This window comes from Ambystoma mexicanum, chromosome 9 (genome assembly GCF_040938575.1).
Source record: "Ambystoma mexicanum isolate Mex_15411 chromosome 9, UKY_AmexF1_1, whole genome shotgun sequence".
NCBI lineage: Eukaryota > Metazoa > Chordata > Amphibia > Caudata > Ambystomatidae > Ambystoma > Ambystoma mexicanum.
Window position 1 is genome coordinate 1,508,324,192 of NC_090931.1, and position 72,089 is coordinate 1,508,396,280.

General features: G+C 45.9%; 1 protein-coding gene across 1 annotated transcript; it reads right to left on the bottom strand.

Annotated features, from left to right (window-relative positions):
* Nucleotides 1–2,501: 2,501 nt before the first annotated feature.
* LOC138489365 (zinc finger protein 551-like) lies at nt 2,502–54,839 on the bottom strand. The gene is made up of 2 exons (XM_069617083.1): nt 54,626–54,839; nt 2,502–6,191 (listed from the first exon to the last, which is right to left on the bottom strand). The coding sequence occupies exons 1-2, from the start codon at nt 54,647–54,649 to the stop codon at nt 5,409–5,411; spliced, it is 807 nt and encodes a 268-aa protein (XP_069473184.1). The 5' UTR covers nt 54,650–54,839; the 3' UTR covers nt 2,502–5,408.
* Between the last annotated feature and the right edge of the window lie 17,250 nt (nt 54,840–72,089).

Consider the following 72,089-nt stretch of genomic DNA (forward strand, 5'->3'; position numbering starts at 1 on the left):
CACCTGAAGAGTACGCACGTAGGGGGAGAGTGTGTGCGATCGGTGTGTAGGACGTGGGTGCCAGTAAAGAGCACTCCGCCATATGTGGATATAGAAACTGGGGCGCGAGAGCGCAGAAGAATTCCAGAAATTGTTACTGCAGAAGTAATGAAAGTGGGGAATGTTGGGAAGGGGGCAGTCCTGCCCCCCCATAGGTGCTTTAAAGTAAGGTGAGATACATTTGAGGCACTGCGATGAGCCAAGGGGTAAGGACAGTGAGAGGGACGCCTTCCCGTCCAGCAGGACCCCATGTTAATATAACCAATTACTGTTTAACTACATGATGTGGGCCAAGGAGTGGGGGGGGGGCATCAATATTTTGCGTAGATACTAATAATCCTAGGTAGAAGAGAAGGCTTGCGCGGCAAATGCATTACAGGCACTAGGCCCAAATTCACGAGGTCACAGAAATCTCTAGTCATGCCCGAGCTCCCATGAGGACAGTTTGCACCCCCACCCACCACACTGTTTATTATTTGTTCTTGAAAGTGTTGCAAAGATGTGTTTTTCACCCAAGAGGAATGTGCTCTAAAAGGCTGCGATCAGAGACAAGTGCCTGGTGTGCATGTATCTCACATTGGCCAAAACATGACCCAGCACATTCCTGGGCGACCACGAGTTATAGCCCATATAACTGACTAAACCCTAAAATCCCCGAATTCCAAGGCACCAGGTGCCCTTTGACCACCAGCCCCAAAGTAACAAGTCCTGAAATGTTCAAGGAGGAAGGACAAGGCACATTGCTGAGCGACAATTGTGTGATTTGTATTGCGAGGTGCTGGGAGGAATAAATTAGTTCAAAACGAGGGTGGAGACCTTGGAACAGGATGGCACGGAGGGAGTGAGTGAAATGAGCGTGTGAAGGTTAGAGTGCCCCATAACCTCTTGTGTGTCCATCTTGAGGCCTGCCAAGTGCACAACATGAGTGATAAAACAAGCTTGTATAGTAGGAGTAAACTTAAATTGTTTTCTGACCTGCAACGTGAGAAGATGAGCCCCGCAGCACCCACATGATGGAAGACGGACAGACTGGGCTGGGACCAATAAACTGCCATTCTTTATGGATAAAGGTGGTACCTCTATGGGGTCCATCCAATCAGCCGCACAGGGTTTTACTGTATGTATTGCATCATTTATGACAATGTTTCGCTTGATTAGATTCTGCTTGTACTACTTTTTGGCAGAATGTTCTGAGCAGCAGAGTTCTTTGTAGTAGCTCTCATCTGCATGTGAGATTAAACTTGTTATCCTTACAAGATCGACATGGGCCTTTCTTCCCTAGCGGGTTGTATTCTCTCTGGTGTGAGCGTTCAGGCGGGTGCCTTCACCCTTTGAACCGTGCCCCACACCATGGCTGGTTCTTGGATTTGCAAATCCTTGTGTGGCAAACAATGTGCAACGCCCACTAATTTGCTTAACTTTTGATATTGCTGGAATGCTGGAAGGGACAGTTACATTTACAGATTTTGCCATTGGTAAGCAAAGAGACATATTTGTGACAGGCACAGGAACAATTGTCACTGTTTATATTATATACTGTGTAACACTAAACACTATAATCTGTCTCAATATGATTAAAGTTATATTTTCCAAAGAACACACTGTAAAGTGCCTCACTTCTATGGACTTGTAAATGTTGGCTTACAAGACACACTTAGTAAAAATGACCTTGCCACCAGGGTCACATACTTAAGTTATGTGATGAAGCTAGGATTGGAGCCAAGTCTCCTGCTTAGGAACTTGACCCCATATTTTCTCAGGTCTTCTTGGTAAATATATACAATAGGCCAACTGACATGTAATTAGTAACGTGGTAAGATGGTGCATACTGTTAACATGTGAAGTTCCTAAACAGCAAACTGATATATTTGATGGCATACAGAACCCCAGCCGTGTATGGCCATTGTGCCATGCATAGTCAAGGGTGTTTTGCTTCCCCAGCTTTGCTTAGCGCCACTGAACATGCAGTCTGGGGAACTTCAGGCTTAAAACTATGAAATGGTGCACCTGCGGGTTCCTGTGCATTGCAAGGGACTGGGGAGCAAGTTTGGGGTGAACTGGCTCCACTGTGTACGTTAGTAACCAAGAGGGGGAGGCATTTGATAAACATCTCCTGATTCCCATCTTCAGGGTTTACGGGAGATGACGGGTCATGCAGGCAGCGTGTGGCAGCCTTGGAGTTGGTGGGAGTCCAAGGCTGTACAGGTGTGAAAATAAACAAACCTCTGTGTATGTGTATGTACATCCATGCACTTGGTTGTCTGTGTAAGCACACTTGTGAATAAGGATATAGTGTATGGTTTCTCATGTGAATGGGAGCGCAAGAGTGCACCATAAATGTTGTAGCATATTAGTACATATGTGAATAGAAGAATGAATGCAATGAAAATATGTATGAATGTGCATATGGCCTCTGGCTGCTGTAAGGAAGGCATGATATCAAAGTAAGTAAACACAAGTGATCACAGTTCAAGGACCTTTATTGAACTTGATCAGGGGTGTGAAAAACATCTATCTAAATCTAAGATGGGAGCAAGCTACGACCATCAAATAATAATATCACAGTCCTAATGGAGTCTAGTCAAATAAAAATAGCCTATACTAAAAAACCTATTTCCAATCCTTACCGCTAGGATACAAAATAGAGTGGCATAATGTTCACGAAAAGAAAGAAGTGTTCACAAAATGATAAGTCAAGGATGTTTAGGGCGATAGCCTCCCTTCCCCACAGTTTTAGCACGGGAAAAGGCGGGTCACTCCAGCACAACACACTCCTGGGCTTCTCTTGCACAAGGTCACAGTTCCTTTCACCAATATCAGGGCCTTCTGTGCCCAAGTTTCTTTTGTGCAAAGTCTCTTGACTCAGAGGACCTGACGTACCATAAATAACATCGAAAGTTGCTTTCTCAATATTCACGTTGGGAGATTTTCTCTTCACCCTGGATCCCCCTCAGCCAGGCTCCGATCCTTCTTTCACTGTTAGCCTCCCTCAGTCGGGTTCAGACCAACTTCAATTTTTTGGCATCCCTCAATCGGGTTCACATTTGCCACAATAATTTTCTCTGGGGTGTTACTGTTCACCCCTGGATCCCCCTCTTTCGGGCTCAGACCCCTTTTCTACAATTAGTCCCCCTCAGCCAGGCTCAGACCAATTTCAGTTTACAGACAATTGGAGACTTTCAAATGTGCAATGTAGCCCACTGCAGGACCACTTCGATTTCATAGTTCATGAATTCTTACCAACTCATGGAGGCCGGGTGGGGTGGGGGGGTACCAAACAAAGACCTTTGAGTGAGCACCCACGTGGCGCTGGATCACTCAGTATCTGGTACCCAATTCCGTATTACAAAGTTCAAATGTATACAAGTTCTTTTCTCTTCATACAATGTTGCCGCTTACAACCTTGAGCAAAACACAGTCCGGTCTGCTATCAGTTTCTCCAACTTACCGGCTGTGCTGAACTCGTTGGCATTGCTTTGCTGTCGGAGTCAAGGACAGTACCACAGTGGCAATCACTTCTCCCCGCCTTCGCTATGAATGCGGGAGGCTCCCGTGTACCTTTGACAAACGCTGCACCGTTCGTCCGCTGCAATCCCTGATCTTATGTTTCTTTTTCTTGAGGTTTCTTGAAAGTCATGTTTCTGTGTTGAAAAGGGCAAGGGCATTTCCCTCCCTGTCACCCTCTGTGATCTCACTGCCTTTCTCCTTGGTTAAACTGCCATTCCAGAATTACTGCTTCCTGGTGCATTTTGCCTTGCTCCAAGTGTACTTTTGTGCTCTGCCTTTTATCCGTGTGGGGAAGTGTGAGGGAGGTCAGGAGTGTGTAATTATCAGTAATAGCCTGACTCTGCCCGAAGCTTCTGTTGGGACATGTCAGGTATATGGCTCTGGTGTTAGTTCATTGTTGCTCACGATGAACTGTCCGTGAGAAAGTGTTTGTTTCAGAAAAGAGGGTGGGGTTGATATTCTAGGTATCCTACCTGGTAGGCTGGGAAAAAGGTGTTATGAAGAAGGTAATACTGTGTCTCACCCTTCGGTGTCCCACTCCCCGAAGACCCTGCATCCAGGTGATCCTCCTGCACTGCTCCACCCCCAGGAAATAGATCCAATAGCAATGACCATGTCCTGGCCACCAGGATGACAGATCCCCTGGGACTAGTCAGGGAGACACCTTCAGTTTTCTCACACTGGGGAGATATAGTATTTACTGTAATTATGGGCAAACGTGAGTATTCTCCAGAGGCGCTACTGATTGATCTACATTGGTGCAGCCAAAACATGCATATTTTCTAACAGTGGTATGGCCTGTTACTGGAATTAAGGGCAATGCTTAAGTAAGTATGTTCTTACGCATGTTTTCTTATAATACCGGTGCTGCCATTACGGACAAAGCACACATGGGTATGTTCTTCAATGGAGTGTTTGGCATACATTTACACGATCAGCATGAATTTATTTCAAACCAACACAATACTGGCATACAAGTGTTGGAAAAGGCTCCTGTGCACTGTTGGTGGCCTGGCATCCATTTGGTTTTGTCGTTTTGCTACCCTACAAACTTTATTGTCAACTGTGTCAATTTGCACAGAAAGTGTGCTGTAAAATGCACCTGGTCAATCCATTATTCGAAAAACAATTTGGATGCTCCAATGCTACACTCAGTCGTTAATTCACATTAAAATATTCACTTGCCGCCTGAATTGCACAGGAGCAAATGCACGTGTGCTGCAGGCAGTGCATGTCCATGTCAGTTAATAATCAAAAATGAACAGATAAATCAATAGTCTGTGTTCATTACCAGGGCCTTATTTTTCCTCATAAAGCATGTTTTCTGGTCTTCAGCTCATTAGTTTCTGGGGTATTTCACTCATTCCCAAAGCTATTTGTGTTAGTTTGGCCAGAGTCCATCGTTTCCAGGGTGTATGTTCAGTAACTCTGGCCATTAATATATTTGATTGGAGCATAGAACTTCACACTTTCTATAGAGCAGGCCCGTCATTAACAGGCAAAACTGACCCCTTATTGAGATACATGTTGGGTGATTACCTACACATTTCCTATAGTAGTTGTAATTAAGTGAAAGGCAAAGACAAAATAGTGCAGAAAGAGGGTTCTGCATGGTCTAGCCACACCCCTACCATCCAGCACATTATTTTCAACAAGTTGCAGTTCCACTATTTCTTTTTGCACTTCGATCACTAGGTATGGTTGCCCCCCAGTATGGCTCCTCGGATATTGCTTTAGATTCGAGATCTGAGTGAAGCTTTCTCACTCCCTGCACACTGCTATGGTCACTCGCCAGTATGGATCTTCTGATGGTGGTGCAGACTTGCCCTGTGAGGGAAGCTTCTCTCACACTCTGCACACAGTTATGGTCGCTCCCTAGTATGGGTATTCTGATGCCGGTACAGGTGTGAGCTCTGGGTGAAGCCTTTCTCACACTCTGAACACTGGTATGGTCGCTCTGCAGTATGGCTCTTCTGATGCATGTACAGACTTGCGCTCTGACTGAAGCTTCTCTCACACTCTGTACACTGGTATGGCCGCTCCCCAGTATGGCTCTTCTGATGGTTGTGCAGACTTGCCCTATGAGGGAAGCTTCTCTCACACTCTGTACACTGGTATGGACGCTCCCCAGTATGGATATTCTGATGCTGCTGCAGACTTGCCTTCCGAGTGAAGCTTCGCTCACACTGCGTACACTGGTATGGACGCACCCCAGTATGGCTCTTCTGATGCTGGATCAGATTTGAGCTCTCATTGAAACTTTTACCACATTCCGTGCACTGATATGGTTGCTCCCCAGTATGGATCATCTGATGCCTGTAGAGGTGTGACTTACGAGTGAAACTTTTCTCACACTCTGTACAATGATGCAGTCTGTCCCCAGTATGAATTGCCTGATGTCTGTACAGATTTGAGCTATGAGTGAAGCTTTTAGCACACTCCATACACTGGTATGGTCGCTCCACAGTATGGATCTTCTGATGTTGGTACAAATTCGACTCCTGGGTGAAGCTTTTCTCACACTCTGCACCTGTGTGGGATGTCTGATGCCTTCTCAGTTCAGCTGCATGATGAAAGTGCTCACTGCGTTCCATGCACTCGTAGCCCTTCTCCCCAGTATGGATCTTCTGGCGACTGCTCATTCTCTGTTGAAAGAAGAAAAGGCCCCTTGTATTATTTCATGTCATTGTACAAACTAAACATCAGTAGATCTAATGCAGAACTGTTGTTTCTTGTTATATACAGTCCAATCCTCAATAACTATACCAAAAATAAATCTTTCCAACCAGGTAGAATACAACAGTGATTTACACGTACAATTTTCCATAGATGTCAAAAAACCAAAGGAAAGATTACCATCAAAATTGCTTCAATATGTCATGATGTCCTCTGTAATACATTGATAAAACGACCTGAAAAAATAGACTTCCTTACCCAATATGTAAAAATCCCCCAAAAAACTATTATTCACAACAGCCATAAAACTGAGTAGGAACGTTTTTTCTCTCCCCTCAGCAAACCTCCCTCCCCCCAATACTCCCCGCACCCACCAACACCCTCTGAGCTAGAATCTGGATGTTACCGTGTTGTAACGATCGAATACTGCATAGCAAAACATTTTATTTTATAAATGATAAATGTCTCAGATTGGGGCTTGCATTAGTTAAAGGCAGTTCTCCAGATAGGTTCATACTGGCTCATTTGACACAATGAAATCATGTACATAGGCCACATTTATTATTTTCTTGCGTATCATTTACGCAGGTAGCACACAGCAGCTGCTTGTGAATTCCCTGTTTCGTCCAGTAGGTGGCACTGTGCCACTGCAGCTGTTAACATCAAACAGTTGGAATCCTGTGTGCAGACAGGATAACACTGCAACCAAGGTGACTGATCTGGGGAGTCGGGGTTGCAGAGAAGGTATCAGTATGTGCACTGCTGCAGCAGCAGTCCCCCTACAAAACGGAAGCAGCTGCTGCAAGTGCTTTTGCAACATTCTCTGTCCACCCCCTTCAGTTGCACCTAGCTGTACACACAGGACTAATTGTGGCAGGATATTGTTAATTTCCTCCCAGGCAAGTGAGCACCATGTTTCACTTTCTTACAGTGGTCCCTGGGGTATAGGCAGAAGCGGGTGGCCAAAGGAAAGCACAACAATTTCCTGCAGCTCCTGTAATCAGGGTTGGGCAGAGAACACATACATTTCAGTTCAGCTGCAGGACCAATCAAAAGAGCTTTGCTGAAAAAGGTCCCCTTATTCTCCAAGGACCATTAGGAAAAGCAGAGAAACATTGCATGTCTTGCAGATGATGAGAGTCATGACGCCCTTCCTATTGTTCCCAAGTGAGCCCGGGGCCTGTCATTCCTGCATGAGAAGATGTTATAGTCGCCCTTTGAGGTTTCTCTTACTGCAGAATCGTGGTGTGTTCCTACATGAAGATGCTCTGAGACGCGACTGCCAGACAAACTGAAGAATTGGTCAAAAGCCCACAGTGGCCACAAATTCCAGGAACCAGAAAATACTTAACTGGACAACCACCCTAAATGCTAAACCAACCCATTCTACAGGACATGACACGTGTGTGCGTGTGCGTGCGCATGCGCGTGCGCGTGCAAGAGCGAATGTAATCATTGCAGCATTATTAGCTCACAGAATTGTTCCCAAAGGGTTGCTACGGACGGACGGATGGATGCTGTTTCACCAATACACAGCAGTAAGGTCAATGGTCTTTCACTCGCACAGTAGCTCAGGAGCATCCAGCCTGCAGCACTTCATCCATTAAACACTCCCTTGTTTGTATCATCTTGTATTTCTAGTCTTCTTTCTTGTCCTTCCTTTCCTGCTCTTTCCACTGATGACATGGCTTCTATTCTTTCCTCATCTCTTGACTCTTTATATCCTGCTTCTCTATTCTCTCCTTATCGGAAGCCCCACCAATCGTGGCTTACTGCTTATCTTCGCACAATGTGACAAGAGCTTCGGTGCCTTGAGTGGCGCGGATGTAAAACTCTCCTCTCTGATTCAGATAGTTGTCTTTCTGCTTTTATCATGCATTGTATGAAGATGTGCTTCTTTCAGCCAATTAATCATATTATTCGGATCTCTTACACACTCAATCGGATCATCCTAGGCGCCTGTTCTAATCACTCTCCGGTCGTAATTCTCCTCCCTCACCTGATTACTCACTTAACTCTACATTAACTGTGTCTAATCTTGCCACCTATTTTTCTTCAAAAGTGACCATGCTTCGCGTGGCAATTGTACCGTCTTGGTCCTCTTCTTCTCCCTCCTTTTCTACATCTTCTTGAATTTTGGTTATTTCTTCATTTTATCTGATTTCTAATTCTGATACGTCTTCTTTGCTAGCATGTGTCCATCCCACAGCTTCTCCTTTTGAGCCGATTCCTTCATTACTTATACCAAAAGTATATCCTTCTCAGATTTCTCATCCTACCTGTCTTTCCAATATTTCTCTTCTTACTTTAACTTTTCATTCCTCATATAAGCATGCTTCTATTCTTCCTATTTTGAAGACACATTCTTCAGATCCTTCTTCTCCCTTGAATTTCCAACCTATTTCTCTTCTTCTAAGTTATTTGAAAATCTTATCTATTCTAAGGTTTCCTCCTTTGTAACAGATGATTCTATTCTGACTTGCATTCAGTCAAGTGTTCATCCTCTTCATTCGGCTGAAATTGCTCGCCTTTGTGCCTGTGACTGTGTGCATTCTGTTCACTATTCTAAACACTCTTGTTTTCTTATTCTATTGGACTTATCAGCTGCGTTTGACACTGTGGATTATACTTTACTTCTAAATTCCTTCTTCTCTTGTCTTTTCTGGTTCTGTTTTATCTTGGCTTTGGTCTTATTTATCAAACTGCATACATTCGGTTTCTTGGGCTGAAACCTTTTCTATTTTATCTCTTCTTCACGGTGTGCATGAAGGCTCTGTTTGAGGTCCTTTTCTTTGCTCTCTTTATACGTCCTCTCTTTCACCTTTTGGGATATCTTATCACTTTTATACTGATGATACCCAACTCTTTCTGTCCTTCTCTTCTTTAATGTCTCCTATTCATGATAATCTTACTTCTGGTCTCTTAACCATTCATTCTTGGATGTCAGATCATTTTCTTGTTCCGAACACCACCAAAACTGAAGCTCTCTGTTTCCTGGCCAGCAATATTCCTTCTCCCTCTCCTCCTTTTGTCTCTTTTCTCCCTTCTCTTCTTCCCATTTCTTCCATATCTAGCAATCTTGATCACTATCTTGACACTGACTTACCTTTTTCTTAGCACATTTCCACTATCTCACGTTCTCGTCGTCATCATCTCTACAATATCTGTAAAGCTCTGCCTTTTCTTACATTTGAAACCACTAACCTTTTGATTTCTTCACTCATTTTTTCACATCTATTCTATTCTTCTATTTCACTGTTGGGTTTCTAGATTGGGCGCCTTAAAGTCTGGATTTAATGATTTGATTAATCTTTAATACCTACTTTCCCCTGTGATTCTATTTCCTTGGCTTCATCCTCTCTGGGGTGGCTATCTTTTCAGTCTTGTCTGAAATTCAATTTTCTCTTATTGTTTTCAAATCTCTCTATGGTCTTGCTCTCCCTTATCTTTCATCTCTTGTTTCTTTCTCGGTCTCAATTCTCATCAGTTCCCTGTACCCTGTGTGCCCAATCAATATTTCCTTCTTTTTCATTGCTTGCCCCTCTCCATTGGAATGCTCTTCCTCTCTCTTCATTCTGTTACTTTTTACTCTCTATTTCGTTCTACTCTTAAGAGCCATCTCCTTCAGTCTTGATGTAAACTATTGTACAGCCCACTATCCTTATTTTATAGTACTGTAACTTTGATCTGTACAGCGCTTTGGCGTAAAGAGGTATATAAATATGAAAAGAAAAGAAAAATACAGATTGCAGTTACAATTGTTTCAAGGTGAACAACTATTCTCGCATGCATGCTGTACTACAGTACATAGTTTCTAGGCAAGCATCTCCTCTGCAGACTGCACTATAGGGACTGGGTAAGCATGTCCTCTACAAGCTGCACTATAGGGGCAGAGTAAGCATGTCGTCTACAGACTGCATTATAGGAACTTGGTAAGCATGCCCTCTGCAGACTCCACTATAGGGGCTGGGTAAGCATCTCTTCCACGGGCTGCAATATAGAGACTGGGTAGGCATGCCCTCTGCAGACTGCACTATAGGGACTGGGTAAGCTTGTCCTCTACAGGCTGCACTATAGTGACTAGGTAAGCATTTCCTCTGTGGGTTGCACTATAGGGACTGGGTAAGCATTTTCTCTGCAGACTGCACTATAGGGACTGGGAAAGCATCTTCGCTGCATACTGCACTGCATGGACTGGGAAAGCATGTCCTCTACAGGCTGTACTATAGGGACTGGGTAAGCATGTCCACTACAGGCTTCATACAGGGACTGGGTAACCATGTCCTCTATGGGCTGCACTATAGGGACTGGGTAACCATGTCCTCTACGGGCTGCCCTATAGGGACAGGGTACACATCTCTTCTGCAGACTGCACTATAGGGACTGAGTAAGCATCTCCTATACATACTGCACTATAGGGACTGGGTAAGCATGTCCACAACAAGCTGCACTATAGGGACTGGGTAAGCATGTCCACAACAAGCTGCACTATAGGGACTGGGTAAGCATGTCCACAACAAGCTGCACTTTAGGGACTGGGTAAGCATGCCCACTACAGGCTGCACTATTTGGACTGGGTAAGCATGTCCACTACAGGCTGCACTATAGGGACTGGGTAAGCATGTCCACTACAGGCTGCACTATTTGGACTGGGTAAGCATGTCCTCTGCAGGCTGCACTATAGGGACTGGGTAAGCATGTCCACTACAGGCTGCACTATAGGGACTGGGCAAGCATGTCCTCTGCAGACTGCACTATAGGTACTGGGTAAGCATCTCCTCTGCAGACTGCACTATAGAGACTGGGTAAGCATGTCCTCTGCAGGCTGCCCTATAGGGACTGGGTAAGCATATCCACTACAGGCTGCACTATAGGGACTACGTAACCATGTCTTCTACAGGCTTCATTATAGGGACTAGGTAACCATCTCTTCTACAGGCTTCATTATTGGGACTGGGTAAGCATGTCCTCTACGGGCTGCACTATAGGGACTGGGCTATCTCCTCTTCAGACTGCACTATAGGGACAGGGTAAGCATCTCCTCTCCAGGCTGCAGTAGAAAAAAGAATGTGTATTAAGTGTTGCACCTTTTAACAAAATTCCATATTTACAGATCTCAGATTGTCGTCTAGGAGAGCGCTTCAGAAAGGGATGGCTTGGATAGAGCAGGCTTTCACCCACCTGTCCTGCAGAATCACATTCGCCATGGATGGCGGGTTGCCTGCTAGTTTAAGGTGCTCATGCTGCATTAGATCTCTCCCCTGAACAAAGGGCTGCATAGCCGGTCAGATAGCTTGGCGGGTTGAGCAATTGCTTCCGCAATCTGTGTGTGATCTGCAGTTGAATCCTGCAAGGCCACTTCAGCCTTTCATAATTCCAAGGTTGATAAATGAGGACCAACTTCGGTTGGGTGAGTTTGTATATAAATATGTTCTAAGTAAAGCGCTTTGGTGAAAGCGCTATATAAATAACACATTAGCAACAGAAAAACACACCATGTATTTTTAGCATAGGTAAAGTCTTTAAATGTTACTATTGTGCACCCTCTTCCCTTTATTGTCATCTTTGTAAGCATACAGCTAGTCACTTTCAAACAAGATTGACACATCTTATGTCAGCTACAGGTCAGATAGTTCTGGGTCATGTGATTGCTATTTACATGTTCCAGTCCCCGGCCCAACTCCGGTTTTCATGTTTAAAGGGAGTTGATAACTTTCCTAAAATGGATCATTAAACACTGGTTTTGCAAGTTATCATGAGCAGCTCTGTGGTGTAGCGACTAATTATTGTGTTGTAGGAATTTTATCACAAGTATTATACATTGTTCTAAGCCAACTAACTTTGATAAACAACTCTTGTATAGGTTTAGACATTTTCTATACCGTTTCAATTTAATGCACAAATTGGATGGATGTTACATACTTTTTAAAAGTGAGAAAAAAACCCAGAGAGGAGACTGCGCCCAAGGTTGCAAAGTGATTTATTACATATAAAGAGGTGCCCTTCCTGATGACACGTGTTTCAGCCTTTCTTGAGGCCTTTTTCAAATCAGGGCTTGTTATCTTGTGTGCCCCTTAATAGGTTAGAAAGCGTCTCCGCTCATCATCATTTCCCTTCTCATCACTCACCTTATATACACCTGGAGTGACCCGATTTTTGCAGCCAAATTGGATCAGGATATACAACAATATTTCAAGATCAATGATACAGGAGATGTGGACATGAATGTGATTTGGGGGGCAGGGAAGGCAATGCGGCGTGGCCAGTTGATGTGTGAAGGAGTGAAGGAGTGAGGAGAAAGCACGAAAGGAGGTTGGTGGTAGATGCTCTGCATAAGGATTCATGTGAATTAGAGAAAATAATGCAGGACGGCGGTTGTTATGAGAAGGAGGACCTCTAAACCCTCCAGCAGAAACGTATAGAAGTTAAGGTGATTGGGACAGGCGATACGGTGGGGAAACTGCATTTTTTGGGAGAAAAGTATTATGAGAAAGGAGACAAAGTGGATGTTCTGCCAGCATCTCAGAGAGTCTATAGATGGGTAGTGAGAATTCAGAGCATGGAACGGCAGGTGTTTGACATTCCCAGGCAGGTAGCTGGGGGCTTCACAAAGTTTTAGAAGAGATTGTACACCAGTGAAGATGGAAATGAGGAAGGTAGAGGTCTACTTAGGGGATATATAGTGATGGCTGAGTTGGCTGAGGATGAGGCTGGGGATGCAGAGGCCACATTATTCGGCAGAGAAAATGCAGGATGCAATCAACAGATTGCCCAGTGGCAAAGCACCCGGGAGGATGGTTATACCAGTGGGTTTTACAAGTGGTTTGCGGGGGACACTGCTTCCACACCTCGTCCAGTTGTTTAACAATATACTGGGGTCAGGGATTGCACCACCATCATTCAGCAAAGCAATGAGATCTCTTATACCAAGGGAAGGTAGGGATTCAGAGCTCCGTCAGTCTTATCGCCCGATTCTGCTGTTAAATGTAGATGAGAAAATGTATACAAGAGCACTTGCATCGCGCCTTTAGAAGCTGATGTTCCAATTGGTGCTCTTGGTCCAAGAAGGTTTTATAGGGAGGCGACAGGGTGTGGACACGCTGTGAAACTCACTGAATTTAATGGAACTGACAAGGGAAGGAGATGAAGATCATGTCCTGCTTAGTATGGACACCGAGAAGGCATTCAAGAGAGTTGAATGGAGGTTCATTTTTGCAGAACTGCATAAGCTGTGCTTTGGTGACAGTATCTTGAGGGGTAAACAGGCAATATACAAGGCCCTGGTTGTCCAGGTGGTGGTGAATGGGAAGCGCTATGAAAACTTCCACTTGGGTCGGCGGACTCGACAGGGCTGCCCGCTGTCACCACTGTTTGCCCTCTCTATTGAACTATTGGTGATTAAACTCCAAATGGATAAAGTAAAGAGGTGGTGGGTCTGACAGCGGGGGATAAAGAATAGAAGATTGGAATATATGCTGGCGACATTGATTTCCATCTGCGTAATCCTGAGACATCACAGGTTTAAAAGTAAATTGCAATAAATCGATTCTGTTCCTAAACCGAAGAGCCTCATAATGGTCAGTGGAAGACCTACGGGTGTTGAATATGTCTATAGGCCGCAAGGGGATGAAATATTTAGGGGTAATGGTTATCATAGAGACTTGGGTGACTTATCCAAAGCAAACTACTCCCCCATTGTTAAGTGCTTTGTTTGAAGAAATGGAGGCATGGAACCCGAAGATGCGATCCTGAATGGGCAGATTGAATGCAGTGAAGAAGAACTTGATCCCAAAGGTGTCATACGTATTTCAGATGCTCCCCATAGGGATAGTTGAAAAGGAGGATATTGAGGTTCATCTGCGAAGGGCAGAAACAAAGGGTGGGATACGCCACTATGATAATGCCAAAAGATAAAGGGGGATTTGGATTATCAGATATGTATACATATTATAGGGCGTCCCAGTTGCAAGCAATAGACCCACACTTATGTAAAGATGGGGGCAAACAATGGGAAGCACTGGAGAATTATTGGCTGCTCCCGGTCACATTTGGAGAGCGATTGTGGGTCACCAAGAAAGATATCCCAGTGAAGATCCAGAGGCACGGGATATTGGGACTCTTATGGAAACTAGGAGAAGCAAACAGAGGTGAAGGGAATCACCATTGGGCCATTCCCATTGAGTCATCTATGGAGCCCACCTATTTGCAATGATATTACAGATCCACTTGACTTCCAGTCGAGGCAGGTTTGGAGAGAGTGGGGAAAATGCTAAAAGGGTGGGATTTTGTTAAGATGGAAGTGCTGGAGGAGGGTCTACATAATGGAGGTTGTAAGTCTTCATGTACATAGCTGAAAGAGGTCTTGATGGCAGATACGTGGAAGGCTGGCTTAAAGAGGGATTTGACCGCTACTGAGAGGATTCCAAGTACCAGTACTATGATGACAGGACTGATCTTGGGTATTTACAGATCTCTTCTAATAGCAGCGGGAGGGGTAGAGGAATTTTATAGGAAAAGGTGGGAAAGGGACTTAGAGGTGGAGCTGCATGAGATGAAATGGAGGAAGTCATGTATGAACACTCATAAGACGGCCATCTCATGCCAACACGAGTTGCGTGGATGGACATTACTATATAGATGGCAATATGACCAAATTCGCTTCTCGAATGTTTTCCCAGGTGTGGACCCAGGGTGTTGGCATGGATGCAGGCAAAAGGTCACATATTGACATATGTGGTGGACATGCCCGACAATACAAGGTTACTGGAAGGAGGTGTACGGATGGGTAAAGTGCTTGACTAGAGTTGACAATGGTTTGGATCCACTGCTAGTATTGTTTGGAATAGAAGTAGTTGACCGGGCATGGAGGAGTCTGTCACATATGGTGCACTTTTCGCTTTTGGCTGCGTGGGTGGTAAAGGCCCAAGAAATATCCAAAATGGAAAACATCACAGGGGCCTTGCACGATTACAGTGATCCAGGGAAGCGGAACGGCTCCCCTTCCTTCAGAGATATACCACTCGCAATGGAACTAAGATAAGTGGGCAGAATAGTGGGGTCAGGTGATGTAAACTGTCCTTTGATATAGATATACAGTGGGTAGTGCATCCCTAAATATGTAGGCATCTCAGTCGTGCAAAAGTGAACTTTGTACAGTGTTATTAACAAGAACACCATTTAGAATATATTATTTTTCCCATAGCCCATTACCTAAGGAGGAGGAGCACTTGGGGTGGGGTAGGTGAAGGGTTGGATTGGGAAATAACGATTTGAAATGTATATTTGATATGTCTTGAGATGTTGTCATATGATTTTGCAATACAAACGAATTTGCAAAAAAATAAAAAAAGATCAAACACAGAAAACTCAAGATCGACCCAGAAAGAACAGGACAGCTTTGAGGGGGTGCGATAGATGAAGGTTCCACTCTTTTTTGAGAAAAAGGGGGAGGAAGTAAATACTGGGAGAATAACATACTGTGAATAATGAAAACAGAAAAACATCTTTGGAAAGTATACACTCATAAGCGATATTCCTCAGCCACTTACAACATGGGCCCAGAATGGGCATTCAGAGACGTGTAAGGTCCAACGCATGATCCCAAGGCAGAATGATCGCTCTCATGGTCAGAGACACAAGGTCCAACGCACGATCCCAAGGCAGAATGATCGCTCTCACAGTCAGAGACACAAGGTCCAACGCATGATCCCAAGGCAGAATGATCGCTCTCATGGTCAGAGACACAAGGTCCAACGCACGATCCCAAGGCAGAATGATCGCTCTCACAGTCAGAGACACAAGGTCCAACGCACGATCCCAAGGCAGAATGATAGCTCTCACAGTCAGAGACACAAGGTCCAACGCACGATCCCAAGGCAGAATGATCGCTCTCATGGTCAGAGACACAAGGTCCAACGCACGATCCCAAGGCAGAATGATCGCTCTCATGGTCAGAGACGCGTAAGGTCCAATGCATGATCCGAAGACACCATTATAGCTCTCATGGTCAGAGAAGCACAGGGTCCAATGCACGATCCCAAGGCAGAATGATCACTCTCATGGTCAGAAACTCACATGGTCAAACACATGAACCCAGGGCAGAATGATCACTCTCATGGTCAGATAAGCGTAGGGTCCAACGTATGATCCCAAGGCAAAATGATTGCACTCATGGTCAGAGAAGCGTGAGGTCCAAGGCATGATTCCAAGGGCACAATTATTGCTCTCAAGGTAAGGGAAGCATAAGGTCCAATGCACAATCCCAAGGCTGAATGATCGCTCTCATGGTCAGAGACACGTAAGGTCCAACGCATGATCCCAAGGCAGAATGATCACTCTCATGGTCAGAGTAGCATAAGGTCCAATGCATGGTCCCAAAGCAAATGATCACACTCATGGGCAGAGAAGCCTAAGGTTCAATGCATGATCCCAAGGCAGAATGATCGCTCTCATCTTTGGAAAGTATACACTCATGAGAGATATTCCTCAACCACTTACAACATGGGCCCAGAATGGGCATTCAGAGACGTGTAAGGTCCAACGCATGATCCCAAGGCAGAATGATCGCTCTCACAGTCAGAGACACAAGGTCCAACGCACGATCCCAAGGCAGAATGATCGCTCTCACAGTCAGAGACACAAGGTCCAACGCACAATCCCAAGGCAGAATAATCGCTCTCATGGTCAGAGAAGCCTAAGGTCCAATGCATGATCCCAAGGCAGGATCATCAGACTCATGGTCAGCAACACGCAAGGTCCAACACATGATCCCAGGGCAGAATGATGATCGCTCTCATAGTAAGAATTGCCAAAGAAAAACTTCAGAGGAGAGGCCGCAACCTATAAAAGATGCATTCAAAGCACAAACAAATATTGCACAGCAACCACTGTGCTCAGGGAAAAACACAGAAATTCCCACCAAAAACCCTTCTGCACGTAGAAGAGAAAGGAAGACTCTGGCAAAAAACTTCCTCTTCCGCCATCTCTGAAAGGAAACCACTATAAGGGGCAAGTCAAGAAAAGTAGGTGGCTTAGAGGAGAGCTGCAATGCCATTACCTATTGTTATGTGCAAAACGTGAGACAGAGGTAGGCAAAAACCTGTCTACCAATAGAGGGCACTGCAAATAAAGGTGAAGTGGCAGAATACCATCTGATAAGGGTGGGAAATCCTGAGCTTTACTGATTTGTATTAATCAAACGATGTGGGTTATTCAGGTTCTGAAAATTGAGTCTGCTTATCAGACTCCTTTTTCATAATGCTCCATGCTGAAATCACAGTGCACACAGGTGCCTCTGCTGTGAACCTCTGCTGACATTAACTACCCTGCTGGGACATCAGGGAAGGTTCAAAGGTCAGATGTGCATTTCCAACAGCTGCTGTACCATAAAGTTCCAATAGGCAGAGGTGACTTTTTATTCACCAGCACCTTTGGTCCAAAACATAATAATTGTGCAACCATATCAGCGTGTTGGCATGTCAAACTGTTATATAAAAACCATGCTGGATTATGAGATGATGGCTACTGGGATCACACAATTATACTGCCACAGCATTTGGATGTCATGATAGTTTCAGCTTGGCAAGCAGTGCACTAGTTATGGCAGGACTTGTGTGTATAAGCTGTCTGGCTTGGGTGTCTCTACAGCAACCATCTAGAGACCAGGTCACAAGAAACTACTCTTTTGATACACACACCCCTCTGAACCCCCCACTCCTGAGGAAGTCGATACCTTCCTTCAGGGCACATACACTCTCCCCAGGATGTCCCCTGGGAAAGGGGACAGTACGGCTATAACAAAACCACTCTTACACCATGGTGCTGATCACTAGATCATTATATTTATATTTATTGATTAAAGATGTTCTTATATTACTAATTTGCAGTATTTATTTTCTTGTTTTATGTACACCCACTTCCTTGTGTTTTTTCACCACTGCGGACACCTAGCTTTCTCCTCACCTCCGGTTTGTTTTCTAGCCGGTCAAGATTGAGCTTCTCCTGGTAGGCACCCAAGCTAGAATTAACAAACTTCACGACAAATTTAACACCTTCATCATTGACGGCAACAACATTAAAGTCTCCAAAGATGTCAAAACGCTAGGTATGTACATCGACTGCACGCTTACATTGGGAAGACAAATCAATGCCACAGCATCTACTACGGCCTACACTTGTAAGCTCATTAACGCTTGCAGACCCTTCCTAACACCTGCCAACTGTATCACCCTAGCCAGGGCTCTTGTACTAACCAAACTAGATTACTGCAACGCATTATACCTAGGCACCAGTCAGCACAATCTACGCAAACTTCAGACTTATCAAAACAATGCACTCAGAGCAGCAACTAACTTCCCTAGGAAACTGCACATATCAGAAATGGGACGCAGTGTTTGTTGGCTCTCAATCAACCAAAGAATCAAGCTTAAGACCCTTTACCTCACACATAAATGTATACACAACCAAGCACCCAAATACCTCAGTGATAAATTCAACCTCCACAACTCAGCTAGACAAACCAGATTGTCGCTATCCAACTACCTCATCATACCTAGGTAGAATGTGCAAAAAGCAGGAGGGAAAAGCTTCCCAGTCCTCGCAGCTAAAACATGGAATGCCCTACCACCCAACATCAGACTAGAACCGTCTCTCCACAAATTCAGAATAAAGGCCAGAACTTGGCTCACTGTGAATGAAAAATAGTTCATGTCTCTTACTTCTGTTCCCACTATGTAAATTTCCTGTATCACACAGTCACCTTCTGTAAACTGTATAACCTATGTGCATAATTGTATATTCCACTGTCTGATAGAACTGTAAATAATGTAATTAATGCATCTGCATATGCACCCAAGAAATGTGCCCAGTTGCCTGAGGGCTCGGTGCGCTATATAAATAAAATACAGTACAATATAATACTAGAGCCCTTTTGAAGTAGACAAGTATGGGCAGGGGGTTGGAGTTACAGTACCTAGAGGACAGGCTTGGGCCAAGAGAGGGGATGGACCTTCTTGGACTATACCAGGGCTACCTACGCTTCCTGCCCCCTTCCTGGAGAGAAAATAAACTATGGATTATGAAATCATAAGGAAAAGGATGCTTGTTACAGGCCCGGAAGGATAGCTCAGAGGCAATGTGATTGTCTTAGAAGCAAGAAAACAATGCAAAGCAACACAGGTTTGAACCCAGCCCCACAGTAAGGGACTGGTCTCTGGTATTAAGCAAATTACAAAAATGTATCAATTAATTACAGCGGCCTCCATTGGACTCCTGATAACAGGCTTGCTTTGGAAAAAACGCTGTAGAAATGTGCCCTTATAATGGAAGGAAATCCTACCATTAATTGATTCATCTCTGGATTCTCGGAAGAAGAAGAATTAACTGGAACTCTCAAAATTGAACATGGTAACCAGATAGGGACTAAACCCTATAAAGTACAAAACAAAGTCAAGGTTCCGAGACTGAAGACACAGCTTTCTTTATTTTAATTGATTGATGCCGACATGTGTTTCAACCGTATATATCAGTTCTTCTTCAGGGCTACAATCATGCACAATGAATTTAAGTGGCATCACTCATAAGACACACATTATTACATCAAATAATTAATATACATTATACATTACCACCAAATTAAAAAAAAAGAATTCGATATGTCCTGCTACATCCATAATAGTTAGCACACAAGGATCAAACACGATTCAAAGTGTGGTTTTCAAGGAAAGGGGAGAAGAACATTACAAATGCACATATTAGTACCCACCCAGATGTATCAGAGCTAGGGCCGCTATACAAATGTCAAAATAAATAAACACTTTTGTGCAGCCACTTGTAAAAGAAGCTGCGTATGGCACTCAATTCTTTCTGATCTGCTGAGCCATAGAGCTGCTGACTCGATCCCTTACAATCATTTAAGGGCCAATCTAGCAATAAACATGTTTCTCACCTTATTGGGCGCAATGTCCTGGATTTGTTCTATTTTTTTAACTAATATTTTTGATGGGTTTCTTTCCGGTTTACCGTCAATCCAGTGACCTGCGACTTCACTTTATGGGATCCAGTGATTGTAGCGGTCTCCTATCCCTATAACATATTGAATTCTGATACTTCAAACAACTCAAACTTGCTTAAATGAAAAGTGTCGAATTACGAGTCGCCGAACAGACCGACCAGCTGTACCCATAAACCTGGCTTACTTTTAGAATTTTTCGATCCCTTACCAGCCTGCACTCCAGCACCTTCAAACCACTTGCTGCCAAAGCATAGCAACTCGCAGTTGGACCTCATCAATCTGACTCAACTGATTAGAGAGGCAGACTTGACCCATCACTTGCCTGCGTGTCTCAAGAGCCGATCAACACTGCAGAGACTGCACTGCATTGCTGGACTGCTGTGAGCCTACTCGACATGTATAGACTCCTGGGATCTACTGGGAACACCATTCCGATGTCCCTTGATGTCGACTAGACCCAGTAAAAGCACCAAGAAGCCTCAATTGATGCTATTGATGCCCAAATACAAGCTATTGGAATATGTGAAATCCCCACCCTTTGTTTTTATAAGACATTTCTAAATACTTTTGACATGTGGTACTCAACTTAATTGCCTGTACCCCTGTCTTCACTGTGAGTGCCCCCTTTACTATCAAAGTTGGCATTATCTAGGTTTCCTTTACGCGGGTGGGTCTTTATTGATTTTAATTATATGCATTTTTTGTTTTGATTAAAGTTCCTATTTTTCAAGAACCTTGGTTGGATATTCTGTATATTTTAGTACTACCGTACAATTGTTGTTTGTGTTAGAACTGTACCAGACCGCAGCCCTCCTGAAGAAGGACTTGTGCCCATGTTAAGAAGAGAGATGAAGGAGGTGCACCTGTTGGGCTGTGCCTGTTTCATGGTTATGGGTGGGTTTGCGTCTGGTTTGGTGTGTTGGGCTGAGTTGTCACTTTTACCACTACTCATCCCTGTACCCCTGACGAGGAGTAGTCATTTTGCCACATCGGTGGACAGAGAACATCCAATCTGACTCCCAGCCGAGACACTACAGTAAAGGGACTAACTCTAAAACATGACCACCTCTAGGACCGAAGTTCTGCCTCTACTGATCTAGAGGGGAATCAATGGGAAAAGGAGGGGGACAATGGTAGAACATGCCCTTAGGCCATCGGTGAGACAGCAGCGTGCACCCCTCATGAGAGCAGAGCTGTGGGACAGGAAGAACCCTGTAGAGCTGGCATCATACCAAGAACCACAAGTGTATTCTTCATCCTGAGAGGAAAATAGTGCAATGAGCAGATAGTTAAGTTAATGCAGTTTAAAGGGATGAACTGCAAAGCTTACCCACAAGTACATAAGGAGCTCATTGTGAAGATGGCAGGACAAGGGAACACACAGACATCAGGGCTACATATATCGTAGGATGCTGGCCACATCATGTTTGAGTCAGGCAGCTGTCAGCATGACACCCACTGACTCCAAGATGGCAGACCGCCATTCTATGTCCTCAGGAAGCGGAACTGCAATCTGGCACAAATCACAAACAGACACACATGTAGAAATGTACTTCAATTGGATCAAGCCAACTGGAAGTCCCCATTCCCTTCCCTGCACACCTGGCCCCATTTCACCAATCAAGACCTCAGTAGGAGTATAAAAGCAGGTCAGGAAGAATAAAGGGTGTGGGAGAAGATGGCATAAGAAAGCAAGAGAGTTGAGGGGAGAGCGGAAAAGAGATAAGGGAAAGGATGAAACTGGTCATGGGAGAGAGAGTATATATTATATATGGGAGGAACACAAAGTACTGCAGGAGTTCCTGGCCAGATGGGTGCTCAGGAGACTGGAGTCAGGAGTAGCCCAAGGGCCAGTTAATGGTGGCACTAAGAAATTGATGGCTAAGATAACCCATTAAAACTGCCAAGGAGTGGCAAAGCCCAACCATGGGGGCCGGTGGACACAAGGCACCATGGGATCCAAAAGTACATACGAGTTTGAGACCTGACCCCCATCAGACGATCAAGAGCACTGGAGTGGGTGATAGCTGGTAAAAGAAAGTACAGGAGGACCAGGTCAGTATCCCGACCAACCCGAGTCGATCAAGAAAGTGTCATGACCCGGCATCGCTGGTCTTTTCTTTACTGATGGAGATGCTGTGGTTCCTCACAAGATGGCATCTTTCTGCATCCATTGCGGCCTCAACCAAGATGGCACCCACATTTCGGGAAGGACGTTCTGACGTCACGAACCCAGAACAATGGTGCTAGTTGCTTTGCCTGGTATGAAGACGTTGGCTGCCCGGTAAGATGCATGTCGCAGCAGCATTTATTCCATGTCTTGCCACAACGCTCTGTCCCACACTCCCAGTTGTCCTTTGTCTTCTTTGCCTTCAGCTTGTTTTCTTCTCTTTAGTCTCCTTCTTTCTGGCCTTCTCCAGTTCCTCTGTGCAATTTCTTCCAATTCCTTGGACTTCAATGTTGCTGTGATACAGCACAATTTCTGGAGCTCCTCTGCTATTTCCATCTGGTACATATTCTGCTTCAAGGGTTTTTCTCTTTATTGAGTTGTCCCTTGTTTTGGGGGGGCTTGCACATTGAGTTTGCCACCTCGCACCTCTGTTACTCCAGAGGGCGCTGTGGCTGCCCGAAAGGACAGGCCTCATTTCTACCAGGACAGATCCATCAAGAGGGATAAGGTAAGGCGCAAAACTGACATTTCGGACAGTTTGCAACACCCAGATACTCAGGACAGGGCTCAGTTAAAGGACGATCACTGCTGTTCAAAATCTCACAACTGAGATGCAGACATTAAAAAATGAAAATGCTTATTTGCGCCAGGCCCTGCTTGCCAAGGAACCTTACCTTTGGGTACCACCTCAGGGGGTTCCCATGTTGAAAAATTCACCAGAGATTCTGAAAAGCAAAGAATTTTTGGACGCATGCACTGTCATCTTGTCCTTCAAGCAGACTTATTTTCAAACCAACAACTTAAAGGTCGTTTTTTGATAACAAACATGGGTGGCATTGCTTTAGCGTGGGCAATGATCCACTTTTGAATAATTATCCTGAGTTTTAAAAAACCCAAAAAGCATATTTCGACAGACCAGACTTAATTTATACTACGTAGGAAGTGCCAGCATCCTACCATATATGTAGCCCAGGAATTAGATCTCCTAACCTACATAATAAATTTTAAGCAAATGGCCCATTAACCTTTTTGGGTCTGTTATACCCTGTTTCACAGGGGATTGTCTGAAGAGTTGAAAGATGAGCTGGCAAGGGTTCCCAGACCACCCTCTTTCAAACAATTAATCAAACTGATGCTACAGATGGATTTCCGAATACAGGAACGGAAAACACAGAGAAAAAGAGATACAGTGCTCTGCTGTCCCGCACAACTCCCACTGCATCTACAGAAGCCCCTTCTACTGCGGCCTCTGATCACTCCGAGCCTATGCTGATCGGGGCAGCATATGGCCCTCTTTCTGAAGAAGAAAGAACCAGAAGACGTACCAGGTGGTTAGGTTTATATTGTGGCTCTCCTCTACATCTACTATGGACTTGTCATTGGCACCCTCGTGCAGGCAGGGAAACGCCAGCTCCCAAACCTAGGAGGGACGACGATTTGGGAGAACAAGCTTCGAGTCCCACAGTTTCTACTCCTATACATGACACCGAAGTGGAAGACCACCGGCTCTTGCCTTTGCAGGTTTTGTTTTGGTACAATGACATGTTTTCCTTCAAAGTACCAACTTTAGTGGATTCAGGTGTAGCTGGTACTGGGATATTTATGGATCACATCTGGGGCAAGGAGATAGGTATTCCTTGCATAAGAAAGCTTGTTGCCTTGTCAGTTGAAGGAGTTGATGGAACACCACTGGATGGCAAGCCAATCACACATAATACAGCTGATCTCAAGATACAAATGTGCATTATCCGCTTTTCACTCGTGCAATGCTTTCACCTGATTTTTTTCTCTTTTGCTCAGTTCGGTATTCAATAAAAGTGCTTTGCAGTTGTTCGGTATTCAATATTCTTCCCTTATGGTTCCAAACCCCACTCTTAGAAGGTTTAATGGAATCGTTACTTGTAAATGTCCAATTCCCGGCCCTGCAGTGCCCCAGTTTGTGTGTTCCCACTCTCACACTCACCAGTACACAGCTGCTCCTCTAGGCATCTCTGAAGCCTTATCCAACTTTTACTTTCCTCCAGGATAAGCGTTGGGAGTTCCAAAGAGCAGCGTTTGCTACCGGGAAACCTCTCCGCAGAATCCTGCAGCGTCTGGAGTCTTCTGTGTTCCCCAACTCCAGCTGGGAACACACGGCTCAGATAATTGCAGGGGTTCTGGGCCTCTCACGGCCCGCTCGGATCGAGGCACCTCTCAGACCCCCTGGCAACGCATGGCGTCCTCTCTGCCAGCCCTTCTCCAGCCTGCACCTGCTACCTTCTCACCAGGCAGGTTCCACCTTCGCCTGTATCCGCCTACTGTTTTATGCACCTGTGGCCTTTCAATTGGTCGCAGGTACAAGTCCTTTACCTGACCATCATTTTTATTTTTGTTTATAGCACGAAGCTGGCCCGTCAGCACTGGAGAGCTTTACAGAGTTCAGGAGAAGCCAAAGGCTCGTGTCGAGCTAACATTTTTAAGAGTAACACAGTACTGTGGGGGATAGTCAGGGTTTCAGTCCAGGGCGAGGAAGTGATGAAAGAGCCATGTCGTCACGATTCTGCGGATCTGTATGATAGAAGGGCCAGTACGAGCCTCCAGGGGAAGTGAGTTCTAGAGGGATGGGGCATAGCAGTAGAAGGACCGCTTTCTGATTCTTTCCTTACGGGTAAGCATGGAATCTAACCTTTTGATGGTCGAGCTAAGGTAGGTGCAGGAACCACCAGAGATACAGAGCTTGGCTGCCAGGTAAGATGGGGTTCTGTTGGAGACTTTGTATGTGATGAATGCGGTTTTAAGGAGAATTCTTGCAGGGAAGGGGAGCTAGTGGAGATTAGGTAGAGTGATGTGGTTGAATCTGTGAGCACCCACGATAAGACTGGATGCGCGTGGTGGGCAGCTTTGAGGGGATCCCTGTATGTGGCTGTGAGCCCGCAAGGAGGGCGTTACCCCTGTCAATGTGTTCGATAACCAGTGCCTGGTCCACTTTATGGACGTTAGCGGGGGATGAAGGTTTGATTTTCCTAAGTGTGGAGATTTGTAGCCAGGCAGTTTGGGCTTTCTTGGCCATGTGTCTTTGGAGGGAGATTCCACTATCGACAATGAAGCCTATGGATTTGGCGGAGTTGTACAGCTGGGGGGTGAATTCATGTAGGTTCATGTTGTCGAGACAGTTTTAGACGATCTGGTTGGAGGTGGGGGGGCTGATAATGACAAACTAGTTTTTGTGGGGTTGAGTTTTAGGTAGGCAGATGACATCCAGGTCTGTATGGTGCCCAAGCAGCAGCGGACTTTATAACCTTCAACTCCCATCAGGCTATGCCACCAACACGATAGGGAAGGACCAGGGGTTAGTAAATGGTTTGATGATATAAGCCTCCAACATATGCTTTAGTTCCTGAATAATGGTTTCCTGTTGGGATTCAGAGAGCCTATAGGGTTTTAAGTGTACCTCTTTTCCTCCTGGAGCGTGATACGATGATAAATATCCTTCACCCTTTCTGGCTCTTCTTTAAATACATCTGGAAATTCTCTAATGAGATCATATAGGTCTTGATTCTGGTTGTTACTGAGTTCTGGAGGGTCTAGGGCAGTATTATCAGAATCTTGTGGTAACAAGCAAGATAAAATAGTGGCTTTGACTCTGAAGGATTTTCCTTTCACTCCCTTAGAAGATGTATATGGTAGAATTGTGTTTTTAGGAGGCAATCCGCTTGTGAGATCTACAAGGGTCCATTTGTTCTAGCACCTCAAAAGCCCATGCCATTTGGATATTAGCCTGTTCTCTAAAGTGGGTAACAAGACTAATACCGTTGGCCTATGGAAAATTATCTTAATGCTTTTATTATCATAAGAGGCTTTGTATTGTTCTTCTACCTTTGACATACGGGTCTGTACCAAAGATCTAACTGCTGTCATATGTTCATTAAGTCTAGTGCCTGTTTGGGTACTCCCAGGTTTATCTAAGCATATTCAGGACGTCTCCGGGTTATTGCCCATAAAGACATTTGAAAGGAGAGAATCTCAGAGCCTGAGGGGTTTTCCTGACAGCAGATAAAGCCCATGGAAACATCTGATCCCAGTTTCTGCCATCTTCTACAATCTTCCGTTTTATTAAATATTTCTACGAGACCATCTGTCTGTGGGTGGTATATGGAGGTCCTCAAGGTGGTGATATGCAATAACTGTTTCACTCCCCCATGAGCTTGCTCATGAATGTAGTACCTTGGTCTGTTAGTATTTCCTTTTCAAACCCTAATCAGCAAAAGAAATGGAGCTGGGTGGGGTTTGCTCTCAGAGGAAAGGCCTCTGGGTACCGTGTTGCATAAACCAAGATTACCAAAATGTACTTTTCCCCCCCAATTTCAATGCTTCTAAGGGCCCCACAATATCTGTAGGGAATGGAATTGTGAACAACAGGAAGACAAGTTTCTGCAGAGGTTAAAGAGAACAAGAGTGAGAAAAATTCCATGGAACAGCGAAGAGACGAGTTAAGGAGACACTTAACCACTGAATCATTCCATCAGCAAAAGAATGGTAAGTCCACGATTTAGAGGAGGGAGCACTAGCTGGAGAAAAGCGACCTTGATGTCCCTGTAACAGTGATCTCATGGAACACCAGGCGGTTTAGTCACCTTTACAACAATTTCCCAGTAGACCTTATAGACAATTTTGCAATTTGCTTGCAGGAAACCTGGATGCGTTTGCCGCCATTAAAGGACGCTATTTAACATTGATAAATCCTGCTGAGAAAAACCAAAAAGGATGGCCATTTTCTGGGTTGATAATCATGATAAAGTCAGAAAAAAATTGGGAAGTAATTGAAGAAAGTACCCCTAACAGCTATGTTCAAGGAACGGTACTTCAATACTCCGATGGTCCGAAAAATAAAGCACAAACCTTGCTCTTGCTGAACGTTTATTGGAATCCTTTAAAGATCTCTGCTGGCTTATTCATAACTGCTGAGACGAAAATAATAGATAAGAACCAAAAGGAGTCGTCATGATTTATCAATCATCGTGTGCGGAGACCTGAACACCTCATGGTTCGATGGAAACAAGGAACAAATAGAGGTCAATTTAATAGAAGGATGTCCTGTAAGTGTAAGAAGAACACAGTGGAGCAACGAAAAGGAAGCTCGTGATTGTCTGATGGTAAACGGAAATGTGAATGGTGACATACCGCCAAACTACACCTGGCACAACATGTGTCATGTCAAGATTCTGGATTATTTTTGGACGTCAAGAAAGGTGTTCCACAAAATTGACAAATTGCACATAGTACCTACGGCGAATAGCGATCACTATGTATTGGTAATGTCATGACCGCTAAGGTGCAAAAGGGAGTCAAGTAGTGAACGCCAACCACTTGAGGTGAATCAGGGGCGAAACAGACTTAGAAGAAAAGAAAAACAAATTCTTATAATGACAAAAGAGCTACAGGAGGCAAGTAAAGAGCAAATCAACCTGACTATGTAGCACTTCTACCATGCTTGAAACCGGGCTTCTCCCAAAAACAGTAGAACGATAAAGATCACAGGCATAATTGGAGTGAGACTTTGACCAAAGAAAAGAAGCAGTTAAAGAAAGATTATAGCTTGTGAAATAATCTGGCATTATAGCTATGAAATAATCTGGCAGAAGGGGTAGAAGGAACCAGATGATTCTACAAAGGTAGGGTAGCAAACATCAGGTGTGAAAACACTTCACTACTGAGGTACTGTTAGGCAGAAACATGTGCATTTCCCTCTGGGACCACTGCAAAAGATTTAAGACTACAGGTGTTTGGCAGTAAACCCACTTGGTAGCAGTCTGTACCACACAGATTCACTTGGTAGCTGAGGCTGAGCAGTCAGACTTCCCTCAAGAAGAGTTAGGCAGTATACAGAGTATTCACAATAGGTCAAAAGAACACAGTACAACAAGTAAACACTGACCAGGGCTTGGTGTAAAAGAGATATAATTATTTATTTAAAACCACATCTAGAAAAACACACAGGAACTAATAGTAAGCAATTCAAAAACACGGTCACTAAAAGATATACACTCCCTTAGAAGAATATTAGACAAGTCTTAAGTAAAGCCCCACTTATTTTCAGACAGCGGTGAGCGCTTAACGTAGATGGCACTCTAATAATTCGTTTTAAAAGGGAGAGAAAAGCAGAGAATAAATTGAAACAGATCCCAACACTTTTTCAAGAACACAACAAGAGAGGAAGGCAAAGTAACACCGTGAGTTTAGAGTCAGTAGGCCGGATCCACTTTAAGAGGATCAAAACGAAATGTGTCCAAGGTCACACGGTTGCAGTGCACAAGAGTCTTGTAAAGGATCAAAAAGGAGTTGGACCAAAGAAAGGGACCAGTTAGAAGGTCAAGGTGGCCAGCCCAGTCCAGAAGGTTAAGGGGTTATTATTACCTTGTAGCAATCTTTAGAAAGGGAGGCCTGGCGGACACGGTACCTTAAAGTGGTGAGAACACTCCAGCGGGGGCAGTTGTTCCTGGCAGCGGATGCAGGTCAGTGCTTCGTCCGGGGGAAGACAGGATCTCGTCGGGGAGGAAGACAGGAGTCCGTTGCACTGCCAGGGAAGAAACCAGCCGCGGAGTTCTCAGGTAAAAGGAGCGGTCCTTTAGTTTGCGGTCCAGTGGTAAGTGGCTATCCGGTTGCCGGGGTGCTTGGCACGGGCAATTCGACCACAAGCCGGTCTGGGGTGCGAAGAGAAGGTAAACTGGTTGTGCCCACCAGTCAGGGGAAGAAGCCTCTCCAGCCGGGAGATCTTCTCTGTCGTCGGGAAGTGGTGAGTCGGTTCCGCAGGGCTCCATCAGTGGTGTCGTCGTGGTAGGTCAGCTCAGCTTCTCCCTCATCGGATTCTCAGGTCCTGTGGCGACTTCTGAAGTTCCAGTCCCCAAAGCCCTGCTTTTATGCAGCACACCCCCAATCACTCAGCCTAGCTGTCAATCAAACATGCTAAGTGGTGAGCCGGCCGGCTCACCACTTGGGCCAATCACACAAGAGTGCGACTTGAGTTACCAAGGTAACTCAGTCCAGGGTGCCTAAACCCCCTCCCACACCCCCTGTGGTACCCAGACAGAGTGTCACCACTTTTGGAGGCTTCTGTGGAGAAGCCCGCCAGAAAGTGGAACAAAAGGCTCGACTTGGGTTGGAGTCACAGAAGAGAACACAAAAGCCATTTTAGAATCGAGTCCTGGCAAAAAATACCAACCAGTGAATTAATATTAATTAAATAAACCGGCGGTATGTTCGAGGCTATGAGAATTTAATAATTAAAGTTGGTAGCCTCGAACAATGGGAAAATCCCATTGGGATATATTCGCGTTCGAATATAAAAAGTAATATCCACTGCCACCAGCCAAAACTCGATCAGGGGGGACGGAGACGTGCCCCCTCGACTAACAGACCTCAGGGCAATCGAATTGCCCCGACCAGTCCGTCCACAATATGATGGTTTGTACTGGTTTCTGTTAATAATTTGGGACTAGGAAAGCCAATGGTGACTTTACATGCCCTGGGAGACAGTAGTCAGTCCCACGGTATGGAGTCTATGGTGGGGTGTCACTATGACACCCCTGTGTCACTGCACGGAGGGTGCTGTGTAACACACATAGTAAAAACACATGAGACCCTATGGAGTAAAGGACCCCATAGCCATAAAACACATTAACAGTCAAAGGAACACCATAAATCATGTGCAAGAGTGGGAGAAAAAAAAGAGTCTCACTCTTAGCAGGAGAAAAAAACAAACTCCAGAAATCCAGCAAAGCTGCTGGGGGACTCACTAGGTTAGGAAATTCAGCCTAAAGAGAGAATTCTCCCTAACAGGTACTCAGCAACAATCATTGGATCCAGTAGCCAGACAGATGCAAGCCCTCACATATCTATCAAATAATCTGGAAGAAGGGGTGCAAGGAGCCAGATGATCTTACACGGGTAGCAACCATCAGGTGTGATGACACATCACCACAGAGGTATTCAGCAACTTCAATCATTGGATCCAGTAGCCAGACAGTTGCAAGCCCTCACATATCTATCAAATAATCTGGAAGAAGGGGTGCAAGGAGCCAGATGATCTTACACGGGTAGCAACCATCAGGTGTGATGACACATCACCACGGAGGTATTCAGCAACTTCAATCATTGGATCCAGTAGCCAGACAGTTGCAAGCCCTCACATATCTATCAAATAATCTGGAAGAAGGGGTGCAAGGAGCCAGATGATCTTACACGGGTAGCAACCATCAGGTGTGATGACACATCACCACAGAGGTATTCAGCAACTTCAATGATTGGATCCAGTAGTCAGAATGTTCAAGTCATTTCTAAGACATATTTTTAGAGCCATGGAGCTGAGGTGCAGCGTATCTCCACCAGAGTCAAACCACAACAGCATAATCTGTGCAAATCCATGTTTATCACTTCATGAAAGCTCAGCAGCAAATGGTCAAACAAGATGTCGGGAAACTGCGGTAGTGCCTTCCTGTAGAAATCCAGTCTTCCCAATCATGCTAGCGGGAATGCTACCCAGAAGATAGCATGTTTGTACTGACTTCCACAAAGTCAGTGAAATCAGAGATTAACGCTTACCCCAGGCCATGAATACATTACGTGAATGGATTGGAAATTCGATTTATTATTTTGACCCTCGACCTGACCGAGGGTTATTGGCAAATCCCTCTCATGCCATAGGAAGAGGAGAAGGCGGCTTTTTCCTCAAAGTGAATCATCTAATTCAAAGTATTGCCCTCCAGCTTCCATGGAGCACAAACTACGTCCCGAGGCTGGCGGCCCATGTGCTGCTACCCCATCAGGCCTTTGCAGAGGACTACATACATGATATTGCCATTTGCAACTGAATGCAAGTGCCGTCTGTCATGATGGCAACTGGTATTAGAGCTGTGTTTAAACAAGATTGTATTTGGGAGTCTTACAATGTCTTGGCAAAAAGAAAATGATAGAATGCAGTGCTCGCAAAATCTACTAGCCCACTTGCATTGGCGAGCAGTGTTTATGAAGGGCAAGTACCATTTGCACAATACTCTACCTTGCTGGCGAGTAAGGAGATGCTAGAAACGTATACTCCATCTACTACAAAAACATGCAGCTTTTTAAAAAAAAATTTAATTCTTTTTTTAATTAACTTTTATAAACGGAAACACGTCCAAGAAATAAGCATCCAGCGTCATACTCTAGAGCCATTGAGCGTATGATCAGCGTAAAGAGATTTGGTGCGATACAGAAATACAATGGAGCCCTCAAATATACAAGCTCCCAGATAATGATAGGCTTTCCTTCACCAGAGTTCCCCCAGCTGCACCATATTAGTGCATACATACATGGGCAACCCAACCCCTACCATAACATACACGATCTTCAGCCGCCAACAGCCATCCAGGTCCCTCTCAAAGTTAGAAATGCCTCTTTGTGCCACTTTTGTGGCTTTTGCTATAAAAGGTTTAGTGTATCTGGTGTAAGCCATTTCACCCCATATCCCCAATAAAAACAACTGCAGATCATACGGAAACAACCGATCTGAATGTGTCAGAGGTCCGCCTATGAACCAGAATCGGCGAATCACAAGGAAAAGCCAAATCATATATAAGTGCCGCCATCATTATGATAGCGGAAATAATGAAGGATCGCGGATCGGCCACATTGCCACAGCAAATCACACGTTTAATAGATCTGATGTCGAACCTTCCGCTGGATTAGCCAAAGTCAAGCCGAGATAGCTTCCTGCCAAGCTTCGGAATCAACGAGGCCAACATCCAACTGCCATGTTCTCTTGAGATCCATCAAGGGGCATCAGAGAAGTTGAGCACCACCTAGTACAAAGTCGAGATCACCTTTTTGGGGACCAGTTCTGCATTTTAGTTGGTGTCTCAGGGGTTCTGTTGCAGGCAGTCAAAGTCTCCCTAGAGTTGTATCTGTGAGGCGTTCTGGAATTTGACATACGAGAACCCATCTAATGGCGGCAACTGAAACTTAAGTTGCAGGTGCCAAAATGTTAATAGCCATCCCTCCATCACAATGTTTTTCTCCCACCATCGCTTTGCGAAGTCCAGTGTGTGGAGTTCAGGGAGGTCCAAGTTATCCCAGAGAGGAGAGCATTTGGCCGGTATATTCTCCCAGCCAATGACTTTGGTGGCTGCACCCGGATACTGGGAATGATCTGTTCAGAAGCCAAGGGTATCTTCCCAGCTTTAGCGTCAAGAGACGATCGGCATTAGTCAGCCCTTGCAGCTCTAATCTGACATGTGGGTAAAGAAGATGGCCATGTTGCCATTCATTGGCTACTGCCAATTATGAGACTCAGTAATATAAGCTTTGGGAGACTGATCCCAAACTCCCAGACTGATTTATAAAAGGTACATAACACAATCCGAGGCAGAGAGCCGCACCGTAGAAGTGATTTCAGGTCATTATCCATCATAAAGAATTCACTATTGTTTTTTTTTACCTGGGTGTTTTGGAGAACATAAACGTGCCTGGGAAGAACCATCACCTTAAAGAGAGCAGCTCGTCCCAACAACGAAAGAGGAAGAGCCGACCAAAACTTGACATCAGCAGGGAATGTATCAGTAATCAGAATGAGATTACGCCAAGAAAGGCTCAGGGATCATGACGTTAAGAGTCCTAGGCGAGTTGAAATCTGGAATCTACAGGGATCACATCAAGGCCGCCCCAAACTGGGAAAAGGATATACTTAACCCAGTTGACACAGAATCCATTATACGATTCATATATTTGTAAAAATTCCTTGGCTCTGGGTATGGATTGATGTGATTCTCCATGTAGAACATCAGATAATCTGCGTACAGCGATACCCGTCCTTCCCGACCCATCGGACATACAAACCCCTTCAGTAGGGGATCGCCTCAAAGCCAGACTGTTAGCAGTTCCATGGCGAGGATAAAATGTAATAGGGAGACCGGGCAGCCTTGGCGCATCCCCCATTCCAAAGAAAAGTACTGGGAAAATATCCTGTTAACTCGGACTGCCGCTGTAGGGTGTTTGTATAATAGCTGTACCCAATGAATAAAAGACATCCCAAGACCTATTTTAGCAAACAGCGCCCAGATTAACCCCCAGTGGATGGAATTGAATGCTTTCTCAAAGTCTATTGCCACTATGGCGATGGGGGTCACTTACGAGTTTAGCCCCATCTAGCGCTATGTGAAGTCGACGGATGTTCATCCACATGGCCCTATCTGATAGAAGGATGCACTGGTCTGGGTGTATCAGCTCGGGTAGAACTTTTATCAGCTGTTGAGCCAACATTTTGGCCAGTATGTTTGACGCTATATTAATGAACGAGATAGGCCTAGAAGAGGCACATTTCTCAGGCACTTACCCTTCTTGAGGATAACAACTATGATATCCTGTTGCAAGTCAGGGGGAAGTTTACCTTTATCTCTGCTGAGTACGGACATCTTAAGCATGGGTTTGGAAACTACATTTTGCACATGTTTCCAGAATTCAGCTGGAAATCCAGTAAGGCCAGGGAATTTGCCCACCTGGAGTAACATCACCGTCCACACTCCCTCCTCCAGAATGTCTGTGTCTGGGGCATCTTTCTGGTGAATAGTAACAGTGTGGAGAGGGATCTCATCTACAAGATCTGCATACCTTACTTCAAGGCCATCACAAAAGGCTGCATAGTGTCATTGGTAGTAGCCTGCAAATATTTGAAGGTGTCAATATCCTGCACGACAGCGTCTCCAGAGTCGATCTTCCTCACATTGTATACGTTGGTGTCCCATTACTTTAAACAGGCCGGCATCCTCCCAGTCTTGTCTCCCCCCTCATACAGGGGATGCTAGATAGGATTGTCGAGGCATATCAGTGGTGCAGGTGCGGTAAGAATTCCAGAAGTGCAGAAGCCTCCTCTGAATCTCCAGGGAGTGGTTTGCAATAAAGTATTTTACTAAATTGTCGAGTTCTATCTCTAGCCTGGTGAGTGTAGCTAGTCTCTCATTCTCTCGTGCCGCAAGTATGGAAACGGATTGCTCCAGAGCACTGCCTTGTATCCTTCCCAGAGTAGCATGGAGTCTCCAATCGCCAGTGGAGTTCAATTCAAAATATTCCCTCGCTTTCTCAACCAGTTTCTCTGTCACTTCCGGGAACACCAAATAGTAAGGGTTGAGTTGACAGTAAAATTGCCCAGGAGGCAACTGGCCCACAGTAACAAGCAATGGCGAGTGATCGGCCATGCCCTGCAGGAGGAATTGTAGATCCGAGGCTCTGAACGGGTCTGGTTTAGGCTGAAAAAGTAATCAATCCACGACAAAGAGAGATGAGCCCAAGAAAGGAACGAGCAGCCATGCCGGTGTGTGTGAAGTGCTCACCAGATTTTGACTAAACCAACTGCTGTTACAAATGCCTTAAACTTTGTTTGGCTAGGATCTCCTCCCTGCACATTGCGAAATCTATTCTGGGCCTTGTCCATAACATTGTTAAAACCCTTCCCACAATCCATAAATCCACAGTATATTGTACAACAAGTCTTCGTAATTGTTTTAGGAAATCAATCCCGGTGGGCTGGGTCCATAAACATTCAAGAGCCCAACCAATTCACCCCTGAGCAAGCCTGTCGCAAGCAGCCACCTCCCTGGTGAAGAGGGAGTCCTTAACATCTCCCCAGTTCGAATATCTCAGTCAAGCGGTGTGGGGGTCAACGACCAGATGAGCTTACTTATTGTTAGCATTGCATTACTTCCTTCGCATCTGATCTGGCATGTGACTCTGGTGTTGTTCTAGCCAATTCCATGCCTGCTTGTGATTGGTGGAGAACATTGTGCATGCCTCAAAGTAAACCTTCAGATTGGTAACATAATATAGAGTATACTTAATTTCCACGGCATACAACTTCTTCATGGAATCAAATGACTGCCTGGCCTTCTGAACCACCCTGGTAAAGTCTGGAAAAATAGAGATCTGTGCGACCTGCCAGTGCAGGGCTCCCTTTCTCCTCGCTACCTGGAGTATCGTGCCGCAGTCTCGATGGTTCAAAGGATTGGCCACAATCAGTCTCGGTGGTGCTTCCGAAGCAGGAGGTGTGGCAGGGATCCAGTGTGCCCTTTCAAAGGAGAAATAATTAGAGAGACCAACGGGGCCCACTATATCCGTAAATCAGGACTCCAAAAAAAGTTCCATTGAGGAACCTTCCGATCTTTCAGGAAGGCCCGCCACCTGAATCTTCCATTCGGTACTCCAGAACACTGGCTCTGTGTAAGAAGTCCGACAACTGGGATTCCAGGGTAGTCAGTGTATCTTCAACAGAGACTCTGGTTTCAACCTCACCCATGTAGCCAGAGATCTTGTGTGGGTCCTGACGACGACTGAATGACTTTTCCAAGGGTGTCTATTTTACATTCCATGGATTTTGTCTGGAGTCATGAATGGCCTTCATTATGTCCTGTATAGACAGGGACCAGGGAGATCAGCAGTGGCAGCAGGCGCACCTACCAGCGCATGGGAAGGGTTATGAAAGGCAGACACAGAGGTATAGGCTTCGTCTTGCTTTAGAGATTGTCTTCTTAGTTTGTCCTTGGTCATGGATATGCAGTAAGTTCTGAGACCAGAAGGCACTACTAGCCACCAATCAGTTGAGACACAGAATGGGTCCTCAGAGCACCAGGCCAAGCAGGGGTCGGACCACATGTCCCACACACTTACCGTTATGGGGGCCTCAGGATCTATCAACAGGCCAAGCTAGGATCAGGGCCACAAGTCTAAACCAGTCCATCCAAGGGGCATCCCATATGTAGGGCCATGAGCCGTGACCGTATCAGTAGGGACGAGGAGAGCGGGGGTCCAACCACAGAACATATATTGTAGCGAGATGCAAGGTCTATAGCGCCCTCACTCATAACAGAGGGTGCAGGCTGATTTCTCACCTGGACCACTTAGACCCCTCGGCAATGGGCTACGGTGGGATGCAACTTTGCTCTTCTTGGCTGGTATCACCAGGCACTGGCTCGCCATATGTGGTCTTATGCAGGGATTGCCGGGCATATCACGGCTTCCTCCAAGCGATTAGTCAGTCGTGCCCACAAGGCATCACGACTATGCTGGCACAACGCTGCGGCTCCAGATTTCAATGAGGCTGCTACGAATGTCACAGACCACAGTTCTCCAGTGCGTCGGCTCCAAATCGCCGCCAGACTTCGTCCACTTCTCAGCTGTGCCACTGAGGTAGAACTACTGGTCTCGCTGCGTCGGATGATCAAGAGAAACAAGATAATTAACCAGTCAGTACGCAGCGTGTGTAATCAGCGACTATTTCCTGTCACTTTGCTCTAGCACCCCCCCATGGACATTTATTGATGGAGTACGAAGCAGGATGCTTAGTCAGGTCCAGACTGGTGACACCCATATTCTGCAACATAGGTTCACAGCAAAATGTCTCAGAGTGTCCAGCAAACAAGGGATACCTTAGAGCTTACATTGTTTGTCTATGTCTCTCACCACTTCCATCTAGAGTGCTGGTGCAACTGATTTTCAGAGTACTTTCTCGTTGATGTCTGCAACATGCTCACAGGGGGCTTGTCCTTATCACTTTCATCTCTCCTTACCTCCGATCATCCTCCTGCATCTCCTTAATGCTTCTCTTCTTCATCACTTGAATTATCTTCAACTCTTCTTACAATACTGATGTTCCTCCACTCTTTAACTTGTTTGTTCTAGCCGCCTCCTTTCCAATACAGATGTTCCTTCTAAATTTCTATTACGGCTTCCTCCACATTTTTCCTCTGCTTCTCCTTTGCTTCTCTTGTCCTTTCTCCAAGTTCTCCCTCCTCTGCCTCTTGCTCTTTTCTGCAACTCGCCCAAAATTAGTTTTTACCCTGCCCTTTTGTACTTAGGTGGGGCCAGTAACAATGTCTCTAGCGCAGATATATCTTTTATATGCATTGTGAATGGTTCAGTCAGGTTCTGAGCTACTAACCTGCCCACTATGTTCAACTGGGCAGGTCCTGTCCTGCAGAGCCAAAGATTGTAGCATTAACTACTTGGTCCGCTATTTTGAATCTGCACACTCCTGCAAGCCAGAGTGCTCAGGCATAGCTCCAACCTCTGCAGAACATCTCCCTGCCTTGCCCCCCACAAAACATGGTGTTCTGCACAAAGGACCACACAAGCACTTACTAGGTATCTGGGAGCTTGCACAACAATGGGATAGTAGGAAAACTCATCATTTGTATTTGCAAAAAGCCTTTCCCTAGAAAAGTGAACTATAAGCAATTGAGCTGAAATGCTTAGTTATCAAGTGAGTAGCAGAAGAACTAAAGTATGAATCACACAGGCCACCACTTCTAGTTACTTACTTGCCACCCCCTCTATTGTTGATAGCATGGAACAAGGGAACAGACTCCTGCATTCTGAGGTGAGTGTGGGCGCAACATCCATGCACCTTTACAATCGAAAAAAGACATGAGTATCTGGGGCAGAATCTCGGCTTTTTGAGTAGACCTGCCACAGCTGCAGCCCAGGAGGACGAGCTCCATAAAACTAGGGAGGTTTGTGATGGATTCAATCAGAGATTGGGGACAAGCCTCTGGAGATGCAGGGAGCCAGGGGCCCCAGCCCTCAGGGGATGCTGGCCATGGAGGCTTTACATTAGGAGGGTGTCACCTAGAACCTCCACTCCATCCCTAGACTCATGAGTGGCAAACCTAGACAGGTCCCGAGTCCTAGCAGAGTCAGGGAAGGGGGTACACCCTTTCACTCTGCACTCATGGAGACCAAAGACAGAGAGGCTGTTTGTTTACTTTAGTTACCATGAGGGAGTATGGGTGGGCAGCAATTGGAAGCGAGAGAGTTAAAAGGCACCTTGGCAGAGTAGGCACACCCAGCTCTGATTATAATGTACTTAAAAAGAGACAGAGGAATATATGGGACGGGGGTGCAGATCAAGCTGAGAGAAAGCAAAGGGCCCTGAGAGAGCTGGGGAAACCCAACCAGTGGGGAGAGCTGAGAAGTTGGACAGAGCAGAGAGAACTGAGAGGCCGGAAAGAGCAGCAAACTCAAAAAGCTGAGAGGCCTGAGCGTGAGGCTGGATAGAGCAGAGAACCAAGTAGGGTGAGTGGCCTGAGAGCTAAGCAAGCTGTGAAAGCAGAGAGAACCGAGAGGCTTGAGAGAACAGAGACCTGGGAATGGAGAGAGAAGAGAACTGAGAAAGCGGAGGGGTCATGGAGAGCTGAACAAGCTGAGAAGGCTCAGAGGCTGGAGGGAACAGATGTCTCAGGAGGGCCTGCAAGAGCTAAAGAAGCTGAGAATCTGCGTAGAGAAGAAAATTGAGAAAGCTAAGGGGACAGAGAACTGGAAATGCTGACCCAGCTAAGAGAGCTGAGAGGCTCGAAACAGCAGAGTAAAGAGAAGAATGTGGGGCCAGAGAAAGCTGAGTGAACTGAACAAGCTGAGAGGCTAGAGAGAGCAGAGAACTAAGAAAGCTGTGAGGCTGGAGGGAGCATAGATGCCAGAGAGAGCAGAGACCTTTGAAAGTTGAGAGGTCTGAAAGAGATGACCAAGCTGAGCAAGTTTAGAGAGCAGATCTGAGATGCCAGAGGGGCAGAGAACTGAGAAAGCCGAGGGATCGGAGAGAACTGGAACAGCTGAAAATGCTGAGAGCAGAGAGGATGAAGAAAGCAGAGAACTCTGGGGGGCATGAAAGAGCTGAACAAGCTGGGAAAGCAGAGAGTGCTGGGAGGCTGGCGCGGGAAGAGAACACTGAGAGGCCTAAGGGAGCTGAACATGCTGAGAAGGTTCTGAGAGCTGAGAGGTGGGAGGGGGAAGATAAAGCTGAGAGGCAGGAGAGAACTGAACCAACTGAGTGATCGGAGAGAGCTAAAAGGCTGGACAAAGAAGCGAGAGCTGAGATGTTGGAGAATGCAGACACCTGAGAAAGCTGAGAGGGCCAAACAAGCAAACAAAGAGGAGAGAGCTGAGATGCTTGAGAGAGCAGAGACCTGAGAAAGCTGAGGTGCCTCATATAGCTGAATAAGCTGAGGGAGTGGAGGGAGCAAGGAACTAAGAAGTTCAGGGACCTGGGAGAGCTGAATAAGCTGAGAGAGGAGAGAGAGCAGAAAAATGAGAGGACTGCAGAAGCTGGGAAAGATGAACCAGCTTAGAAAGCTGAGAGGCTTGAGACAGCAGAGAACCAAGACAGATGTAGATCCTGAAAAACCAGAGTGCACTGAAAACGCTGAGAGTGCTGAGATGCTGGAGAGAGCAGAGAACTGAGAAAGCAGGCAAGCATGAGACAGCTGAGAAAGCAGAGCCAGCTGGGAATGCAGTGATGCTGGAGAGAGTAGGAAACAGAGGAAGCCGAGGGACCAGAGCGTAGAGAGTCTGCATGGAGCAAATTAATGGGGGGGTAGAGAGATGGGGAAGCGGAACAAGTTCAGAGAGCAGAGAGGCTCCCAAGAGAGCAGAGAACTGAGATGCTGGAGGCAGCAGAGAACTAAGAAAGTTGAGGAGACAGGGAGGAGGGGGAGCTACACAAGTTAAGATTGCTGAGATTGCTGAGAGAGCTGAGAGGCTGGAGAGAGCTGATAAGACAGGGGAGACTAGACGTGAAATGTGGGAGACCTAGAAGACCTACAAGACCCTGCCCCTGCATAAGGACTGAGAAATGAGACCTGACCAGAGGTTGAAAATATCTGAACCACAGGGTGAGAATACCTGTGATGCACCCACCCCAGGGCAAGGTCCCAGTAGGGACACCCGGCCACTACTACAATCCTTGACCACCACCTTCCAGCCTACATACTTCAAACTTTAGTCACCACTGACTCATCACCCAATCTGGATGAATGTAGAGGAGGAGCCAAGTACCCCTATTCAACCTACCCCGCCTACATTACCTGAGAAATATGAACCAAAGTATGTGACGTACACTACACCAATCAGAAGGCAAGAAGAAGAGTAACAACTCTGTGCAGTACCCATAAGAATTCCTATACATAAGAGAATATGGGAAGTAAAGTATCCATTAAAGAAACCATACCTACATCCAAGACAATGTGATGGTCATTTGAATGCGATTCCTGATGAAACAAAGAAACTGAATGACCAGGATGAATGGTGACGTCATACAAAACTGAATCGATTCTATAGATTGAAGATAATCAGCCGTGAGAGGCAGACAATTTATGAAGAATTAAGTAATACTAAGGATAAGTGACATTTTGGGATCAAGATGGAGAAATTTATACCACAAATGTGATGAAGATATTTAGATAGTTTAAACGTGTACAGATGCAATGAAACGCAAGCAGCAAAGCAATCATGAAGCTAGCCAAATGTTTATAGTAAATAGATCACGGCAAGCGCCAACATATACATATATACCTCAGATATATATGGATTGAATAAGAATTAAGTTTCCATTACGTATATAGGAGTCTTGAACAACAAGGAAAGCCTCGAATTCAGTGTCGCAGTTACAAAAGCAATTGAAGTAAACAGAATATATTTCATCTAATGAGCTGGACGAACCAAAGAGCCAAGGTCTTATCAGAACTGGAATTGGCTGACATTAGATACAATTAAAAGAACAGATGCTCCTGTTCAAGAAAAGTCAAGTATAAACAAAGACGTCAGAGGACTATTGGAAAATACAGTTAAACACACGAGAAAGGCTCAATTCATGGTGTCCAGTCACGTGATGGATGAAGAAAGTTGGACGCATGAGGAGATCACACCTACGCACGGAAGTCAGACAGTACCCACACTCCTTAAAAAATCCCAGAGAAGAGTACAGACTCAAGGGCAACTTCAGACACTAATTGACACTGAAACATTAAGGCGATAATGGAGTGTCCTTTTAATCGGTGAGAAGCTGGTATCGAAACAAGCTCACCCGCACCTGGTTGTTCAGTCTGAATGCTGCTCACATAGGTGGAAAGTTATTGACGGGGGTTAGAAGCCAAGGTAGAGATCAAAGTCGGCCAATTCGATCTCTTGAGCCTTCAAGAAACCTGGCTCATTCTTCCCCCAAGCATAGATGGTTTTGAGACTCTATTAGCCCCTGTACTCAAAGGAACCAAAGGTCGCCTGACATCAGGCCTCCTAATAGCAATTCATACAGGAGGGAGCTTGAGAATAGAACGCAGCCTGGTCTCGTCCACCTTCATTCAAGCGGCCCTCTTGGTATGGAACTAAAGTCGGAGGATACCGAAGATCACAAAGGTTGAACTTATGTTATTAATAAACATATACTAGAACCCCTGCGCACAACCAACTAAAGAATTCATAAACGATGTTGACCTGATCTTAACTGAGGTAATAAGTGCCTACAACGTGGACCACATATTGATATGTGGAGATCTCAATTAATCAATCCCAGATACTCTTATTAAATGGTGCATGGGGATGGCTCCTACAAAAAATGTTTTCCAATTTATGGGACAGTTCTATAAACAAATCGAAGGGACGGCAATGGGGTCAGCCATGGCCCCTAATGTCGCTAATTTGTATGTAAACATGTTTGAGGAAACTGTTGTCTATAACGATCACAATCCATTTCAGAATAATATTCTATGTTGGCTCTGGTATATAGATGACGTATTTGTCATTTGGAGAGGGAGCGAAGAAGAACGAAGAAGAAGCCGGCGACTTCATACAGTCTTTGAACCAACAAAACAGATATTTGAAATTTACTAGCAATATCAGTAACCAGGAAGTTAATTATTTAGATATCTGTATTTACCATCAGAATGGGGTAATATTAGTAAGACCATATACTAAAGCCACTGATAAAAATGCTTTGTTGCACTTTAAGAGCCAACATGCACAGCACGTGAAGAATAACCTTCCGTTTGGGCAATTCTTACGCTTCAAAAAGAACAGCAGTACTAATGAATCGTATGAGAATGGAGCCAATAATCTGATCACTAAATTGGTACACCGGGGCTATCCTGCTCCTTTGGTGAGAAAAGCAGCCAAAAGAGCATTTCATAATAATCGGGAATCCCTTCTTGATCACCAAATTCAAAAGAGAAAAAAGTACTAAAGATACTCCTTTGGTATTTGTCAACACGTTCAGTAATTTGTCATACAAGATCAAGGGTATTATTACGAGAAATTGGAATAAAATCATGACCAAGGAAGTAGGTAAGCCCATTGTGGCCTTTAAGAAAAGCACCACTGTTCGCAATTTGGTAATGAGAAATGACGTAAGTATAAAAAAAAAAGCCCTCCAAATAAACTACCTTATGGGGTTTAGGCCCTGTGGTGGGCCATTATCCTTGTGTTACTTGCACAATGTGTGCCCAAACAAAAAAAACATTAGCTGTAGATTTGGGAATTGAAAAATGTGGAATATTAATGAACACACGAATTGTAACACAAGTACTGTTATTTACCTGATTAAATGTCCGTGTAACGTAAACCCCAAGATTGAGGAATATGTTGCAGGAGGTGGGAGAGTTGTCTGGCTATAAAGTGAACTGGGGTAAAACTGTAGTTTTCCCGCTTCAGATGAACCCGTTGAATGGGAGGTTGTTGGATTGGGATTGCCAATGGGCTGATGTTTCGGTGAAATATTTAGGAGTCTACTTGGTGCGCGATATTAAGAGAACGGTGGAATACAATGTAGACAAATTGAGAGAAATTCTGCTGAAGGGTGTACAAAGATGGGAAAGATTGACTCTAAGCATCTGGGCAAGAATCAATGCTATCAAGATGATGTTGTTGCCAAAGGTCCTGTATTTTATTCAATCACTTCCCCTTAAATTTACTAAAAGAGTGCTCCAGAGCATTGATAGGATGTTTATGGACTTCCTATGGGAAAAAGGTAATAGGCCAAAAATTCCACGATTTATTTTGGTGCGTAGAGTTAAAGATGGGGGTTTTGGTTATCCGGTATTGGAGAATTATTGTAGGGGATTTTTATTGAAGAAGGCTTCTTATTACTTTGAGGAAGGATCAGACCGATATTGGCTTTTAATGGAAAAGGAAATGCTGCATCCCTTTTCCCTGGACTGTTTATATTCGTATGGGAGGTTGGCGAATTCTGGTACAAAACTGGAGACTCTAGTGATTTCTAAGTCAGTGTTGGTTACTTGGATTCTGGGGTGTGGGCAATCCTTGTATTTGTATGATTCAGCCTCTATTTGGCTGAACCCGGGTTTAGAAATTAATAATAAAATGCTTAATTTGAGGGGTTGGGCTAACAGGGGCATTCTGAAAATAGGGGATGTATGGAGGGGGGATGGTTCCGTTTGAAGAATTAGCTAATCGTTATAGTCTGTATAATAGGGAGGCAGGTAGATATGGGCTTTTGGAGTGGTTGCTGATGGAAAGATTGCAAATGTTGAGCGGACCTTTGAGTGGTAGTCCTCAGATTTGTGAGATTTTTGCTACGTCTCCTAGGGCAGTTTCTACATATGTTAGGTTGATGCCTTTGCAGAACTGTATGAGGAATTCCTGGGATCGGTTACAAATGAAATGGGTGTCTGAATTGGAAACTGATCTTTCTGATGGCTTGTGGGATAATAGCTGGAGGGCTTCGGTGAGGGCCAAGGTTCATTTAAATCTGAGGTATATTCACCAACGTCTTTTAGGCCGTATTTATTGGACGCCAGTGAAAATGAAGGAGAGAGGCTTGGCTGATGTAGATCTGTGCAGGGGGTGTGGAGGCTCGAGAGGGACCTATCTACATATGCTCTGGGAGTGTAGTAGAGTGCTGGACTTTTGGAGGGAGGTTTTGGATTGCATTGATATGGTAACTAGTATGACACTGCCTCGTACTTTTCTGTCAGTGATTTTCCTTTCAACTGATAGTCGAAGTGTGGAGATGTGGGATTGTTCGGAATGGATTGATAGAGCATTGTTGATGGCCATAAAACAAATAATGAAGGTGTGGAAATCCAGGAAGAAGCCACATTGCGAGAACTGGGTGTCTGGTATGCAGACGCTCTCTTGGTATGAGAAGACTCAGGCAATTCGACAACATCGGGAAACTCAGTACGAGGAGAGATGGGGTCATTCAGTGATTTATTTGGATGAGATGTTGGCTTTGGTTTATTTTGTGGATATTGAGGTTGGGGAGTTGGTAGGGGTATATGTTTTGTCCTGTTGTTGTTTTTTTGTGTTTTGTGTTGCCACGTCTTGCCATGAGATAGGTGGGTGGGGATGTTTTCGGATTTCCTTTTGAATAGCTGTTAATTTAGTAGTAATTTGCATTTTGTTGCACTGATCTATATTGAGTAATCTCTTACTTGTTCCCATTCTGTTGTTACTCAGTTGTATTATTTTCTGTATAATTATTAAATAAAGTTGAAAAAGAAAATGCCAGTGTAAACGCATGTACATTGGCAAAACGAACAGGAAATGCAGAACTAGGATGATTGAACATAGGAGTTGTATTAGGAATGAGGTCGAACAAGCTCCTATGGTCAAACATTTTATGGAAATGAAGCACACATGCAACCATTTTGAGTGGTGCATTCTAAAACAAATTAAAGGTCAATCACAAACAGTGATTAACAAGAAACTACTGCACCTTGAACAAAAACTGATTTTTTTGTCAAAGAGTCACATTAGTGGTCTAAATGGAGGGAGTGGAATGGCATAACGCCTAATTACAACACTGTGTGTTTACCTTCCAGAGTCAGGCGAAACTAAGTGATATGGTATTCCTTGACATAATTACAAAATGAATAATTGAGTTGCGTTACTACTGGTTTCTGCAATGATTGTTTTTCTGCAATACTTGTGAATGTAAGAAATGAGAGGATGTACTTATATGAATAACTGTCTTTTGAAGAGTCAAGCTAAGGGTCACTGCGTGCAATTATTGTAATAGTAAGAAACAAGAGGAGGACGTGATTTACACTTATACAAGCAAATGTGTATGTCCTATGAGCCACTGTATTACGCTGTATTATAGAAGCCAATGTTTCTTCTCCTGTGAGCTCTTGTTTTGCGCTGCGCTATGATTCCAGACATGTTGTATTTCATTGTGAGATTGGGTGTGTGCTTAGATCCCTATACTATTGTTCCACATGTGTTCGGGTTGTCATTATAGAACCCGTATGAGAGGAAGTATGGTATCGCACTGTGAGGTATTGGTTTCACTATATCTAGTGGCCTTTAAAAGACTCGTGGTTCAGTCCATGAGGTGACTACATTTCCCATAATACGAAGTGACGCAAATGCATCGGAGTTTATACGCATCCGTGCGACGCGATCACGTCACTACGCACGTCGTTTGGCGTGGTGAGGTCACCGTGTCGCGTAGAGTGGAGATACACCCGCGAATGTTACGCGGTAGTGCAGACTAATGCGAACGAGAACGCTGGAATAGTGAAGAGGTGGAGGATCCTTTCCACGACCGTAGTAAGTGAAATACTTGGGAAGTTTTAGAGTTTACTGTGATACCCTATATGAGATCGGGGATTTACTGGGGATGCGGACATTTGTATCTCCACAGATTTGGGTCCATATAAAGTAGCAAAGACGTTTTCTTTGCCTCAACCAGAGGAATCCCACGGGGAGGAAGCTGTGAATAGCATCATCTAGCTTCATAACGACCTACAAGTGAGTGTTTTCACTCTCTAATGATATACTGACCTGTCACATACTTTTGCCAGTTTTAAATGGAATTTTGCAACAGAGCGCTTTTACTCTGTATCATAGGATGGCCACTTACATCTGAGGTCCATATTTGAGAGAACCTAGAGAAAAACAACTTTTTGGAGACTTCCAGATTGGTAAGCATGATTATCCTATGCTTTCTAGTCACTTATGGGACGTTATATATGGTTTAGGGTAATAATATGTCATAATTGTGAACTAGTTTAGAGAAGAGAAGAGGACACGCAAGAATTCCCTGAAGAAATTGGGAATCTGCATAAGGAACCAGAAAAGGTCCAAGAGCTACTACTAGGAAAGAGAGGTATGTAATAAGGAACATACTGCAACACCCTTTTTGGGATAAGGGCGTATTTAGATGTCATTAGAGATGTATACGTTATAATTAATTACTAATAGGGTGTCTTTTTTGATTAACAGGGTACTCCCTCCAACCAGAGAAGATTTTTAATATCGGCACAAGACACATTCCCCTGAAGAATGTCCTACATTGTTTTATATTAAGGACAGAAACTTGTACAAGTCGGTTTTTTTTTTAAATATACCAACATGAAATAGGCTGAAAATAGTGAGGCATGGGAATCAGGGTGTTATTTGTTATACACATTTGAGATCCTTGATAAATTACTGCAATGTACTCACGCATGGTGCTTCTACTTGTGTTGTTTTAACATGATGTATGTGTTTTATGTATGTTGATCGTTTTTATGATTGTTTTATGAATTTTGATGATTAGTGATTAATAAAATTTAGTGATAATAAATTCCATTTTTATGGGAAGAACCTAAGGTGACACCGTATAGAGCATAGGACTTTCTTTTTGTATATAGGAATTATAGGCTCACAGAGCAAGAAGTCTGTTTGATCCCTACCTGTGGTATATAACCGTTTGATAATATAGGAGAAAACTCAGTAACATCAAGTCTAAATCCTCATAGAGTGCAATCGATCTGAAGAGGTTGTGCATGGGCCGACCTTATGGACTCTCGGGACTTGTACAACCTAAACCAACTAGACAGATCTTCAAAGCCAGAGCCTACTTTGGAAAATGCAGGCCTTAAGACCACCATTGATCACATCTACATCTCCAAAGAACTATACGCATCCATAGACTCATTTAAAGTGATCAAAACTACTCGAAGTGACCATGACCTACTAACAGCATCATGCCCATCATTCAAACACACACACGCCTGGTAATGCTGCACCAGGTCGAAGTCAACCTGCAAGGTACTCGGCTAAAGCTGACAAAAGAAGCACTCAGCCTGATCACGACTACTTACAAGGGAAACCATGTTCTAGAAACAGAAGACTCGAGAACAACAAACCTGGATTACTGCCCGCTCATCGCCCCGCATTTACTACATAGGCCAACAAGAAGAGGCATAGGAAACACGCATCTTCACAGACGCAATGAGGAACTAAGGGTAAGGAAAGCAAGCTTGAGAAAAGCCTCAAGACATGCTAAAACGCATTCTTCCCTAGAAAATGTAGCTTGTGCTGTGGAACTGAGGAAAAGCTACAAAAACTGGCTAAAGACTTCCAGAGTTTATCAACTGGATGCGGAAACACTGTTAGGTGCCATTTGCAACAGAAATTCCAAAGACTTTTGGTCCATTGTTAAACAACAATATCCACAGATACAACAATTTTAAGCACCATCAGTGAGGAAACGTGGGAAACGCACTACACTGACTTGTTCAAACAGCCAACAGCAAGTGCAAAGAAAATGGTGAAACACGTTCCTTGTGACTGGGCTATTCCAACAAAAACACTTGCAGTTCAAGCAGCGATTTTTGGAAAGAAAGTTTGGTAAATTTTCATTATTACCAGTGATAAACTTTTTCAAAGCGAAAGCCACCCCGGCAATAACATACGGTGCCGAGGCAATGCCTCAACTATCGCCCGCACTCTGGATAAAACTCGAAGGTCTATTTTGGCGCAATGCTTGAAATGACCAAGCTCGACTCCCATGGCTGTTATCCGAAGAGAAGAGAACTGTGTTTGGCATTGATAAAATCGGTGGTCGAGAGGAACAGTATGCTTTTCCTGGGAAACATCTTAAGAAAGCCAAGTCCAAAAACTCGACATACTCCATAAAGAAATGACCTGGGGAAATAGTCGGATGATGACAGCCTGGTTTAAAAGCCGACTAGACCTGGTGGAAAAAATTGGAAGTTCCCAATGGGATCTTCAATATATCCCGGATAAAGTCAAAGAAAAACAGAAAATTTGGGACTGGATTGTGACACTAGACAGAGCAAAGGAGTAATAATCAACTGCACATCTGACATTGGACACGCAAAAAGTGAATGAGGTCCGAAAATATCTAAAGAAGTTTCCGGATAAAGCACTTCGAACACGCTCGCCTCAACGTTCTGAAAACGAATGAAGTCCTGTGCTTTGGAAAACAATCTAAGTGCAATACATGTCGCTTCTGCAAAAACTCAAACCTTACTGAAACGGTGCGACATCTCCTTTTGCTATGCCCAGGGACTGCACACCCTAGGCTCCTATCCCTCCAACCACACAGGCATAACCACCTGACATTAAATGCAGAAGCCTGGTGGAACGGGATGATGAGCGGAGGCAACTCATCCCTGACCACAGCCAGAGCCAAACTCTTGCATAGTCTCGACCTCGAAAGAAAAGCCACAAATACAATCACATAAGAATAAAATCAAGAAGACAGATCACAAAGCCCAATCAAGAAGCACACAGTCGTCCTATTTGTAAAAACTGTCTTGTCACAATCAAACCCAAAATAAAAAAATAAAAATAACTTAGTAGTTCACTTAGAGCCAATCCCGCTTCCTGATAGAAGCTTGCTGCGTAGGAGGATGTTGGCACTGACGTAGGTCTACACATCAGTAGTGACACATTTGGTCTATAAAAAATATGTTTTTTTCTTAAATGAAGAGAGAGTTGAGTATCGAGCGATTGCTGATGTTCGTTGTACTGGCCGTTTTACTTACTTACATTAAAACAGACGAACCTTTTGCTAAACTATTTGTGTCGTCTGAATTATTGATGTTTGATTAAAATATGCATCCCCATCCATCTCAAGGGTATTGCTACTCATCTTAAAGGACTGGAAGTCTCCAGTTCACTCGCTACCGGCATGTCATTTCATTTTTATTTTTAGAGACTTTGGGCCTGTTATTTTTTTAATATTACTGGCCTATAATGCTGCATGGCGAGCACTGCCTACCTGCTATTTAAATATTTGCTCAAAAGGATTTTATTTGTTTGGTTACTACCACTAGTATTTCATATTTTAGTTGTTACCGTTCTTTGGAACTTTACAACTGGTTGCAGAACTTTAGAACTGGTTGCTACTGGCCAGTTAATTAATTCTTTTGTCGCTACCAATCTCATATTTCATTTTTGGACGGTAGTCCCGATCACTGATTTTAAGGCTGCTGCAGGCCTGCTGCATTGCTCTGAGCTCGAAAACACACAACACAGAGAAGGTATTCTACTGCAGCCCTTTAAGTCCTAACTCCCGTCAACTTCAAAAGAACGTCTAACCAATATTTTCTTATGACGTTGTACCAGAGGCATAAAAACAGCAAACAATAAATTGTTTATTTAAATTCGGATCCATAAAAACATTTCTTTTCAGCCTCCCTTTGCCACTTGCCTGAATGGGCAGCCAATGGAAGGATATTTCAACGACCTTTCACACATTTTGCAGCCACTGTCTTAGACCAGAATAGATCACTGAGTAGAGTTCACTCCTAGCCATGAGCATTTAACAGAACCAGCACACCTGCTTAGATTTTAGACCACCCCACCTGTAAACCGTGCAGTCCGGTGAGCACATGACCCCACTTGTCCAGAGAACACAGGCATAAGTGGAACACCAATGAGCCACAAATAAATACAGGCTATTTCACTATGGCGCTGATGTCATGAGGAACACTTAAAGCCGCAGAACTGGCAATCAAGAATAAGAACATTAATATACACCTCTTAACCAATTTGAAGGGGATAATAATGATTGCATAATGGGGGTGGGCAATGAAGGAGGGGCAAAATCAAGGAACCAAAGAAAAATCACCCAATGTCAACACTAATCCCAAACCAGCTTCCAAAGACACCCGTCTCTCCATGGGTATGAAAGTGGCTGCAGGAAGCAGATAAGCTACTCGCCGCTCCCTAGGTAAACAGGGAGGCCTCTACCTGTGATCTGGCAGCCCACCCGCTGACAGCCAAACAGAAGAAGCTCTGCCAGATATAAGGCAAGAGAGGAACAGTAGTGGGCACGAGCTAGAGCCACCAGCTGGGTTGCCACACTGGAAATCGGTCTGGAAGAAGAAGAAAGATCAGAAAAAGAGAAAGACCTTGGAGAGATCTGGCAAAAGAGAAAGCGAGTGGAAAGCAGTGGACAAGAGACAGACCATGAATGGGTCCCTGGAAGAGGACAAAGGCCATGGAAAGGTCTGGAGAAGAGAAAGACCATGTGGATGTCTAGAGCAGAAGAGGAGAGACCATGGAGAGGTCAGCAGAAGAGAAAGACCATGGGGATGTCTAAAGCAGAAAAGGAGAGACCGTGGAGGGGTCAGGAGAAGAGAAAGACCACAGGGAGCAGAAGAGGAGAGACTGGAGAGGTCATGTGAAGAGAAAGACCATGGGTCTGGCTAGAGCAGAGGAGGAGAGACCATGGGGTGGACAGGTGGAGAGAAAGACCATGAGGGTGTCTAGAGCAGAAGAGAAGAGACCATGGAGAAGTCAGCTTTGTGACCAATTCCCCGAGGAGGGGTCCCAAAGAATCATCTTTTGTGTTTATTTTTAGATGAGGGTGAGACATTGATAGACTAAGCTTGTTGATTATTTTCTTTGCCAGGATTTAAAGCATTTATATTACAAGTATAGGGCCACCCAAGATGCTAAATAAACTTGTTTTGTTTAAAATATGTTGAACTTTTCTGTTGACAAAACTTTTTGGATTCTGTTGGATAAATTAGGGCATCACTATATGGAGGGACAACGACTTGTTAAGAATAGGTTTGAGACTTTTTATGTTAATTGTAACAATCATTCCAAGGTGTTGGGCACACCGGGAGAACCCACTTTGTGTTTGCCCATCCTTGACACTGTATCAAGCAGTTAGCATTGATTATTGATGTTTACCCTTTCAGTAGGCCTTTATACAACCCTAATGTTCACGTAACTGTCCAATTAAGAAATATCCTTGATCCCACAGGAGCCACGTCTGTTCACATTTCTCAGCATGCTCACAGTCCCACAATGCTGCCCTTGCCAAATCAGTTCCTAAGAGCTATGCCACCGTCACAAGAACAATAACGGCTTAAGCCAGACTTCATATACAATAGGTTGCCCTGCCCTCATCACCTCTCCCTTTGAGTATCACTACCCTGCTCACCCTCTCTCACTCTGCACCTTGGATCACTAATCTAATCCACCAGCTGAGGATGACCCTGCAACGCCATCTGCAACGCTGGCGTAAGTCCGCTCTCCTGCCCTCCTTGCTTTCTATAAGGAATCCCTTATTACTTCCTCCACTGCCCTGAGCTCAGCAAAGTGCAGTTACTATAACAACCTAATTTCTTCTCTCCACTCAAATGCTTGGAAATCCTCCTTTGCCCTGCAGGCCTTGCACACTCCACCTCCCCCTCTCTCAGCAAACAGATCTGCCTATTTCATTGAAGAAATCCCCAAAGTAAGAGATATTCTGACCGCCCTCTTCCTCCCTCATTCCTTTCCACCCCAAGTGCCTTCTTTATTGTCCTCTATGACTCTCTCCACCTATCCCATCTGAATTAGCATTCATCCTTCAGGCTATCAACACGCCTTATGCTCCAGTGGACCTGTTGCCCCTCAGACAAAAATTATTTGCAATTATACAGCGCTATGAACCCTAAGGTATCTGAGGTACCCACGGTGTGTGGTGCTCATCTATCGACCTTGGAAGGATGAAACGCTGAGTTTGTCCCTGCCGGGAATCAAACCTGCGTCGTCAGGCTCTACACAAATGTCAAAGCGAGCACTCTACTTGCTGTGCTATCTGACTGGCTCAATCAAGATCTGTGTACCATTAACTTGCCTCTACTTCTATGCTCTATTTAAACTGGTCTGACCTCTGGGTTTTTCCCCTGCCTGCTACAAATATGCCCTTGTCCTAGGCCACAAGAAGATACCAGACTGCTGACCCAAATAACCCTGCCGACAATTGGCCCATCTACCTTTTCCAAATGATGGACTATCTGGAGTCTAACAGACACTATCGTTCCCTCCGATCTGGTTTTCTGCAGAAGTCACTCAGAGAAAACAGCACTCACTTACATCCCCAACTTTCTCATAACTACTCACCACACCACACTCTACTTAATCTCTCTATTGCTTTAGACTGTTGGTCATCCCTCGCCCCTGTACACCCTCCCTAACATGGGAATGCAGAGCTCTGCACTTGACTGGATCTCCTCATATTACACAGGGCACCCCTCGCCCCTGCAGACCCTCCCTAACATGGGAATGCAGAGCTCTGCACTTGACTAGATCTCCTCCTACTACATAGGGCACCCCTCGCCCTTGCACACCCTCCCTAACATGGGAATGCAGAGCTCTGCACTTGACTAGATCTCCTCATATTACACAGGGCACCCCTTGCCCCTGCAGACCCTCCCTAACATGGGAATGCAGAGCTCTGCACTTGACTGGATCTCCTCATATTACACAGGGCACCCCTCGCCCTTGCACACCCTCCCTAACATGAGAATGCAGAGCTCTGCACTTGACTAGATCTCCTCATATTACACAGGGCACCCCTTGCCCCTGCAGACCCTCCCTAACATGAGAATGCAGAGCTCTGCACTTGACTGGATCTCCTCATACTACACAGGGCACCCTTCGCCCCTGCAGACCCTCCCTAACATGAGAATGCAGAGCTCTGCACTTGACTAGATCTCCTCATATTACACAGGGCACCCCTTGCCCCTGCACACCCTCCCTAACATGGGAATGCAGAGCTCTGCACAGGTCCTTCTCCCTCACAACCTGCATTCCAACGCCTACCACACCAAACTCTCCCTGATTCTGTTGTGCCTTGACCTCTCTGCTGCTTTCGGCACTACTCATCACCCCTCCCTCTGGTACAGCCTCTCTAACATGGGTAAGTGTGGTAATGCTTGATTGGATCACCCCCTACCGATCAGATAGAGAAAGCCTGTCTCTTGAGAGCACAGCTCCTCCATCTCCCAGGGGATCTTCTTCAAGAATCTCTTCTTGGCCTACAACCTTTCACACTACACCCCCCTATCTCTGAAAACTAATCTCCATTTAAACTTCTCCTACCCCCCTAAAATATTAACCCTTTTGCTCCTTCGCATTCTTCACTCTTGAGCTCTCTGCCTAGATACCTTTCTCACTGCACTCTAGTGCCTAATATTCAACTCCTCTGGGATCTAAGACATCTCCCTACTCCCAACCACTCGCCCATCCTGCCCCCACCAAAATCCTTCCCACGTCCTTCTCTCTCATGGCTCACAACCCAGGGATCCCTCTTCTGTGCACACACATATTTTCAGCAGGCACTACCTCTACAGCGTACACTGTTGTTTCATCGTATTAATCATATTGTAGTAATTCACTTCACCGAAATTACTTTGTGGTGATAAAAAAAGGTATGTATATGTTTAGGGGTAGAGGGTACAGGAGGTTGGGAAGAGTAGAGGTGGCCTTGGGTGTGTGGGTGGAGGGTGGACGGTCCCTCCTTAAAAGAAAACGTTCCCAGAAGGTCATTACAGCAAATTAAATTACCACCAGGAAATGTACTTACATAAAAGCAGGCAGAACCTCTATTGACGTGGCCCCACCTAATCTACCACTCCTCTAAAACTTTGAAAAGGGGTCCAGCAACCGATCCCTTAGGAACCCCCCTGGGCGAGGTCTGGGGTGGAGTAGGACCATTCCAAGAGGTAGGAGGGGACCCATGTTAGAGGGGATGATGGAGGGAGGGTGTGAGATAGTATGTGGGAGGGTGGGATGACTGACCATTTGGAGCAGGTGGCGAGAGAGGGTGTGTAGGAGGGTGATTAGAGAGGGTGTGCAGGAGGGTGGGGACTGGGAGAGACGGTGGAGAGAGAGGGAGTGCAGGAGGGTAGGGGAGGGAGGGTGTGCAGGAAGGTGGGCAGATCAGCAGCGTCAAAGGCAAGAGAGGTCAAGGAGGATGGCAATGGAGGCGAGTCTAAAGAGGTGAGACGTAGTTGTGAGGCATTTGGTATCTGAGTGTGAGCTGCATTTCTTACTATCTACCACTGTAAAGCCCCTCGTTAAGGTATTGCTCTGCTCTAGGCTCCTATCAGTCACGGTATTTCCGATAGCAGGACCAAGCTTTCTTTCTCTTTAGTAAATGTAAAATCAAATATAAGCGTTGCATTGGTGGCCACTGACGCCATGGCTCACAGGTCCTCTCCAGCCAGTGATGTTTATTTGGCTAACAGTGCAGTGCTTTCTGGGATGTTTAGGCCTTATAGACTCATATTTAATGGGACACGTTAAACTAAAACTCCCAAAATCCAATGCGTTGTTGGCTAAAAGGCCAGGCATGGCTGAAGGGTGCGGCAGCAATGACCCCTGACCTCAAGAAAATCTCACCAGGGTCAACTCACCTCTTCTGGGCCCTGTCCGGGCATTTCTCCCCAGTGATCTTGGTTAGACTTCACTCCAGTGATTTTAAGGGGGTTTCTGGCCCTAATCTTTGGTCGCTCTCGCTGCAGGGATCGTGGGTGGATTACTGCCTGTGATCGTGGCTGGAAGTCTGGGTGACCTTTTATGGTTCTCCGCAGAGATCTTGGGGTAACCGCTCTCCGCTGATGAGTGAAAACAATGAATCAATCACCAGAGCATGCGCAGATCAGGAGACACTAATTACCAGACTACGATACACTAATTACCGGAGCGTGCGCAGATCAGGAGACACTCATTACCGGACTACGATACACTAATTACCGGAGTGTGCGCATATCAGGAGACACAATTACCGGACTACGATACACTAATTACCGGAGTGTGCGCAGATCAGGAGACACAATTACCGGACTACGATACACTAATTACTGGAGCGTGCGCAGATCAGGAGACACTAATTACCAGACTACGATACACTAATTACCGGAGCGTGCGCAGATCAGGAGACACTCATTACCGGACTACGATACACTAATTACCGGAGTGTGCGCATATCAGGAGACACAATTACCGGACTACGATACAGTAATTACTGGAGCGTGCGCAGATCAGGAGACACTAACTACCGGACTACGATACACTAATTACCGGAGTGTGCGCATATCAGGAGACACAATTACCGTACTACGATACACTAATTACCGGAGCGTGCGCAGATTAGGAGACACTAATTACCAGACTACGATACACTAATTACCGGAGCGTGCGCAGATCAGGAGACACTAATTACCGTACTACGATACACTAATTACCGGAGTGTGCGCAGATCAGGAGACACAATTACCGGACTACGATACACTAATTACCGGAGTGTGCACAGATCAGGAGACACGATTTACTAGTCTGCGAACCACTAATTACCGGAGCTCGCGCCGAGCAGGAGACACTACTCATGAGTACGCGCAACGCTAATCCCAAGAGCGTGCGTAGAATATGCGGCACCATCACCGAAGCGTGCGCAGAGAAGCTATTAGAACTAAACGCTGTATTTTGTTCGTAATGGTTTTATTTATAATATCCCACAATGGTTCAGCAGCTGTTATTTCATTTCTTAAAGTGTTATGTAACCAAGCTTGAATCTTCTGAAACAGCGCCAGGATGCATAAGGGCTGCCGTGCGTTCTACAAATGTGAATAAATAAATAAATCTGTTGTGGTGCAGAATCTGGCATGCTGTGTCACATATCATGCTCCTCCCACTCCTCTTAGGCGGCCCCCAATACTCCAAACAGTGAGTGGTGTTCAGGAGAAAAGGCATAGCTCTCAACTCACACACTTTTGGCGGGTGTCCCTGCCTTGTAAAGGGCTGACTCACCCGCCAAGCCTCCTGCACGCCCATTCATTCCAATGGGCGTCTCACCCGCCAAAAACAAAATCTGGTGATTTCACCCACCTTTGCACTACAAATGGTTGAGAGCTATGGAAAAGGGGTGTACCACATGTTATGGGTGACCCTCCCATGTGCATTGCCCCTTTAAGGGGATGGGCCTCATTACGACCCAGGCGGTAAGTTACCGCCTGGGCCGTGACTTTACCACCATGGCGTAAACTACGTTTACGCCATGGTGGTTGGCGGACTTACCGCCCCATTCCGAGGTCGGCGGGGCGGTAAGTCCCCAATCCCCATTTACCCTTCCCCATTCCCATTTTTGCCCCATAGGGCATAATGGGAGTGGGGAAGGCGTTAATTACGCCACCGTAAATTACGGTGGCGTAATTAACTCCATGGTCCCTTAGCGCCATGGATTTTAACACCTGCTAAAAGCAGGTGTTAAAAGCGCCATGGCGCTAAGGGACCTCGTAGTTGGCGGTAAGGGGTCGGCGCAGCTAACGCTGGCGTTAACCCCTTACCGCCAGGGTCGTAATGAGGCCCGATGTGTCCCTCCCACGTCTATTGCCCCTTTAAGATGGGCCATGACTTTGTCATGGCCCAAAGCTAATAAAAGAAGGTCCTGCAGGCACGTGAGACTGAACGGCTGCAAACTCCCAAAGAGGAACGACTGAGTCCGTGGGCCTCATTACAACTCAGGCGTTAAGGGTTAACGCCACCGTTAACCCTTAACGCCTGATTCTGATTTTAACGCCTGCTTTTAGCAGGCGTTAAAATCCATGGCGCTAACCCGCCATGGTGCTAATTACGCCGCCGTAATTTACGGCGGCGTAATTAGCGCCTTCCCCACTCCCATTATGCCCTATGGGGCAAAAATGGGAATGGGGAAGGGAAAATGGGAAATGGGGATTTACCGCCCCACTCACCTTGGAATGGGGCGGTAAATCCGCCATCCACCATGGTGTAAATGGAGTTTACACCATGGTGGTAAAGTTGGTGCACTTAGCACCAAGGTTGTAATGAGGCCCTGTGTCTCCTTCACTGATGTAGGCTGCAGGTCTACACGTGGTGGCCCAGGCCTGCAGGCCCTGATGCTGTGGGATCCTCGTGCCAGGACGGTGGCAGAGGTCCACATGGTCAGGGGCCTGGCAGGCTGTGCCCCCACCCCAATGGTGCTGATACCCCATAGCACCAGGGGTCCTGCCGGATATCCAGGGCAGGCCCCAACCCCCACAGGCACTAGGCCTGGCGTGTGCTGAAGGTAGCAGCACCCAGGGGCGCCTGCTGGATGTCGATGGCCGGCGACCCCCAACAATGGCGACGAGGAAGTCGCTCTCTCATAAGGAAAATGGAGAGTGATGATGACAAGCACACGACGTGCATTCTCTGCGGCTCTCGTGGAATCCGGTAGAGGTGGGAGAGCGAGAAGTCCAATGCCCGACCCCCAAAGCTTGCCAGGATAGGCCTGCGCCCCACCGTATGTGTTGCGGTGAAGGCCCTGGCCACCCTGCGCATCCTGCCGCAAAAGAAAGGAAGCTGTGTGTGCAGCAGAGGAGAATGCGCCCCTTCCCTTTCAAGAATAGAGGGGGCTGCCGTCATCTGCTGCATCGGGAGGTGAGCTGCCCTTCCCCCCACCAAGAGGAGTAGTGCGCACCACCAGAGGAGGTGGAAAGTGGCCAGTTGGTGCCCCTCCTCGGTCGAGGCCCTCTATGGAGAGGGTGCTCGTGCAACCGGGGAGAGGGGCCGCCCTGTAGCAGTGCCCGCACAAGCCTTGACACCATGCCGCATGGCGCTGCCGCTCGAGCACCCATTGTGATCCCGGGCCCAGTGATGGGAAGCTCCGGGTGTCGGAGTTGAGGAAAAAGAATGTCACGAAGGAGAGTAAGCAGCAGCGGCCGCAACAACAGTAAGGAGCAAGAAAAAACAAAAAACATGAAATGCTCCGGTGTGGAGCGCCTGCCTCAACCGAGGCAGTGGTACTGCAGCAGCTGTATGTGCCTGGACAGCGGCACTCACCACACCTGGAAGGCAGCACCTACCGCCTGAAATATGAAGAGGGGTGTGCACCCCCCCCCCCAGGGAGAAGCACAGCCATGGGAAAGGCGCGTCCCAAAGGGAGAGCTGGCGAGCAACCGCTGCCGCGAAAAAAAAGGAAAAAGGTGAGGTGGCTGCCCCATCGTGTAGAAGGACAGGGGCAGCCTGCAACACCCTGAGGCATCCGCCGCTGTGGGAGCAGGTGGCGGTGGTGCTGGTGCGGCTGCGGCGGTGTCCTGCCCTCCCGCCGGGAGGAGAGACGTGTTGCCCCACCCCCAGGCGGGAGGCAAAATAAAGAAAGAAAGGTGGCAGCTGGCACAATGGGTCCTCCCCGGCCACGGCCCTCTGCAAGGAGGGTGCTTGTGCGGCCCGGGGAGGATCTAGCCCACGTCCCGTCCCGCGGCGAAATGCGGATAAAAAAAAAAACAACGTCCAGCGGGAGAAATAGACTGGCCCCCAGCCAAAGCAGTGAGGCTGGAGTGCCCACCTCCAAAAGTGTCAGGGCGGCCGAGTGCCACCGTGGAGCGCCCATCTGCCCCACCTCAGCCAGCCTGCTGCGAGATACCCTGAGGGTGAGTGCCCGCCCCCAACTATCCTGGGTGATGAGCAAGGGGAGGACCCAGTTTGCACTTACAGCAGTGCAGGAGGGGAGCTCCGACAACCAAGCTGCAACCTGCACCGCAGGAAGCTCAAGAGGACCCCAGGACTGGAGGCAGTGATTCGCAGAAGCGCTCCAGCGCTGGAGCCCAGGAAAATAAAAGGGCCCTTTTAATGAGCCCAGCAGAGCCGACAAGGAAGTGCTCCATGCCTCCATGCAAGAGGTGCTGAACAAGAAACATATGGCTGCCCACTCCACTGTCAGCGCCACATTACCAGCATTGCCCTGTAACGTGTGTCCCACTACCATGGGGGTGCGCTCCTGCCTGAAGAAGGAATGGCTGAGGTGCACAATGTGAAGCAACTTGGTGATCGGGGGTGGCGTTGCACCAGCACCAACAATAGCCATGTGGTGTTTCAAGAGAACCCCGAGCCAGAACAGTTCAGAATCCTACGCCCTGTGCATTGTACACACGGATAACAGTGCCATCGAGAAAACAGGACACCCCAAAAGAGGAAGACTCCTTGCCGGCCAAGCAAGTGGCCTTGACACCCTGCCACGAAGGTCCCTACTAGACCATCTGAGAACCAAGGAGTTGGTGGCCCTGCCTGCCTGCCAACATCAACCGGCGTGCCATCGGGTCAAAGGACCAGGCCAACGTGGGCTTGGGGAGATGCCTACCGGCCCCCCTGAGTCCAACCACCATGGGGTATGACCAGCGAACACGGGTGCACTGTAACAGCAAGCATAAAGGTAGGCCAACCAGCAGAGAGGTGTTCATCTCCCGGCCTAGCCCCAGCAGAACACGAGCCACCCTGCATGACAAACTGGTGGCCCCAACTGCGGGTCACCATGGACACCCTGCATGCCATGCCATCGAAGGACAGACTAAGCAGGGTTTGGGGGGAGGGGAGATACCTGCAGGGCCCTGGAGTTCAGACAACGTGTGCCAGGCAGAACCAGGCAGCCCTGGACCCCAACCCCAGGAATTAGTGCATCAGGCTGGAAATGGGTTGCAGCTCAGCATGAGTGCTTGTGCGCCCTCTTGCACTCCTGATGGAAGGAGACAGTCCGGACTGGGGAACATCGCCCGAGAGGGGGCAAGTGATGTCCTGTCACCCCGTGCCCGATCAACAGCACCGTGCCCCACCAACAGCACATGGAGAAGCGTGGTCGCCCGGTGACCGGTGTCTCGCTGCCCTACTCTAAACATCAGGGAAGCATGCCGATGTGGCTCCTGGCACACTTTGCCGGCCATGAACTGTACCATCACTGGACCTGGACATGGGAAGTGACTCCTGAACAGACGCTGATAGAAGGCGAACTGGTATCCTGCGGTCCTGCAATTGCTTAAAGAGGACTCTGTTATCTTGTGTGTTTGCTGCTGTGAACCTGCACAGTAGTCACATGCTTAAAGTGGTCTCAGTAAAGAACAATAGGGCGAAGCGGTGCCCCCGCAGTTGTGGGGTGGGCGTAGAGCTAGCTGACGACATTGGCGTTTTGTCAGCAGTTGCAGTTCCAAACCCCAAGTTAATAAAGGGTCTTGTAAACTGTGGGAGAACTGCCTACATTCCACCGGCAGCTCACTCACAGCGCCTGTCACCCGCAGAGTATGTTTAGAATTGGTTAGCATGTGTTATGTTTGTAACTATTTTGCGTTAGCTAGATATGGGTTAGTGACATATTGTAGTATTTGGTTATCCCGCAAGGTCTGAAGTGAGAAGTAGTTAAAGACAAGCTGTGGGTTCGCAAAAACAGTCTGTGCGCTAGTTATCACTGATTAGAATAAGAGTTCCATCAAGGAATTGTTTCTAGAATATCAGCAGCATTACCACCCACGCAGCCAGACCACCCTGGCTGGAAATGAAAATTGGTAGAAGATGGGGTGAGGTGGAGATGCGCTAGATATTGCAACAATAATACACTCATATAATAGAATTGATGTTTTAATAGAACAGAAACAGCCGACACGTGTTTCGACACGCTGGTCGTTCTCAAGGCTGAGTAGTTTGTAGAACATGATATAACAACAACAAAAAGAGACAAAAGAAGGAATTACAAATCAGAATTGATACACACATTAACAATATCATCGCATACACAGAAAAATTAGCAATTGAATTTAGAACGAGACAGATATATCACAACATTTTGTATAATACAAACAGAAAAAAATATTTTTGTTGGCATACCGTGAACCAGGGTTGAAGAGTGGAGTACACGAGGTGGAAGCAGTTGCAAGAATTAAAAACAGATCAGAAATTATATGATGAGTATAGTCATTTTTGAAAATGTTAAGCCTGTGAGTACAATACTGGAATGGTGATCCTATGTAAGGTATATAGCAATCAGAGTATGAAAAATATACATATAAAACGGGACAGTTCCCTTGAATAGTGCGCAGAGACACCGGAGCCACCAGCCATGCACTGAAAACACCAATCACTCAATAATTGTATAGAGAAAATGCCTTGAGGTAACAAAAAGGTCATCAATGGCCCTTGAAAGATCAAAAGAAAATTCTGATAGAGTAAGACTAGAGTCCAAACTGAACACATTAGTAAACAATCTAGGCTTACCGTACGAAGAATGAATATGTTGATAAATCAAGATGGGGTGATCCCTAAACCAAAATAACCATGGGTAAGTATGAAGGAAACACTCAGTAAGTGAAACCAATAATTGTGCAAAGAACCAACACTGCAGGTGAAAAATAACAGATTGCCATACCTCGAGAGAAGGAGGCAATGTGAAACTCAATCGAACATCGCATACAGAAGACAATCCCTGCCGTAATGGCCGCACATGTATATTACCTTCGAAACAAAATTTAACAGAACCGTAAGGATACTGGTTGTAAAGCAAAAATGCAATAATGCTGGTGCGTGGCTAACAAAGTACTTACTCGTAAATCGAGCGAACAGATAACACGGAAATCCCCAAAAGCAGCTGTCCGGGGAAAGAAGGGCAAGAAATACGAGAACGCAGCCGACGTCACGGCGGTGACGTGGGCTGCGTCGCAAGGATCGGGCGTCGCGTTAATGACGTCAGATGTAAACACATAATGTGTGCTAGCGTACTCGGTGTTTACTGACTGGTAGAGCTGTTGTTGTACAAAAGTAAGACATATTAGTCAATATGGAAGAAAACCAACACAAGCTAGAGATATATGGTGCTGGTGCCGTCATGCAATGTTTAGTGGCTCCGGCGTAGTGCAACCCCATTCACCAGTTTGGGACATAGAGCTCAATATGAAATAAACAATGAAATGTTATAAAAAGACAGACATCTCATTATCAGTATTGAGACCCCGCGTGGTGCACCGTAATAGACAAATAAGTTTGGCCTCCATTTGGCGTAGTTTCAATTGAAGATTGCCACCCCTTTTCCCCCTATGTGCCTTCATCAAGCCAATAAAACGTAAATCTTCAATATTATCCAGCTGGTGCTCCAATTGCCAATGAGCAGCCAAAGGTGATTTAGGTTCAGACATCTTTAAACTGGACAGGTGTTCCCTAATTCGGATACGTAGTTGGCGAATAGTGCTGCCCACATACAGTTTCTCACAAATACAAACGATAGCATAAACTACATAAGTAGTTTTACAGTTGATGAAATCACGTATGTCAATTTGAGTTCCAAATTTGTCACAGAAAATTTTACATTTAGTGAAAGCCCAAGGACATTGATTACAATGGCCACATTTGTGAAAACCAACCGGCTGTTGTAGCCAAGTAGAAGTAGTTAGTTGTTTACTGAAAAAGGAAGGACTCACTAGATTTTTAATCGTGGGAGCTTTAGTGAAAGTAAACTTTGGTTTGGGTGTCAAGTAAGGCTGTAAATCTTTATCGAGTCTTAGAATGTGCCAATGTTTTGCAACCATTTTATACAAAAGAGAAGAATCATCCGTGAAAGGTGTAATTAGAGAAATAAAAGGGGGATGTTCTTTTGACCTGGTCACATTGGTCAGGAGGTCATGTTGGTCAATTAAGGTAAATTTCGTATATGCTTTATGAATAACAGTACTTTTATACCCTCGATTGAGGAATCGCTGATTGAGGATGTTACATTCTCTGTCAAAATCTCTTGGTAAAGAACAGTTGCGTCTGGCCCTATGAAATTCGCCCATTGGAATATTATTAATAGTGGCGCGTTGATGGTTGCTTTGAGCAGCCAAAATTGAGTTCACTTCAGTAGGTTTTCTGAAAGTACTAGTGCATATATTATTATCTTCTAGAAAAATATGTAAATCAAGAAAGTCAATTTGGCATGAGTTACAGAGGCCAGTGAGGCTGATTCCAAATCCATTGGCGTTAGCATGGCATAGAAAAGCAGTAAAAGAGTCTACAGAACCCTTCCAAATCAGAAAAATGTCATCAATATAACGGCGCCACATCACAATATTTGGCACAAATTGCAATTGATTGAGTATATGCGTCTCTTCATAGAAGGCCATAAATAGGTTAGCCAAAGAGGGTGCAAACTTAGCACCCATGGCCACACCCCTCACCTGCAAATAGAATTGGTCATTGAAAGTGAACATATTGTTCGCAAGCACAAATTGCAAAAATTGTTTAAGCATGAGAACATGATCAGAATAGGAAGCTGAGGTGTTCCTGAAAACATAATCAATGGTCTGCAGAGCTAAATCATGACTGATATTAGTATATAGCGCCACAACATCAATTGTTGCCAACAAGTACTCTGGTTCCCAAGTAATAGTTTGCAAGGATTGTAAAATGTGAGTACTATCACGAATATACGATGACATTTGTACAACAAAAGGTTTGAGAGCCTCATCCAAATATTTTGAAAGACCTTCAGTAGCCCAATCGATACCACTCATGATCGGACGTACCTCTGGTAAGGTACGAAAAGTTTTATGTATCTTAGGAAGGAAGTACAACATACGTGATTTCATCAACTGTAAAACTACTTATGTAGTTTATGCTATCGTTTGAAGTGAGAAGTAGTTTGTCGTTCTGTAACAGGTGGGACGCATGCATATTTTAGTCACGTGTGTTTGTTCGTTATGAAAAAGGAGGAGTGTTATGGGTGACCCTCCCATGTGCATTGCCCCTTTAAGGGGATGTGTCCCTCCCACGTGTATTGCCCCTTTAAGATGGGCCATGACAGTGTCATGGCCCAAGCTAATAAAAGGAGCTCCAGCAGGCACGTGAGTCTGTGTCTCCTTCACTGATGTAGGCTGCAGGCCTACACGTGGTGGCCCAGGCCTGCAGGCCCTGATGCCGTGGGATCCTCGTGCCAGGATGGTGGCAGAGGTCCGCATGGTCAGGGGCCTGGCAGGCTGTGCCCCCACCCCAATTGTGCTGATGCCCCATAGCACCAGTGGTCCTGCCGGATGTCCAGGGCAGGCCCCAAACCCCACAGACACTGGGCCTGGCGTGTGCTGAAGGTAGCAGCACCCAGGGGCGCCTGCTGGATGTCGATGGCAGGCGACTCCTAACACCACAAACCTGCCTAACCTCTGGATTTTTCCAAGATACGCAGGAATTTTAATCATTTCTCTCGGTCTCCAGGGAAGACACTGGAATCTTAGAATTTTGGTGTTCTTTCTGGGTCCTGTCAGATCCTGTAACAGAATGGCTGCAAAGACTGCTGCCGGTAGCCAATCGGGTGGAGGCGTGGGCAGGACCCAGAAACAGTGCAAATGTGCCTCTTATGAGCCTGTTGTTGGGGTGTGGGGCAGCTTTCACTGATTGCTTCTTTTTAAATCCTTGCAGGACTTCGCCACCGCGGCACCCTGCCAGAGTGTGGCTTTGTCTCTACAGCAATGACTGTAACGCCTCCAGCACATTGGCAAAAAGAATGCAGGTGAAGCAAAATTTGACATGTGGGTGGGGCCATGTGAAAATGGGCGGAGTTTTGTGACTGTGGGCGGGACATACATCTCAGGTTTTTTTATTTTCAAATGTAGGCAGGTATGGTGTACCATCATCAGCCGGAGATCAGTTAAAGGCTCACTCACAGGCTGGTCATCAAACCTGCCAATCTTTCATATGAAAAGGCAGATGAAAAAAAGAAGATTTTACTTTTGGTGTTTATCTCTCAATTGTTAGCTGTAGACAGGCGATGGGGATTGGCAGGTGAGGGAACTGACTGTATAGTGGGTGTCACCCACCAAAAGTGGGAGAGTTGACAGGTACAGGGTTATTGGGCAGCTAACCCTGGGGACATGCCTGCTTTCCCTCCTTGAATAACATAGGGGTCCTTTTCTAAACCCCTGGATTTTACAATCAACATGTAAACCTATTTGCTTTTTTAATTTGGGGTGGAGGGGTGTGCTATTTGGGGATCAGAGTGGCATTATTTGGAGATCAGGGAGGGCTGCATTGCAGCTGGGCAAGGGGCCAGAGTGCCAGGCTTGAATTTTCATTTAGAGATAGGAGAGAGGAGAAGGAGCCAGAAATACAAAAGTGGAAATAGAGCAGCGTAAGAGTGCCAAAGTAAGACTCGGGGGTCATGGTGGTTAGCAGAAACTTTATTCAAAAGGTAAATAAGGAAAAGAAAACCCTATATCGACCTAACTCTTAGAGGATTTTCTCTGCCTCAACTGCAATAACCACTGTCAGAATTTCCAAAGCAAGCAAAAGTCCTAATGTCCAATGTCAGAATCCTAACTCTGTCCCTCACATCTAAGTTTAACTGAAGTAAAAGTTTGGTCTTTCCAGCCCAAAGGGGGTGGTACCTTTCCCCTGGACAAAAGACAGGTCTGGAACCTTGAACAAATCTCCCTTCCGCAGCCTTGTGCAGGCTCCTCGTAACATTCAACAAGTGTTTGGGGAAATCCCATCCCTTGGTTGGTCCTTCTTTTCTGTCTCTGGGTCCCTGGCCCTGATTGATAGACCAGCTTCCTTCTCACCAGGGACGATTGCACACACAAAAAGGAGCTTGCATTTGTTTCCAAACTGGAGTGGGCCCTTGACCCTGGTTGGAAGACCTGGTTTCCTCCCACCAGGCTCTGTGATGAAGAAAACACATCTTGGTGGCACTCCCCTAGCTCTGGTGGGTCCCTGATTCTGGTTGGAAGACCCGATTTCCTTCCACCTTCCCACACCTTCCAGCTGTGATGGCACATAGAGACTTGGTTTACCCGCCTGCCAAGTACTGCATGCATACTTGCCATCCCTCCCGATTTTCAGTGAAAAATATTGCTGTTTTGGTGCCAGTCCCAGACTGAAACTTCTGAATTAAATGTCCCACTTTGTTGGTTTGGTTCAATCGCCTGCCAAGACTTAGTACTAGCCCATGTCCAGTCAACCATTTTTCCCATGGTTGCAGGTTTGCAGACCCTCCTTTCCCAGCCTTTCAGCTCGTGCCACCACCTTCTTAGGCTTTCAGCGTCTCTCCGGTCATCTGCATACCTTACTGCATGGTCCGCACAGGTGTTTGCTCCTTTGGAGCAGCAGGTCTCGGTTACTGGGCTTCTTGTTAGAAGTGAAGCTGGTACTCACCTCTGCCTTCACTTTGGAGGTCTTCTTAGGAGACGTCTTTTCCTTTTTCTTCTGAGAACGGGAGTCGTGGAGTAAACGGTGTTATTCTTCCGATGCCACGCTGCCTGAATAGCGTGAGTCCAGGCAGGGTGACCCCCGGAGGAAAATGCCAAAGACAAGTACAGGAGAAAAACCTGTGCCCCGAAGGGTAGGGAAAAACCTTTGAAAGGTGTTGTTGCAGCACAAGACGTTGTCTCACATGGAAGTCCAAGATGAAGGGAAGAGCAGCAGTGAGGTAAGGAGAGAGCCAAGAAATCAAGGTAAGGAGGAGTATACTGCACAAAAGGCAGCATGGGAAACAAGGAAGAAGGAGGGGAGATGCAGGAGAGTGAGGGGATTCAATTAACAAGTAGGAGCCGGAGCGGGAATGGGGGAAAATAGAACCTTGGAGCGCTGAGCAAGGATGAAAACATTACCTGCGTTGAGACGCACTGATCCGGGCGTCCCTGCCATTGATATGTGGCAAAACCGGAAGAGCCGGCACTGTGGTCGAATATGGTGCAAACACTAGACCACTTGAAGTGCAGTTGCAAATGATTGCGGACACCATCTTGGGAGTAAAAATGGGGCCCGCAACGTGAGGGTAGCATTTTCAAACCAACCACAGAGACCAGGAGTGGCGGTTCGTAACAGCATGCCCCCTCCGATACTCGGACGCTGCAGGTTTGCCCGGATGCAAGTGATGGAATGTGTGCAGCAAAAAAGGGACGTGGACGAAGGAAGCAGGTTCCCAGGAACGTTCTGATGGTAGGTGCCCTTTCCAGTCCACAAGGTACTGCAGTCAACACTGGTGATATTGAGAGTCAAAAAGGCGGGATACCTCAAATTCCACTTGCAGATTAGCGGTGAGCACAGGAGGGGGTACTCAGGCAGCAGAAGGGGAAGCCACATATGGTTTTAATAGGAAGCTGTAAAAGACTGGATGAATCCTCTTCCATGAAGATGATAGTTGGAGGGGAAAAGCCACTAGGTTGATACATTTGACAATTAGAAACGGTCCGTGATTCCCTATGTTTTGTGGCGGCATGTCTTTTCATGTCGTCGCTGGCTTTTTGAAGATGTTCATTGGCTTGACTGTGCACTTGATGAAGATCCGTTACCCAGGTTGTTACTGAGGGTACATCACAAGATTCAGTTCTTATCAAGGGCGTTATTGGAGGGTGGAAACCATATGAACAGTAAAAAGGGCTGGTGTTCAATGAGGCGTGATCAGTGTTGTTATAAGCAAACTCAGCAACAGGTATCAGAGCAGACCAGTCTTCTTCGTTAACTTGAGTAGAGAAGCACCTTAGGTACTGTTCTAGGGTCTGATAGACAGTCATTCCGTTGCTCTGGGGATGGTAGCTGGACGAAAGGGCACTCTTGATGTGTAGGAGTTTGCATAAGTGAGACCAAATCCTGGAGATGTACTGGCTGACACGATCTGATATGATGACAGAAGCTAGACCATGCAACCGGAAAATGTCTCAGAAGAATACTGTCGCCATTTCAGCTGCTGTGGGCAATTTAGACAATGGAGTTAAATGATACATTCTAGTAAAAGCATCAATGGCAACCATAACAGTGGTATAGCCGTTTGAGGGGGGAAGTCCGAGTATGAAATCGGTTGCTATGATCTGCCATGGTTTGGAAGGTAATGGTGGCAGATGAAGCAACCCTCTGGTTTTTCTTTGACAGCCTTGTTTTGAGCACAAACCAAGCAAGAACGAAGATGTTCCTTCTCGGAACTTAACATATTTGACCACCAGAAGTGCCTTGGTAGATTCTGAAGTGTTGGCAGTTATCCCACAATGTCCTGCCGATGGATGGTCATGGCAAAGATTTAGAGTGATTTTTTGAGACCCTATGGTAGGTGAAAACAGCAAGCCATTAAAAAAAGATATCTGTTCCTCATGGAGAGGTCCCAGTGGTTAGACTGCAAGATGGTTTGCCATTCTTGAGGGGCTGCGGTTTCTTTTAATACACGACCCAAGAAACTGTCTGCATGACAAATGAAAACCTTACTCTGTAAGACCAGAGGAAGGGTTCCGGAAGACACATTGATGTAATCTGTACGCCAAGATAAGGCGTCAGCTAGCATGTTTTGAGATCCTGGTAGATATGACATAGTAAAATAGTACTGTGAAAAAAACTATGTTCAACGGGCCTGTCAGCTGTTCCGACATTCCAGGGATTTCAGGACTTGCAGGTTTCTGTGATCAATTCTGACTACAACTGGATGCTGGGTTCCCAGTAGCAAGTGGCCCCAATCTAGAAAGGCCGGTCTCACATCCAATAACTCTTTCTCTAAGACTGAGTAATTCCGTTTGCTGTCAGACAAGGTGCTACAGAGATAAGCTAAACAGCTTAAGCTTCTCTCATTTTAACCTTCATTCCAATTATCCTGGATGCCTCCATGACCGCCAGTCTGGCTTCAGAGCTGCAAGAAGCACGGAAACTGCTCTCCTGAACATCTGTGAAGATCTGCTCGTCAACCTTGACTCTAACATTCCCTCTGTCCTCATCCTCCTCGATCTCTCTTCTGCCTTCAACACGGTTAACCATACCATCCTGCGTAACCCTCTCCGTGATAACCTGGGTATCACTGATCAGGCTCTAGCCTGGCTGACCTCTTTCCTCTCTGATCGACCCTCCCAGGTCCAACTTGGGTCTTTCCTATCATCTATCTTCCTCTCTACCTGTGGTGTTCCCCAGGGGTCTACCTGCTTGCCCTGGCTTTTCAACCAATACCTGACAACTCTCGCCCACTGAAATGCCATTTTCTGCTCAAATTTCCACTGCTACGCTGACGGCACTCAACTCATTTTCAGGCTTCCATCGGCCACCTCCTCTCCCTCTCTCATCTCTGATTGCCTAACTGCCATTCAAGACTGGTGTGCTGCCAATGATCTTTGTCTGAATGCCAGCAACACAGAGATCCTCATTGGCACACCTTCACCATCCTTTCCCCCTCACTCTCTGGCTGGCCTCCCTCGGACCTCCTCCTAGCCCCACCTGCGAGGCTAAGAACCTCAGGGTCATCTTTGACTCCACACTTTGATTCTCTGCTCACACCTCTGATGTCTCTAAAAAGTCAAACTTCCTACTGCACCTCCTCAGAGGTACTCTGCCTTTCCTCTCCTTCCCCCAGAAGCTCATAGTCTCCCAAGCTCTGGTTCTCTCTAGGTTGGACTATTGTAACAGCCTCTTTCTAAATCTAGCTGCCTCTACTTTCCACCCTCTGCAACTAATCCAGAACAGGACTGCGAGACTTGTCCTTGGCCTCAAGCCCTGGGATTGTATCTCTCCAACTCTGAAATCTCTCCATTGGCTCCCAGTGGATGCAAGGATTAAATTCAACACCCTCTGCATTGTCCACAAGGCTTTCTGGGGCCTAGGTCCAAAATACTTTCAGCTATCCCTCTGCAAATATCTCCCCTCTCGAGCTCTTTGCTCCTCTAACGCCCTCAGGGTCAGTCATTTTTCAAAGAAATGAGCTGGGGTTAGATCTCTGTCTTCGGCTCGGGCCTCCCTCTGGAACAGCCTCCCTGCCACTCTGAAACCTGAGGAGAACTATCTCTGGTTCCAGAAGCACCTCAAGACCTTCCTCTTTCTTTCTGCCTTCACAACCCCTCTCCCTTGCTGATCTGTTCTCTCTTGGCACTGTGCCCCTGGACACCCTCTGTCCTCCGGGCCCAGGTACCTGCTCACACTGCCACCCGCCCGCACTGCCTCCGGGCCACCCCTTGCTCTGAGGCCTGTATCTTTGCCCATACAGCCCCCCCTTTTTCTTCCTGCAATTATCAGATCTACCCTGTCTGCTGCCTTAAACCCAGCACTTGCCACTTGCTGGCTGTACTATCACTGTTTGTTGCCTTTATTATTTATTTATTATTATTTATCTGTTTCTCCTTTGCTCCGCATTTTCCACTTCTCCCACCTTCCATGCACTTTTCCCCTCCCCCTCTCCCATGCATGTGTGCATTCTCAATGTCACTGGACCTAGTAAGATCATTGTTTTGTTCTCCCCTATTGCCTTCCCTTGCCTTGTCGCACTCTGAAACCCTTGTGTACGAGCGCGATAGAAATAAAATATCAATATCAATAAGCGAGCGGATGTTCCTCTCCGTCATCTTGTGCCTGCTTCAACACTGCTCCTATGGCTGCGTCAGAAGCATCGGTCTCGACGACAAAGGGTTTTGTGGTGTCTGGCTGATGAAGTACAGGTGCTTCGGTGAACATCCTTTTTAGTTGACTAAAGGCTTGTTCTTGATCGCTAGACCATAGAAAGGGTATCAATGTTTTCAAAAGGCTAGTAATCAGTAGAACAACGTTGGAGAAATTAGGGATAAACTTTCGATAAAAGTTTTCAAGCCCCAGAAAGGATTGACCTGTTTAGCAGAGGAAAGAAGAGTCCAAGTGGTTATGGCAGAGACCTTCCTAGCATCCATGGCTATGCCGGACTGGCTGATCATAAAACCCAGGTATCGTATTGAGGTACAATGAAATTGGCATTTATCAGGTTTATCCAACAAATGGTTCTCTCGTAGCTTAGTTAACCCTTTCCTGATGTGTTCCAGATGGTCTTCAGCTTTCTGGGAAAAGATAAGTATATTGTCCATGTAGATGATGACACAATCGAATAAAATATCAGAAAAGATACAATCCTGAAAATAACTGGCGCGTTCATGAGCCCAAATGGCATCGCAAGGCATTTGAAATGACAGAATGGTGTTTGAAAAGGCGTCTTCCACACAGCACCCCTGAGTGCTTCCAAAATATCTGGGATCAATGGTTAAAGATATTTGCCCTTTTTACTGACTTCACTAAAGGCTGCGATAATCCAAGCAAGGCCGTAATTCTAAGGTCTCTTTCTTTGGGACAAAAAAGAGTGAGTCCCCACTGGGGGACTTGGAAGGTCTTATTAGGCCGTTTTTTTAGGCTGACATCTAGGTAATCCTTTAGGGCAACTTTCTCAGGAGAGGATAGGATGAACATTCTCCCAAATGAGATTATGGCTTTCGGAGAGGTATCGATGGCTCAGTCCTCGGGCGATGAGGAGGAAGAGACTTTTACAACGAGTGCGAGAATACATCAGAGGAGTCCTGGTATTCCACAAGTACATTCTTTGCATGAGAGACAGCAAGGGAAGGAACAAGTTACTTACCTGTAACTGTTGTTCTCCTGCATGGGTCTGGCATGGATTCACATGCTCATGAATAAGAGAATACATAGCAGTACACACATGCACAACCACGGGAGGTGGCAAAGGCTCAACATTAAGCATTACATCCAAAACTCAACATTAAGCAACTCTTACCTCCTCACCAGGCTCACCTTAGGCGAACAGGTTGTGCAGCACTGCTTGGCCGACCATGGACTCCTCCCTGGAGTCCCGATCGACGCAGTAGAATCTTGTGAAGGTGTTTGTCGACCTCCACGTCGCAGCCCTGCAGATGTCCAGCAGGGGCACACCAGACAGGAACACCGTGGTAGCAGCGATTGCTCTGGTCGAATGGGCTCTCGGACGGCCGGGCAGCGGTCAGTTTGCCAACCGGTGACAGTGCATGATGTAGCCGGAGAGCCATCTGGAAATGGAAGTCTTCGAGAGAGCCTTCCCTTGATTCACAGTCCCAAAGTTCACAAACAGCTGTGATGTCTTCCGAATACTCTTTGTGCGGTCCACGTAGAACTTCAGCGCTCTAGCTACGTCCAGCGAGTGCAGAGTCCTTTCAGCCGGCGACGAAGGAGACGGGAAGAAAACTGGCAACACCAAGGGTTCGTTGAGGTGGAAGTCCGACGGCACCTTGGGCATGAAGGAGGGGTCCGTCCCCAGCACCACCCTTGTGTCGTGAAACGTCAAGTATGGCGGCTTGCAAGATAGGGGCTGGATCTCTCCCACTAGTTGTGCGGAGGTGATGGGTATGAGAA

Excerpts from the sequence above, each read along its gene's own strand:
- LOC138489365 (XM_069617083.1), bottom strand. The coding sequence starts at position 54,649 with ATGCCCGGACAGGGCCCAGAAGAG. Across the intron at positions 6,192-54,625 it reads CCGGACAGGGCCCAGAAGAG|AGAATGAGCAGTCGCCAGAA; the intron begins GTGAGTTGACCC and ends TTCTTTCAACAG.